The sequence below is a fragment of the Telopea speciosissima genome, chromosome 11 (genome assembly GCF_018873765.1).
Source record: "Telopea speciosissima isolate NSW1024214 ecotype Mountain lineage chromosome 11, Tspe_v1, whole genome shotgun sequence".
Classification (NCBI taxonomy): domain Eukaryota; kingdom Viridiplantae; phylum Streptophyta; class Magnoliopsida; order Proteales; family Proteaceae; genus Telopea; species Telopea speciosissima.
Window position 1 is genome coordinate 53171826 of NC_057926.1, and position 71786 is coordinate 53243611.

Here is a 71786-nt window from a genome sequence, read left to right on the forward strand (position 1 = left end):
AAATTGGAGATAAAGATTTGTAGATGAAACTAATTTAGAGAAGAAAACGGCCCAGTTCTTGAATTCTCTGGACCGACATAATGAGACCCAATCTAGCAAAAAGACTAAAATTCTTAGGGCCAACTTCCAAGCGGAATAACTTTGCTCATACTAGTCCGGCTAAGCATTGTAATATGTGTTTCGAAAATGGAAAATAGAGATCTATAGGTGAAACTAATTTAGAGGAAATATCGGCCTAGTTCTTAGATCCCCTAGACCGATAGAATGAGACCCAATCCGGCAGAAAGTAAGAAAATTCCTTGAGCCAATGTCCGGGCGGAATAACTTTTCGCATACTCGTCTGGTTCGATATTATAATAATATGTTTACAAAAATGGGAGATAGAGATCTGTAATGGAACCTATTTAGAGGAAATTTCGGCCCAGTTCTTAGATTCTAAGGACCGAAAAAATGAGACCCAATCTAGTTGAAAGTACTAAAATTCTTAGTGCCAATTTCCGAGCGGAATAACTTTTCCCATACTCATCCAGTTAGTCATTATAATATGTGTTTCGAAAAAGGAAAATAGAGATCTATAGGTGAAACTAATTTAGAGGAAATATCAGACCAGTTCTTGGAATCTCTGGACTGACAAAATGAGACCTAATCCAGTAGAAAACACTAAAATTTCTTGATCCAACTTCTGGGTGGAATAATTTTGCCCATACTCGTCCAGTTCACCATTAAAATGATATGTTTTCGGAAATGGGAGATAGAGATATGTAGGTGACACTGATTTGGAGGAAATATCAGCCCAGTTTTTGGATTCTCTGGACCAACAGATGAGACCCAATCTAGCTGAAAGTACTAAAATTTATTAAGCCAACTTCCGGGCGGAATAACTTTGCCCATACTTGTCCGGTTCGCCATTAAATATTATGTTTTCAAAAAAGGGAGATAGAGATCTGTAGGTGAAACTGATTTAGAGGAAATATCAGCCTAGTTCATGGATTCTCTAGATCGACAGAATGAGACCCAATCTAGCTGAAAGTACTAAAACTCTTGGGGCAAACTTCTGGGGGGAATAACTTTTTCCATACTCGTCCGGTTTCACTATAATAAAAATATGTTTACGGAAATGGGAGAGAGATCTGTAGTTGAAAGTGATTTGGAGGATATATCAACCAAGTTCTTGGCTTCTCTGGAGCAGTTATTTTTTATTAAATAAAATTGAGTTCATATAACATATTAATATTTATCTATTATGACTCATCTGAGTAGGAGTGTCAAATGGTAGGTCTCAGTCGGGCTTTAATCAATCATACACAACTGATCCCTAAGATCAACACCGATCAATTAGATAATTAGTCTACAAAGCCCAAAACCGAGACCAAAAAGGAAATGTCGGTCAATTAACAGGCGTAATCGGTCTTGGCTTGCTGTAACTCATGTAAAGTGATAAAGAGAAAAGAGAGAGAACACGAGGTTACCTAAAATGAAAGGACATGAAAACCGTAAAAATATGAATCAGGTTCCAAGTGATGACATACCTGACTGTAGTGGACCAACATGTCTGATAAATGCTCCACCCCCAGTACTTAATTGGTAGGGGGTTAAGCTGCTGAGACTAACAATTGTGATAAAGTGAGCCTAATTTTGGATGGATCATCCAAACCAAGTTGGCAACAACTCTTTCAACAACATCAGAATATGTGTAAAGCTTTGATGCTAATAAAGCAATGCTCGCCATTGTCACAGATGGTCATACGACCGGCTATGATGTATGGTGCAGAATGTTGGGCAGTTAAGAATAACATATAGATAAATTCAGTGTAGCGGACAAGAGGATGTTGAGATGGATGAGTGTAAAAACTAGGAAGGATAAAGTTAGGACTGATCATATTAGAACAGGTTTGGAAGTAGCAACGATACATGATAAGCTACGAGAAAGTCATTTGATGTGGCATAGCCATGCGGCCCATGTTCAACGGAGGCCTTTAGATGCTCCAGTATGGAGGAGTGATTTGATTCAAATTGAAGGAACTAAAAGAGCCAGGGAAAGACCTAAAATGACCTTAGGAGAAGTGGTGAGGAAAGACATGCATAGTTTGAAAACTCGTCTGGAACAGTCATCTCGACCAGGTGGAGATTCTTGAGATCTGGGTGAGATCTCGGCAAGACAATGCATTATTTTTTTTATTTTTTTATTTTTTTGTTTCGGAAACTTCAAGGGAAGCTTGTTTTAGACTTAATAAACATTTAAATCTTCAAATTGATTAAAAAAAAAATCAATTTGCTGTTTTGGATTTGCACCCTTGGTGGGCAGTAAAGGTCGAACCCTTAATGGAATATTGCCTATCCTACACATTGTTTGAATGAAATGAGACATAATTGGCAAGTAAAACAAGTAAATTATGCAATAATGGATGAAGACACATAATATTAAATAATTATTTAAGAAATAGTTAAGGACTTAAAGTAAAAAATACAAAGTCCAGTGAACAATGCATATTAAATAGACATCCAAGTACAAATAGTATTATACTATGAATCTATGAGTACTGGGGAGGTCAAGATTCTTGAAATATTTGAAACTTCTCTGGATTTCTCTGAGATTCTCCAAATATTCAAAATTTCGGTCGAGTTATTTGAAACTATGCATGTTTTGTGTCTTGTATGTCATCTTGTCTAGAGGAGCCCGAGATATTCGAGATCTCGCCGAGATTTCGGCGAATTTTTGAACTATGATTACTGGAGGAGATCACTGACAGTTAGATGAAAGATACTAAAAGCTCCAACTTACATGTCAAACAAAACAAGTATGCAAATATACACAGACAGATTTGCATGAGGAACAAAGTATAAACGTACACAGACAGATTTGCACGAGGAACAAAAGTATATCATTATGGACATTGGTTAAGAAAGTACAGTACATACAGCAAGTGCAGACGTAGCATGACCACTGAGAAGTTGTGCTTGTCGAACAACAATAGCTAATGCTTCGGGAGTTGGCAATCCCCTCATATCAGATGGTACCTCCACTCTCAATGGATCTCCAACATAGGAAGGTGAAAGATTTGATTGATACCCTGCATAAACCATAGCAAGATAAGATTAAAAAATAAACAAGTATTCACAATTATATCATCCTAACTGGGTAAAACATTTGAAAGTTTCACCATTGAGTGATAATGCCTGCTCCATGTGGTTCATAAACTCACAAAGAGTGATCAAAGAATCAGGAATTGGCTGAAAGACAGAAAACCCATAGAAAGAATTAGAAGAAGCCATTTAGAATGTAAAAAAACATGAGGGGAGAATGGATACTACCATACGAAGTGAAGGAAGAGGTAAGGGGCCCCCTGTCATAGGAAATTGCAAAGATTGAGGCAGACATGGGCATGAGTGATTCAAAGATGTCTGCATAGGAGGGACTTGATTTCTTGTCTGGCTGCTGGCACCTATAGTATTTGTTTCGTCTGTTTCAACACCTTGGGAGGCCTGACCAGAAGCATCGGACTAAAGAAATACAAATAGCAACATTAGAATTAGGCTGGACATAAGTGAACGTACAGCCTCTGAGAAGAGAAAGAGAAGAGGGGAGGAGTTACTCCCTGGTATATTGGGCAGCACATTGTTAGTACCAGCAGTGAGAGTCTGGTTCCCAAGTCCAATAGAGCTGAGCACTGCCCCAACAATCTAAAAGTGAAGAAATAAATCAGAACCATACAGTATTCTCTTGCAGATTGATGAGCATAAGCCCACCAATAATGACATTCAGCATTAAGTGTAGCTCAGACACAAGAAGGTCACCAACCAACCAAAAACCCAAAAGAGCATACCCGAGTAAGGTCAGGAACAACCCCATCAACTTGGTCCCCAAGATTGAAAGTTCTGAGAACTACAGGAATGCCAGCATTGGCATCATTTACTGAAAAACAAAATTAAATGTCCTAAATAAAAGCCAAGCTATTAATATCACATGCTATGCATTTGATATTCAGTATCTGTAAAGGAAGAATTAATACCATGAATGTCACTATTCCCATTGGTTTTTCCAGAGGCTGTTCCAGGGGAAGGCTGTGACTGGGCAGGCTGTCTTGCTACTAAATGCAGTGTGTGCCCATTTTCCAGGCCTATGTGTGGTCAAGGAACATTATATAATAAACAGTAAAAAGGAACATTATACAATAAACAGTAAACTCTCTCTCTCTCTCGCTCTCTCTCATATTAAATTGTGTCTAGTCACAAAGTCATTACATGCATATAAATAATAGGATACGGTAATCAGAGAGGAGGTGATCATCCTTTAAGACCTTTCCCCTAAAAATTAGTCGTTGCTGCTCAACTGGGACACCAATTGCATTTGCTATTTTCTCCTTGAACAATGGAACAGATATCTGAAAATGTTCAAAATAAAAACATTTCAAATTTAGGCATAAACCATCTACAATGGACTACATTTCGTTGTTAGAAGAACAAATCTGCTGAATTATGAGAAATACTTACTCAAATAGAATAAATCACGAAATTTAATATTGTTTAACAAAATGCCCCTATCAATTTTATAGTCCACATGTCATTGATAGCATAAGATGATGGAGGACAATTTGATAGCATGTGCATAATAGAACACATGCTATAAAAAAACCATAGAAAATTAGACAACGAGAGAGATAGAGGACTGTTAACCTTAACAGTGGTAGGACATGACCATCAAAGAACTATTGGAAGAGAATCGTTCTCTTAACCATTAGACCACAATTCTTTCCATAATGTAAAAGAAGAAAAAGAAAACAGAAACAGGAGGAGGACGATGGAAGAACTAGAAGGACAAAAGAAGAAGAAAAAAAACAGAGTAGGAGAAAGAATGTCAAAACATACCTGAAGAACATGTTCGCGGCGAACAGCAGCAGCGGAAGCGGCATCCGCTTCGGCATCGGCAGCAGCAATCAGTTCCTTCCCTTCTTTCTGTTCGTCTTTTTTTTTTCTCCGTCCCTTCTTTCTCTTCGCTGCCAGTGAGAAGTGGGACATGCAGCAGCAGCAGCAGCATAAGAAAACATCCATATCCATAACGCCGAAATATATGGAGTTCAAAATAAAAATAAGGGTAAAAGCTGGGCACACTGGGACTGTGCCCAGCCTGAGTCTGTGTCTCTCCCCACCCCCTAAGAAAATGACCCCCCTACCCTCCCCATCCCACTCTCTCCATTGGGCACAGCAGCTAGCTCCAGGAAAGCTAGTGTGCCCAACCGTCTCCCTAAAAATAAACTATGATTATAAGGCAAATATTAGGTAGAAAAGAGAATGCACAGGAAGTACGATAAGATATAAAAGAATCTAGATGGCTCTCTCAGAGTTTCCATATTGACTGCAAATTTTAAGTTCAGAGCAAGTATCAGTGGCCGAACAATGTGGTATCCCATCAGAGTTCCTCTATCATAGCACATGCATCCAAGTTTCCAAATGCAATGGTTTGCTTTCTTTTCTTTGGAAGAATACGCCAAGCTTGGATTTCCCCATGACTATTGTTATAAGTACTAGCATTTCTTTAGACAATACAAATTACCAGATTCCATTGACAATTTTCTTACTATACCTGGCCAAGCATTGCTGCCTCTGCTTCAATTCCTCCAACGCCCCATCCAGCATCTCCTAAGCCATCGATCATAGTTGTATGGGAATCAGTTCCAACCATACTATCAGGGTATAGCAGGCCATCAGTGTTGAATACAACCTGAGATCAAGGTATTCCAGGTTAACCTGAGTTTCAATAGTAATTTACTCAGTACATAAATATAAAAAATGATAACATTAGTGTGAGTAACACAAGCCCATTTGAAGATTTCATATATTCTACTTATCAATTGAGAGAAGGAATATTTAGAGACAGAATAAAGGAAGGAATTATGTAGATCTGAAATCTAAAGGTAGAACCCATGTCACGTAATATTGCTATTTCTGATGATAGTAACTCCCTAACCTGATGCACGATACCAGAGGCTGGAGGAACAACAAACATGTTGTGAAAAGCAGTAGATCCCCATTTAAGAAAAGCAAAGCTCTCCTTGTTCCTCTGGAATTCAAGATCCATATTTGCCTTCACTGCATTTTCTGATCTTGCTACATCCATCTGAACAGATCAACAACAACATCCACTGGGACCTGCATAAAATATCAATTTTTGGAAGAAAGTTAGGAAACCTTCCCCCAAAGGAAAGAAAATATGTAATAGAAATACAAGAATAACAGGAATACATCTTACACTCAAAATATTAAATGCAGAAAAAGGTCATCTAGAGAAAAAGCACATTAAAAGAAAGTGGAATGAGTGACACAGAATCAAATATATGCTCTATAATGTTACCTAGAAAGAAGATCAGAAGTAGTTCATTGAAGGCCACTTCAGTAATTATTAGTTCCTCACTGTTTTCATGATGGGGAAGCTTTTGGATGTCCAACCCCGAAGAACTTACAAGGAATAAATATTGTAATGAAAAGGAAAAATATCACCACCTGACATCTACCAAGGGGTTGATCTTGCTAGAATCACTGCCAAGCTTGTTCATAGCATCCCTCATGCAAGCAAGATCCACCACAACTGGAACACCATTAAAATCCTAACCAACAAATGTAGGTCATAAAATTTGGCAGAAATGTAATAAATTAAAACTACTGTGCAATTACATCTTCAAAAAACAAAACTACTACATAATTAACATAACAATAAACACCTGCAGGAGAACACAGGCAGGCTTGAAAGGAATCTCGACTTGTTTGGGAGAAGTATTCTCCCAACCAATAATCTTCTCAACATCTTCCTTGGTGACTTGGAAGTTGTCACAGTTACGGATTGCCGATTCAAGAAGGATCCTGACGGAGTACGGCAACTTATCTGTGATGCACTCAATGTAAAGATGAGTGGATTTCGAAGAGATTGTGATTTTGGGAACCTGATAACAACATAAAAATTCAGAGTATTTCAAACTTCAAATCCGAGATAGCCTCATAAAATAGGTCTCCTTCAATGCTGAAGAGAAACGGGAACTCATGAGAGGAAACAAGAAAAAAGGAACGTCATGAAGTCCAAGACCAACCTAAAGGATGACAAAATATATGATTTGCACATAAGAGCAGAAGAACAAAGGGGAGCAGCTATAATGCCGCTTACCGATCCTTGGATCATTCAGAGCAGGTAGGCTATAGTACTTTCCAAACTCGCCACCCCCAGAAGATTTCCCATGAAAGTATTCTCAGCAGCTGATCCAGCACATATTCACAAACAGAACTCAATCAATTATGTCGATCTCTGGAACAGTAGTAACTCGAGAATCTAACCATCTATACAAATCGTCTTTCTCTAGTAATACGCTGAGTTGGATTAGTTAATCCAACAATTTAAGTTGTTCTCTCAATACATAAAAAGCATAAATCAGTGATGAATATTCATAAAAGAACTCTCATCAACCAAGGCACATTTGTAATCCATCTGGTCCGATTCAAAACAATACTCAGAAATTAAAGCAAATATCCTCCAGGAAGAACAAAACAGGTCTGCGTCGAAAGTCGTACCCACAGTAGCGATCTTGCGCTGAAAGCGTTCAATCATAGGAGCAGCAGTCCTGGTCTGAGCCCTAAGACTAGCAGGAGATCTCCAATCGACACCGTGGCTCCAGCGAGGAACCGAAGATCGGATGGAACGAATAGCAGTGGAGAAGCAAAGTGATTGGGCTTTGATGAGAGAAGGAGAGGAGGAGCGAGGAAGAGGAGAAGTTAGGGTTCTAGAGATGGAAGGCAAGGATAAGGATGATAAGAAACGAACCTTAAAAGCTCTGAGCAGCGCCGCTGACAAAGAAGCGGTTATATACAGTCGCGGAATGCTTACCTGTGAGTGATCGTGTGAGAGAAAGCGAAGGAAAGAGGGGGGAAAGAGAAAAAGGAAAGTTGATTTGAAATAGAGAAGAAAAAACGGTTAAATATCTAGAGGTTGTTGCGTCAAAGACACGCAATTTGTAGTAACGGTGTGAATTCACGTCAATTAAAGTAAGGCGGTACTTACCAAAAAACAAATACGGCTGTTTGTGTTTTTTATTTATTTTTTTTGTTTGGGTAAAAGTAAACTGGGTAATCACCACGCGGTATTTTACAGAATTCTTGCCGAGCCAAAAGGAATTTAAATTGGAAATCGATATCATTGAATGAGTCCTAGAATTTATATTTTTTTTCCCCAAAAAAAAATGAAAATTCCTAAAGATCCCCAGAATCGGTATGCAATAAGCCAATAACTTATAGGGAAATTTTCATTGACACTCCTTCCGATAGCCCGTTCAATTAATGCCACCCAACTAAGGGGCCAAAATATCAATTTTTGCCCAAAAACTAACAGGGTTAATTGAGTTGAATGAAAATGACCAAGCTACCTTTTACACTAAAAACATAAAAAACCCAGTCCCACTCTATTTTTTACCCCCAAAAAAAAAACCCTTCAAACAAAGCTGTAAAACGAATTGTATGGAGCAGAGGCCGAACCCCTTATATCGACGTCATTGCAAGTCTGATAATAGTCCGTTGTAAAACGAATTGTTTGTAGCTTTCGGAAACTGATTTTGTTGTTGGCCTTGGAGGTAATGGATTAGGGTTTCAAACCCAGATGAGCAGTGGCTTCCAAGGGTCTTCCGCTGGATTAGGGTTCAAACCCAGATGAACAATGGCTTCTAGTGTGAAATTGGAACTGAAGAAGATGATTGAAGAGCTGGATTTGTCCGATGTGAGGCGGGGGAGACTGGAAAGGGTGGTGGCAGGGTTGCAGCGGAGCGAGAGAAGTAACCGGCATTCTTTTGTTGCTTCACTGCTCTCATCTAACCTCTTCTCAGTGTAGGCGGTATCAGGGGCTTCTCTGGCGAGGCCATTGGGCCCGATTTCGGCAAGAAGAGAAAGATTCATGGCCTTTGAACGGGACTAGGGAAGCAAATCAGACGGCTGATCTAGTCGATCTCTACTGCATTGCGTCAAATCGCCGGCAGACATCTGAGATCTTCATCGTTTCCTCCTTCGTCCTTTTATTTCTTTTTCCAAATTTAGGGCTTGGATCGCACAAAGGTGTTACACCCTTGTCCCAACTTTGAAAGAAAATGGATAAGAGGTTAGGGTTTTTCAAAAATACTCTGTTGCAGGTCTACCCAGTGCCAGAACAGCCAAGAAGATAAGAATGAGATGTTAATTAAACTTAAAACTGGAAACCCAGTTTGGATTTTGGTTTATGATGGTGGGTTTTGGTTGGATCTTCGGGATTCAGTTCTTTATTTTCAAAAATTATGAGAAAATTATACTTCTCTGTTCAGTGTTTTAAAAAAAAAAAACCACATTTTTATGGTACAGGTTTCAGGGTATGCGAAAGGGAGAAGAAGAAGAAGAAGCAAGGAGAGAATAGGATAAAAGGGAAAGGGAAAGTTCACCTATGTGGATTGCTGAGAGCATGGTGGGGCAGGGGAGACTGGAGAGGGTGGGGGGGTTGCAGGGGAGGGAGAATAAAAGTGAGAGATGGAGGACTAAAGTGGTGGTGGTGGTGGTGCTGGCGGTGGCGGTGGCGGTGGCGACAGCAAAAAACAGCAGAAGGAGAAGAAGAAGGAAAGAAAAATAAATAAAAACAATGGTGGCAAAATTGTCCTTACAAAAAACCTAACACGTTGACATCATTAATTAACAATTAAAAGGCTTTTTCCATTAGTTTTTGGGCCAAACTTGATATTTTGGCCCTGAGTGGGGTGGCATTAATTTAACGGGCTATCGGAGGGGGTGTCGATGAAAATTTCCGTAACTTATAACATTCCCAACTTACCCTCAAACTTGGTTACAAACTTCTCCAATAATGACTTATCACTCTTTATCAACACAGTTCTGATACCATGATCTCTCTCCACTAGACCTTTCATTTGCAAAACTCGAACAGCTGAACACCTTGGGATAACTCCCTTCTCCAAGCCAAACCCAAGAATTTTTGAGTTCCTCACAATATCTGCCGATTCCCAACCCATTTTTTTAACAAAGAAATCCATGTGGCTCATAGTCTTCTTTTCATACAGTGTCATAGACCAAGGATACCTCCTAAATACCATGAGAATCTTATTCTCAGAAAAGCCCCACCTTTGATAAGCCTCCAATTTCTGCTTCTATGTCGATTTGTTCATTGATGCAAACCCATGGTCACAATATTTGACTCAGGTACTCCATTCTTTCTCAAAATTGCCATTTTTGAGCCACATTCTGTATATTGCAATTGATGTAACGAGTCTGACGCTTTAGGTCGATAACAACATTCTCCACAGTCCCAACTCCCAACTAAACTCTCGAATAAATGATTTTCTTTTCTAATCTAGTGAACAAAACCCTTCTATCTTTGGTGAGGATTTTGGCAATGTTAGGGCTCGAAATGCCAAACGAATGGAAGAGCTCAAGTTTAGGGAGCAGGTTCTTTGTAGGACTGGCAACGAGAAATGATGGACACTTTCTAATGAGATTGGAAACCTCCGCTTTGGTGAATCTGTGGTTTTTGAAGAGGGAAATAACCAAGTCTGGTCTATCAGAGAATTCAAAACCAACCTTCTTGGACGCAGAGATGACTGCTGCAGGTGAGAGCCCACATGAGGTGATGAGGTAAGAGACCACGGAAGTCTCATTTCTTGAGGCTTTTGAGGAGTCGCATTTGAGAGATGAATGGTTTTGCAGAAAATCCAGTTGTGCAGTTGAATCTCTTACAGTTCTCCCAATTGGGATTCTTTTGAAGAGGAATCTAAACATTCAGAAATGTACTGAGTGCAATTAGTTCTGACTAGGAACTTACGGAGGTGTCTTCCGATAGGGTGGCTTCTGTTTCCATTGCTTTCATCTGCTCCAGATTAATTTATTAGGAAGTATAAAGAATTAGTAAAGGACTATATTGGAGAGACGGATCTCTTCCGGTGCTTGTCTCACTACCGCTTCCTGCTAGCTAGTCAATTCAAAGTTCAGTTATCCTCACTGTAGTTAGTTCTGTTCCCTATTGCTACTACTCATCCCTCTGATTTTTGTTTTATTTGCTTCTACATGGCATCTGATGTTTCAGTCCTAAGTACAGAGAACAAAATGGATATAGAAAATGTACAAATGGGAAAATTTTATATTAACTAAGCAAACATGGTTATTTGAAATGAATTATATAACTTAAGGTCTTACAAAAACAAGATCTTGGATTATACTATTTCTTATAAAAATGTCTAGCCATCTTCTAGAGATGAGATATGGGATTTATTGTATAACTGTAACATAACAAATTCACTCAACAAGGATCATTCCACACACACACACACACACACAAAAAAAACAGCATAGAAATGTCTAGCCACCTTCTAGAGATGAGATATGGGATTTATTGTATCACATAACAAATTCACTGAACAAGGATCAGTCTATGCGTCCGCCCACACACACAACAAATTCTAGAGATGATATATGGGATTTATTGTATCACATAACAAACTCACTCACAAAGGATCATTCTACACGCACACACACCCAAAAAAAAAAAACTGCATAGAAATGTCTAGTCATCTTCTAGAGATGAGATATGGGATTTATTGTATCACATAACAAATTCACTCACAAAGGATCATTCTACACGCGCACACACCAAAAAAAAAAAAAACTGCATAGAAATGTCTAGTCATCTTCTAGAGATGAGATATGGGATTTATTGTATCACAAAACAAATTCACTGAACAAGGATAAAAAAAAAAAAACAGCATCATTCTACGCGTGCACACACACACACACACAAAAAAAGCATACAATACACACCTAACACAACAGTCATTCATCATCCAATTAGTTTCCTTCTTCTTTTCCTTTATCCAGTGAAATTTTTTTCTGCATTTCCATGAAAAGACAAAGGTGTAATTTTATTGTTATTTTCAGTGGCACGAGAAACTCATCAAGCGATTAAAAGGAACTTTTCCTCATTTGTTTGGAAGAGAACTCTGAAAACCACTAAGTAGAGCAGTCAACTGATTGATACTGATTAGAACCATCCTAAACATGGTCCATGTATTTCCAAATAGAGGTAACCATGCTCAGTGATTTTAAGACATTCCACCAGTCTATAGCAATTGGTCCATTCAAATCTAGAATAATAAAATCTCCCTCAGAAAAGGAATTAAAATCGATGGTTTCAAATAAAAGACATGTTAAGATTATTTCTATAAATTTATTGAAAGGAACAAGCTTTAAATGGATATAATCATCCTTTTAGGTCTTCTCACAATTATAGGATATACTGCTTTTCAAAGTTCAATTCAATAACAAGCATTTGTATAAACGAAACAGCATCAAATTTCAGTAATAAAGCCACTACAGCTTCAGCACCACAAGTTTAGAACCAAATACACCAAAGGGAGGTATTCTTTTTTCAGTCCCCTTTTTTTAACAGCTATACAAATCAGCATAACCAATTTATCAGATCATTGACATTAAGCAGCCTTTTTAATGAAAGAAAACTTGTCAATGCACATAAATGCAAAGAAAGTGACATCCTAAAACCAGTTTTTCAAATTTAATGCCCCAAGAATCCAATTTTACAAAAATTTTACTTGTTATTCACCTTCTACAGTGTTGAGTAAATTAAAGTTACACTATAAATCTGGGACTAGTCCCTACTCAAGTAACCACATGCACCAGAATGACTAGACAACAGATAAGTGCCTACCTGCTGAGCTCAAAACAGTCCACCCAAGGCATAGGAGCTGAACAGTCAAGTTCCTAGAGACCGATACTGATAATTTTGTGCCTTGGGCTTCAAGACCAACCAACAACAACCCACTCACCCCCCCCCCCCCCAAAAAAAAAAATTTGAGGCTTGTTTACAGTCTCCATACGGATTTCAAAAATTTGCGGCTTCAAGCTCACAAAGAAACATTAAGATCCATTCATCGAATTTCAAAAATTTGAGCATTGTACAATGGGTTCTTTCCAAACTTCCTCAATTCTCTATCCTAGTCCTAGCAGAATAATATTCCCTTTGTATAGATCCAAGAGTTGAGGAACTTCTTTCTCATAGTTGGTCACAAACTTCTCCAAGAAATACTTCTCACTTTTCGTAAACAGATGTCCCATTTTAAGATCTTCCTTAACCAGACCTTTCAATATCAATACTCGTAAAACTGAACACCTTGGAAGAATCCTCTTCTCCAAGCTAAGCCCAACAAGTTGTGGGTGCGTGATGATTCCCGTTCCCAACCCATTTTGTCAACAAAGAAATCTAAATGGCTCTTTATATTCTTCTCAGACAGTTTCATGAAAAAAGGGTACCTCCTAAATGCCAAGAGAATCTCATCCTCAGAAAAACCCCACCTTCGATAGGCCTCCAATTTGTGCTTCAATGTCGATTTTGTCATTGATGTAAACACAGATAGAACACTCATAAACGTGTACTTTGAAAGGTCGAAATCCATTTGCTTAATCTCCTCAACCATCTGTTTGAACATATCATTTTTAGGTGTCAACGTTGAGGGATAGTAAGTTAGTAAACTCACGATAATAGACTCCGGTACTCCATTTTCTCTCAAGATTGCAATATTTCGAGCCACAGTCGGTATATCACAATTGAAGAAACGAGCTTCACGTTTTAGACCAATAACAACATTCTCTAGAGTCCCAACTAAACTCTTCCAGAAATTAAAAGCAGGGATAGTTTTGTTTTCTAAGCTATGGAACAAGAACTTTGAATCTTTGCCGAGGATTTTGGTAATGATAGGGCTCGAAACGCCCAACGAATGTAAGAACTCAAGTTTAGGCAGAAGCGTCTTTGTAGGCCTGGACACGAGCAACAATGGGCACTTTCTAATGAGACTGGAAATTTGGGCATCGGTGAATCCATGGTTTCTGAAAAGGGTAAGAACCGAGTCTGGTCCATCAGAGGATTCAAAACCAACCTTCTTCGATGCAGAAAGGGCGGCTGCGGGTGAGAGCCCACATGAGCTGATGAGGTAAGAGACAACGAAAGGATTCTGATTTCTTGAGGCTTTTGAGGAGATGTATTTGAGAGATGAAGGATTTTGTAGAAAACCAAGTTGGGTAGTTGAACCTCTTATTAAGGTTCTCCCGATTGGGACTCTTTTGAAGAGGAAACTAAACATTCGGAAATGTAACTAAAATCGCAATTAGTAGTGACTAGGAACTTACGGAGGGGTCTTCCGAGACCGCGGCTTCAGTTTCTATTGCTTTCATCCGTTTTGTAATCCATTTGGTCCGATTTCAAAACACTGTTCAGAAATTAAAGCAAATATCCTCCAGGAAGAACGAAACAGGTCTGCGTCTAGCGATCTAGCGCTGAAAGCGTTCAATCACAGGAGCAGCAGTCCTGGTCTGAGCCCTAAGACTAGCAGGAGATCTCCAATCGACACCGTGGCTCCAGCGAAGAACCGAGGATAGGATGGAACGGATAGCAGTGGAGAAGCAAAGTGATCGGGCTTTGATGAGAGAAGGAGAGGAGAAGTTAGGGTTCTAGAGATGGAAGGCAAAGATAAGGATTATAACAAACGAACCCTAGAATCTCTGAGCAGCGCCGCTGACGAAGAAGCGGTTATATACAGTCGCGGAATGCTTACCTGTGAGTGATCGTGTGAGAGAAAGCGAAAGAAAGAGGGGGGAAAGAGAAAAAGGTAAGTTAATTTGAAATAGAGAAGAAAAAACGGTTAAATATCTAGACGTTGTTGCGTCAGAGACACGCAATCTGTAGTAACGGTGCGAATTCGCGTCAATTAAAGTAAGGCGGTGCTTAGTTACTTACCAAAAAACAAATAAGGCTGTTTGTGTTTTTTGGGTAAAAGTAAACTGGGTAATCACCGCGCGGTATTTTACAGAATTCTTGCCGAGCCAAAAGAATTTAAATTGGAAATTGATATCATTGAATGAGTCTAAAAATTATATTTTTTTAACCAAAAAAAAGAAAATTCCTAGAAACCCTCACAATCGGTATGCAATAAGCCAATTTTTTTTTATTTTTCTGGTAGAATATGCAATAAGCCAATAATTATAGGGAAATTTTCATTAACACTCCTTCCGATAGCCCATTCAATTAATGCCACCCAACTAAGGGGCCAAAATATCAATTTTTGCCCAAAAACTAACAGGGTTAATTGAGTTGAATGAAAATGACCAAGCTACCTTTTACACTAAAAACATAAAAAACCCAGTCCCACTCTATTTTTTACCCCCCAAAAAAAAAAACCCTTCAAACAAAGTTGTAAAACGAATTGCTTGGAGCAGAGGCCAACCCCTTAGATCGACACCATTGCAAGTCTGATAATAGTCCGTTATAAAACAAATTGTTTATAGCTTTCGGAAATTGATTTTGTTGTTGGCCTTGGAGGTAATAGATTAGGGTTTCAAACCCAGATGAGCAATGGCTTCCAAGGGTCGTCCGCTGGATTTGGGTTCAAACCTAGATGAACAATGGCTTCTAGTGTGAAATTGAAACTAAAGAAGATGATTGAAGAGCTCGATTTGTTCGATGTGAGGCAGGGGAGATTGGAAAGGGTGGTGGCGGGGTTGCAGCGGAGCGAGAGAAGTAACCGGCATTCTTTTGTTGCTTCAATGCTCTCATCTCACCTCTTCTCGGTGTAGGCCATCAGGCCCGATTTCAGGAAGAAGAGAAGGATTCATGGCCTTTGAACGAGACTAGGGAAGCAAATCAGACGCCTGATCTAGTCGATCTCTACTCCATTGCATCAAATCACCGGCAGACGTCTGAGATCTTCATCGTGTCCTCCTCCTCCTTCGTCTTTTTATTTCTTTTTCCAAATTTAGGGCTTGGATCGCAAAAAAGTGTGACACCCTTGTCCCAACTTTGAAAGAAAATGGATAAGAGGTTGGGGTGTATCAAACCTACTCTGTTGCAGGTCTACCCAGTGCCAGAACAGCCAAGAAGATAAGAATGAGATGTTAATTAAACTTAAAACTGGAAACCCAGTTTGGATTTTTGTTTATGATGGTGGGTTTTTGATGGATCTTCGGGATTCAATTCTTTGTTTTCAAAAATTATGAGAAAATTATACTTCTCTGTTCAGTGTCTTAAAAAAAACCCACATTTTTATGGGAGAGGTTTCAGGGTATGTGAAAGGGAGAAGAAGAAGAAGAAGCAAGGAGACAATAGGATAAAAGGGAAAGGGAAAGTGCACCTATGTATGGGGTTGGATTGCTGAGAGCATGGTGGGGCAGGGGAGACTGGAGAGGGTGGTGGGGGGTTGCAGTGGAGGGAGAATAAGAGCGAGAGATGGAGGACTAAGGTGGTGGTGGTGCTAGCGGTGGCAGTGGCGACGGCAAAAAACAGCAGAAGGAAAAGAAGGAAAGAAAAAGAAATAAAAACAGTGGTGGCAAAATTGTCCTTACAAAAAACCTAACACGTTGACATAATTAATTAACAATTAAAAGGCTTTTTCAGTTAGTTTTGGGTCAAACTTGATATTTTGGCCCTTAGTGAGGTGGCATTAATTTAACGGGCTATCGGAAGGGGTGTCGATGAAAATTTCCATAACTTATAACATTCCCAACTTACCCCCAAACAAGGAGGATTAACATAACCACATAAACTTTTTTTTTTTTTTTTTTGGGTACACCATAACCACATAAACATACAAATTGACTATTATGTACTCCCCTCTACATCACCATGGGCATTAGGTGTTTGAAAATAAGTCTGGATCCTTTAGAAGCCATAAAGGGCATACTCAGTGCAAGGTACGAAACCTTACCCCTGCTTACGTAGAGAGTTTGTTTCCTAATTTAAACCCGTGACCACTTGGCCACAATTGAGCCACCTTATCGTTGCACCAAAGCCCGCCCTCGATCCTTTAGAAGTAATGTTTTCAAGAAATAGTGGGTAGCAATTAACGCACTAGAAGTAGCCCCAAGAAGCAAATTTTGACTAGTTGATTTAGCAATATCATGGCTAGTTCCCATTTTAAGCATGTCATCCACATATAAAATTATAAACACACCTTTGTTATGGTGAAATTTAATATACAAACATCTATCAGAATCATTTACATGAAAACCATTTGAGATTAAGACATTGTCAAATTTTTCATGCCATTGTTTTGGTATTATTTTAAGTCATATGAAGAACGCATAAGCTTGCAAATCTTATGCTCTTCATCTGGAACAACATATCCTTTTGGTTGTTTGATATAGATTTCTTCCTCTATGTCTTCATTTAGGAAATTATCTTTACATCCATGATGTATAACAAGCTTGTACACCGATTCAACAGCAATCAGTAGCCTAATAGTTGCAATTCTAGCAATAGGAAAAACACGTATCAAAATAGTCTATATCCTCTATTCTGCCTGAATCCTTTGAGAACGTCTAGCTTTAAATTTGTCAAGAGATCCATTAGGTTTGAGTTTCTTCATGAAGATCCACTTTGTGTCAAGAACCTTAGTCCTTGGAAGAAGGTTAACTAACTCCCATGTGTAATTAACAATGATAGAGTCTAATTTTTTATTTTTTATTTTTGGTCGAAAAGGAATTTACTGAATAAAAGAGTCATGTGAATGAACAACCTATAGCTTCAGACAAATAACAAAGGTCATGAAAGCACAGAATGGAACATGGCCAATCTGTCATATACGTGTAGGTACCGTGGTCTGAATCCTGGTGGGAATCGGTTTCGCTTGGTCCGTTGGTGGAGAAAGGAGTGTCGTATGACGTGTGGGTTTGTGGATGGCATCGAATCTTGATGTAACAACATAGGGATTGGGGTCATGTTTCATAAATTAAAATAAATGGAGTCGCCACCTTGCCCCATCCGAGGTGAGCGGAAGGGGCTACGTGATTCCATATGGTTTGGTCAGAAATTTTGGGTAAGTGGTTAGGTTACAAGTGTGGGAAGGTATTATCACCCCATCTCGTCCGGTTAAACCGATCTTTCTACTAGATTCTAAATTTATAAAAATCTCCTATAATAACAAGTCTTATACCAACATGCAAGGTTAGATTATGATTCCTACCAAAAAAAAAAAAAAGGTTAGATTATGATGCATCAAACATTTAAAAAAAAAATAAATCATTTACTATGTACACTAAAGTGAACTACTTTAATGGTCTACATTGTATTAAATAGAGGATGATATGAAAATATACATTTACTCAAAAAGTGGAAAATGCAAAATGTTCAGTTGCTTCCATATCTGTATCCGTATCCGTTTAGCATTAACTGAATTCGTCCGAAAGCTAATCGGATGTGGATGCAGATATAACACTATCCGAGCCGAATCCGATCCGTTTACAGTCCTAGATGGAGGATCCAACCTAGTCAAAACAGAAAATATATATATATCAACCATGAAATATTATAATCTTTCTATTAAAATTTTGTTTTTCAAATTTTTTTATATAGAAGAAAAAATAATAAAAAAATTTCTTGCTCTTCCCTATTTCTCCATGATTTTGGCAAAACCAATCGTCAACACATGAATATTTCATGTTCTTAATCCGGAAGTAGCATTCTCCAATCCTTCACATGTGATGTGATTTGGTGCGATAACTATGATGCCGATGAAAAGGAGTTGTGACTATACGTGATCCCTCAAGAACTTGGCATTCACCCCCATCTACCAAATGAGCATCCAAAAATAAAATTCGTTCAAGATTTACTTGTGAGAGTTATCAATCAGGTTGCCTCAATGAAGATAAAACACAAAATATAAAATAGAGTTTAAAAAAAAGGGGGGGGGGGGGGAAGGGGTCAAGGTTCAAGTTGCACAAATTTGTGATGTGAAGCACATCTAAACAATAGAACATTGACAAACAAAGGTGGATCCGTGTGATAGAAAACTCACACATCTTATTAGTTAAATTTTAACTCCAAACAAGGAGGGGAAGACTGTTAAAATTAAATTCAATTTGACAAACAAATTACAAAAATACAAGAATACTTTATAATGAAATAATATCCTTGTACTATATGGAATTTTTTAATCCCTTGTCATGCTTCTCTTAGACTGAAATATAATGGATGACATAGCCATGGGATGATCTATCATATGAAGTCACCTACACACATTCAAATTCTACTACATAGCAAGTAAATTCGATCATGCTACATGAATAATATCACAAAAAATTATTACGTTTAAGGGGTGATGTTCTCTGCCTGGGAGCGCAAGCTATGCCTAGACACATGGGGTGGAACGGGCACGTTATTTCGATCATTCAGGGGGCCAGTTGGTCATTTCGTCCACCCCCATGTGTCTCCCAGTGCAGAGAACATTTTCCCTAAATTTATATTCCCCCACCCAAAAAAAAAAAAGAACAAAGAATTTAGTAACCACTAGTCCTCCATGTACTGACCTTTTCTACTAGTCCTAAATTTATATTCCCAAAGAGAATGAGCGAGAGAGAGAGAGAAACAGAGAGAGTGAGCGAGAGAGCGAGAGAGAGAGAGAGAGGAGATCGACCTGCTACTGCTCTTCCTTCCCCAATCTGTCTTTGCGTTTTTTTTGTCTTCAAGCCTTGGCCACGGGTTTTACTTGTGAATCGCTCGATCGATCGTTCTTGTTCTTTACATCAAATATTCTTCTAGTTTGTTTTAAAAGAACAAAAAAACGAACCGTCAAACCAAACACAAAATCACGTTTTTTTGTTCTTAAAGAACGAAAAAACAATTTTGAACACTGTTCAGACATTTACCAACCGTAGCCTTAGTCTAGAGGAGTAATAGGTTCAAAGTGTTTCCCAGGTAGTTTGCATTTGGGTCATTTTCTTTACATCTTATTTTAAGGATCCGAAAAAAATGTGATGCAGTCTGTTTGTTTTAGCCATTAGTCACATGTTTTAGTACTCATGGTTCCTTCTGATGGGGTAATTGGTCATATTTGATTTGCATGTTTGCATTTGTTGCCTACTTAGGAAATTTCTCAGATTAAATAATTTGGTGAGGGCGTCAACTTGTCATTGTGGATTCTTGATTACATTCTTATTCCAATGATTTAATTCTCTGGGCCATTGAATTACATATATATGTTGAAGACTAAGTATGTTCATCCCAGAGAGTTTGGAGTTGTAATAATTATTTGGTTCCCTTTTCATTTTTATTCTTTTGGTAGTAAAAGAAAGTGTAAATTAAATGGACCACCCTTGTACTTTAATTCATACTCACAGCACCCCCGCGATTATCAAAGATCACTTCCAAATAAGGTGATTTTTATGCGATTAGTGCCTGTAGGCTTCATGGTTGCAATGAAAATGTAAATTTGTTATGTAAATTATATTTAGCCAATCTCCTGTAAGTAAACCTTGCAACTGTTTAAGCCTTGCACAGCCAGTGAGGGCCAACAATTGTAGATTGTAAAGATTTTCAATTGAGTCGGGTAACCTCACAATATCAGAAAACGAGAGATTAAAAAACCATAGATGTTTCAACTTGCCAACTAAATTAGGCAATTCACAATTACAACAATCTTCTGTACGTTCACTGGAAAAAATCATGTCGCTACTCCAAAAAAACGAAAAAAGAAATATGTATGGAATGCATTTTCACAAGAGAATGGATCATCTGCATGTACCAACAAGTGAACGTACATGTGAGAGCCAACCACCTGTCCTATTTTTGCCATTCACAAGGAGAGGAGGGGTATTTTTGGAAACAAAAATTAAAATGTGCTCGGCTCTCACATGTACGGTCACCTATTGGTACATACAAAGGAACCAAACTTTCTTCACAAAAGTATATCTTCTAGTGGCCGGTGCTAGAGGTGGTGGTGGTGGGGGCGATGGTTGAAGTTGCATTGGAGGTGGTGGTGCAGTGGCGGTTTCATGCGTGTTCTTGTCCTAACTTTGTGTTTTTGTTTTTTGGAGTTTTTTTAGTTGTTTCTCAAAACTGTTCCAAATGTATATTTTAGCCCAGTTAATTCCCCAATAAAAAAAGACTGGACGAAAACAGTCTGTTTCATTTGTATTGCAAAAAATATACAAAAACACCAGAAACAATTTTTTTGAACGTTGCCACATAGATCCTAAGTTTCAGGACCGAGTTTTTCTAAAGCCATGGTGAAATGACTATCACTAGCCTTGGATGGCTGCTAGGGAATAGTGAAAGACATTTCGAACCTCCAACAAACAGGGGGGAGTAATAAACAGGGTTTTAGGTATTGGAAGTGGAAATCAAGTACGTGCAATATATGCTAGGGGTGGGGGGTTGGCAGTGATTTGAACGTTATAGTGACTTGAATTTGACAATGCAAGAGTGCTAATACCAAGGGTTAATTAAGTCCCAATTTTTGTTCCCATTAAACTCTCTTATTACTCACTTATCTGTACACCATGTTCATCAATGATTAGTCTCTTACTCTCCACATATACTGGGTTTTTTTTTTTTTTTGGTAGAACACATTGTGGTTGATAGGTATAAGTAATGCAAGACTAGACCTGTAATAGTATCTCAGACCTAATCTCACAGCAGGATCTCAATAAATAGTCAGACTCTCAAAAATCAACCCAAAAGTTAAAGTCAACAGAAAAGTCAATTTTCTCAAATGAAGGACAAACTTTAGATATCAATCCCTTACAATGAATACTAACACCCTTCAGAAGATGAGAGTGATTGGTTGGATAATCTGAGAGCAATGAGAGAGTTTAAGTTTCAGGATATAAATCTAAGAATAGTCAAACTGAAAATAATTCAAATCAGGCGAGTAGATTTCCCTAATACTTCAACTAGGAATGAAAATAAAGCTAAATAAGCTATTAAAACTAAGCCCATCCATTCTACATCAATGACTGTAGGATTGCTAGGGGGATGATATAGCACAGAAGCCATAACTTGAGCTATATAATCAAACATCAGCTTCTTCACAGATCCTGCTTGGTGGGAGTACTTATACATTTTTTTGCAAATCTATCCAGGATACCTTGGCTTGATGAATCACCACCAGGTTTCCCCTCCATATCTGATAGTTTCTTCCAATTTTCTCTTCTCTGAGTTCGAGGATAATAATTGATCCGATAAGGGGATTATCATATTCGTATTCGATTAGTTTCGGGCGGATTTCGATTCTCCTAAACGGATATGGACACGAATCAAATACGGATTTTTGAATCTCCGTTGACATCTTTAGAGATAATGGAATCAACTTACAGCATCTCTAATCCCTAAATCATCAAAACACAGACCCCGATTCAAGCAAACAGAAAAGGAAATGAGGATAAACCCCAAATAGAAGAAGGGGTTGGGGGGGGGGGGGTTAAGAAAACCCAATCAAAACTGATAAGACAAGAAAAATAAACACAAACCATTTCAGAAGTTAGTCTTCCACAAATCCATCACTAAAATCGCCCAATATCAAGAAAGTATAAGCGTAAAGGAACACGTCTATTTACTTGCCCGTCAATCCCCTCAATTCCCTTTAATAGAGGGAGGTGGATTCCACCCAGGCAGTGTGTTCGGGTAGGGGGTAGGGTGATCATTTCCATCCACTAGTAGATGGAATTGAAGAAATTGATGGGCAGATAAATTGAGGGGATAAAGATCCCCTTAATCCACTTCAGTATACAAATCCATTTGAAACGTGTTCCTTTCAAAGAAAAAGTGAATAAATAGAGACAACAGAAAAGAAGTATGAACAAAGAAGAATATACTTTTTTTTTTATGGAAAAAAGTTCTCTGTCCTGGATTGTGGCCTACGCCAGCACTCCCATGTGTCTATCTCTCTCCTCCCTATACAAAAAGACACCTCTACCCCCTTGTTGTAAGGAAGAGAGAGATAGACACATGAGAATGCTGGTGTAGGCCACACTCCCAGACAGAGAACTTTTTCCCTTTATTTTATTTGGAAAGAACCTTCATCTACAAAGGTACAACTCAAATCAACCAATAAAACCCTAAAAACAAAATAGGGGTAAATCTTTTTCCCTCAAAACTACAAACTATACAAAGTATAGAAAAGAGTTGTGATTTGGGACCTTTATCCGCTGTCGTGCCGCACGATGGCACAGCAGCGCTGCAGTGCACAGAAGTAGATAAAAATAATCTAGAGGCCCAAGCAGCGTTTAAAAGAAAAAAGAAAACCAAATAAGGGAAAAAGTTCTCTGTCTGGGAGTGTGGCGCACACTACGCCAACACTCCCATGAGTCTATCTCTCTTCTCCCCATGTGAGAAGACACCTCTACCCCTTATTTTAAGGAAAAGAGAGATTGACATATGGGAGTGCTGGCATAGACCACACTTCTGGTCAGAGAACTGCTTCCCAACAAATAAAAAGGAAGGAAGGCACGTAACGTAACAAACTCCCATTATAAAGTAAAGAAGAAGAAAATTCAACATTATAAACAGCGAAGACAGAGGACCCGTTCTCTTCCTTCCTAAATCCTAACTTAATCACTGTAATTAGTACGCTGCACGCCTCTTCTCTCATTGGTAAGTTGACAAGTCCTTCTGTTTTCTTGAATTCCAATTCTTCACACTAAAACCCTAGGAAGGGTTTGTGAGGGAAACTTTGCTCTATATTTATATTAATCTGTTCGATCATGCCGTTCTTTTTTGCATTCTTAGGTTTGTAAATCATTATCTTTGATTGACTCATCAAGAGAAAATGATAACTAACAGAGACAGAGATCGTCTTATAAGTCGGAGTAGGAGGAAGGAGAGGAGGATCAGGACTGACGATGCGGTGGTGGCGGTGGTGGTACCTGAAGCTGTGTTGATCAAAGTGTTTTCATGGCTCCCCGTGAAGTCCCTCCTCAGGTTCAAGTGCCTAAGTAAACGATGGTTTGATGTCATATCCAGTGATCCTTATTTCATTGACCTCCACTCTCAGCAATCCAATTCCAAATCACCATCTCGTCTCTTTTCCTTATCACGTAATTTGTTAAGGGAATTCAAGATCACTGATCCTATATCCCACTTATTGCCTACTCGCTTCGATCTGGTATGTCTCAAATCCTACGATAAATTTTATGTTTGCAATCCAAGTACACATGAATCCATAACATTGCCACAATTTCGGGATTCTCATAATGCTACCTTCGGTTTTGGATATGTTGAGTCTACCAACGAGTATAAAATAGTCCATTTCATTGAAACTTGCTTCCCCCCACCCTCATCTTTCTTGGACTCACATTTCTTCCACTTATATGATCCCAACCTCCCTAAGGAATGTAGAGTTTTCACCTTGGGAATGGGAAAGGACTCTCCTTCTTCTTATGCTTCTCCTTGGGCTTGGAGACTCGTCGGATATTATCCATATAAGTTCGAGGGTGCTCAATTTCCGGCTTTCATCACCGGAGCTCTTCATTGGTTGATCAACCACCCAGAGCTTCTTATTCAGAAAACAATCTTGGCGTTCAACTTGGAGAGTGAAGAATTTAGACTCGTCCCACCTCCCAGAGGTTTTAGTGATCTGATACAAATTCCAAAGCATCTCCAATTGGTAGAATTGAGAGGATTACTCTGCCTTTCATATGTTGAAAATTACAACAAAATGAACATATGGATGCTGAAAGACTACTACGATAATGAGAGTTGGGCAAAAGAGTACTGTATTGATCTGACTCCCTGGATGGATATTCATGGCTATTACAATGATCAGTATTATGTTCCTAAGGACATACTTTAAGGTGCTTATTGAGACGTTGAACGATGGATCGTTCTATTTCGATAATCAAACCGCAAGTTTTAGTAAATTTATTTGTGAAGAGACAGGTTCATACATTAAAGGCATTAGTTTCTACAGGGAGAGCCTGCGGTCACTAAGATATGTACTACAGGTACTGTACCTCTAGCTACTTATTGGGTCATCTTGCTCTGTTTTTTTTGTTCCCTGTTTGTGTTTCTTTGGTGTTTGTTGTAATACTATTTTTTCCCTTCCTCTTTATCTATCATTCGTTATAGTCTCACTAATGCTTTATTATAAATTGAAGCAGAGAAGAAGTTTGAAGTTTGATCAAATTACTGGAGTTAGTCCCTCTCAATCACAGCAGTTGGCATACATGGATCCACCAATCTATATTGTGCGCGTTTTTGCATTGTATGCCAATCCAGGTTATTCCTATTCTTATGGGGGATATCTCACAAATTTTAGAGGTGGTTTTGTTGCCATCGAAGGGAAGTTAATAGATGCAAGAGATTCCATTGAAGCAGATGCGAAAGCCATTCTTTGTGGGTTGGAATTTGCTCATCGGCTACGTAGACAGCGCATTGGTTCGATTTCTGAAGGCTGGGAGCTAGTTGATGCTATTAATGTTACTGGAGAAAGGCAAACTTTTCATCCAAGGGTGGAAAAGATTCTTACCAGGATTACTCATCTTCTTTCTGAATTTAATTGGGCTCAAATATTCTATGATCAAAGACTATCTACTCAGGTGGCTTGCCAAATTGCTTGTGAGGCTATACGGCGGCAGAAGGATAGGTTATATTTTGATCCACCTGAGTGGTTCATAGATGGGTGAACCACCTAATTATGTGGCTTCATTAACCTCTTTCTACTTCTATAGATTCCAATGTAATGCATATCATTCTACCCAACTAAGGTAGAGGCGATAATATGGTAAAAGGAGAGAGAGAGAGGGTTGGAAGTTTTACTTCTGTTAGACTGCAACTACACTTCACATTTCCACCAACAGTTTGAAAGTGATTTGTATGTGTAAATTGTTTAAGTTTCTATGATGAAACAACCAAAATGCTCTCCATTGTTCATTTTGGGGAGGGAGGGAGGGACAAAAACTTAAACAAGGGAGGTGCAAATCATTTCCAAACTTTTGAAGCTTTGAATTCTCAGGAGTTTGATAACAAAGAAGCTATGTGGAGTTCCAAAACTTAAAAACGGCAATCACAAAGTACAGTGAAGTATTAAAAAGAGAAGTCCCAATGGAGTTCTCATATACAGAAATCTCATATTTTGTATAGAATGAGTAATAAGTTTACATATTTTTGGGTGGGTAAAACAAAGAAATGGTGAAATGGTTAAATGGGCAATGGGCATTCATTATCATAAGAATCAACATGGTGTGAATTCTACAACAATTAAGCAATCTACATCAAATTCAATCCAACAATAACAAACTAGGCTAAGAATTGAACTCCCCAAAAAGACTATACAAGAAGTGGGAAAAAAATGAAAAAAGAGTGTAAACCTCGGCAATCAGATGATGCCAAGCTTACCTTCATCAGCTGCATGAACTGGCACTGGTGGCTCCCCTCTTGGAGGCTCATCGAGGTGGATGTGAGCGTAGTTGTTAAGGATCCCTGTACTCTGCCTAGAAATACTCTCCTTCTTCTCTTCCTCGGCTTTTTCAACCTTGTCCTTCATCATCTGGCTCAAGTCCTCAGCCGCCTTGGCAACCATGCTCAAGGCACTTGACACCCATGATGCACCACCCGAGATGTAGCGATACTCCATCAGGGCTGACCCTGTACTGCTTGCCTTCTGCTCAGCCAATGCAATGGCTGATCTTGTCTTCTCAGACACCTGGAACCGCTCATCCACCAACCTCATCTTCTCATTGACCAAAGTAGTCCCAATGGTTATCTTTTCTCTCAGGCCCATCCTTCTGTCAAGGGACAAAACAGTAACAGAGGCATTTGACGTCAAGTGATGCCGTTCATCAAAGGTCCTGGCCTTGTTAAGGGCATCCTTCCCCAGTACAAACCCCTTAGCAAGCATGCTGCTTACCACATCCTCAGCCTTCTTAACAGCTGAATTGGCATTACAGGGCTTCTACCACATAAAGAAATCGTTAAAGGGAAATTGCTTAAAATATGGAAGAGGGAAGAAAGTTTCTCTTAGCATGAACATGCATGTACAAACAAAATCGTAAAACCTATCAGGGGTCAATTTACTGACAATAATATAATCACTAGTTCCAGGGGTGTCAAACGGTTGGTTCGGTCCAGTTTCGGTTAAGTCAAACCAGTTTCATGCTGGTAATAGGCCAACCGAAACGAAACCATTAAGCCAAAAGTTGGTTTTGGTCCAGTTTGAATCGGGGTTTTATTGAGTTAATGTAGCGGGTTGTTATCGGGCTGCTACTGGTTCGTTTTCTCCATGAATATGCATTTAAAAAGTACTGAAAATAATGCCTTTTGTGTTAGACTTTTTTTTTTTTGGGGGGGGGGGGGGGTTAGTCTTTTATCGGTTTCAGCCAGTCCAATTCGTTTTTGTATCTACCAGTTTCATAAAATCCCAAACTGAAACAAACCTACAGAGGTTTGGTTTGGACTAAATTGGTCGATTTTGGTTGGAAAGACCGGTTTGAGCTGGAAATTGACACCTCCACACACTAAAGAACAGAACAGAACATTGCATCAGTACCAACTTCAGTGTCCTTTCCACTTTTTTTTTTTTTTTTTGCTAAACTGTCCTTTTCACTTATGGTAACATCAACATGGACAAATAATAAATACGTGTTTCCATATATCCAAAAAGACTCAGTTCCATTCACTAAGAAGCATGGTGTGTATGTTATGCTGAAGCAAGGATTTCGAAATGTCTGAAATCGAGTTTTGGTTGAAATCTGGTATTTTTTCCCATTCATGGGGAAATCTTGGTTAGAGGGGTTTCTGTCGAAACTAGTGAGTTGGAGGCATGGAAGAAAACTCGACTGAAACCTGTTGAAACCACCGAGTTAACTCAGTTTCGCAGGTTTCCGAGACGAGTTGAATGGGGATTTTATAAAGTCCCTAGATTCGACTAGGTTTCGACCATATTTCGGTGGTTTCAACACATATGTCCATCAAAACTAGGGGAAACTTGGCTCGAAACTAGGACATATAGGTATTTATGCCAGAAATTGTCAGAAATCAGGACAAACACTTAGTTATGTCTAATATCATGTAAGTAAATGTTTTTGTATTTGTATTTCATTTACTTAAGATATTATTCATAAATAAGCAAATACCCCTATTTGAAACAATAAAAATAGTTAAAAATTAAATTCAAAGAAAAATCAACCCGGTCAAGAACAAAACTAGATTTTTTAGGGCAATTTTTTCTAATGCTGGGGTTTTTCTCAAATCTAAAAATTTCATAAATCTTAATATAGTAAAACATTGCCAAAAACCAAAAGAGTGGTAAAATATTCATTTGTTTTGATGTTCAAAAACATATTTTCATTCAGAGCAATTTTGTTAGCATTCACGCAAACCAAATTAAGTTTGACCGGTGCATAACTCCTTCAATATAAATCAGATTTAAGCAACCTTGGACTTGTTGAAAAGCTATCAAAACAAAGCTTTCTTACAAATCCAAGATTGCTTAAAACTCATTTATATTGAAGGAGTTATGTTGAGGTCAAACCTTATTCGATACTATGTCCAAGAACAATATACAGTATCAAACTTGGATTAAAACCACAAGAAATATTTTTAGTGTTCTCTATGTGAAACTAATGCATGGATTGAGTTTAAAATGTCAAAATAGACAACACAACAAGAATCACGGTAAAAAAACAACTTCTGGGCCTCAAAACCAAGGTTCGAGTTAGTCTGGAGAAAGTCCTAAGTTTCGACCGAGATATAGTCGAAACCGTGACAAACTCGTTTTTTAGCTGGTCGAAACCTGAGTTTTAGGACCTTGTATAGGCCTGGTTCAAGGTGGTCCAACCATGTTTCGATCAACCAAAACATGGTCAAAACTGTCAAAACCACCGATACATGGTCAAAACTCTGCACTTTTAAAAATCCACCTCTAATTCATCTCGAAAACTTGCGAAACCGAGATATCTCGATGGTTTCAACAGGTTTCGACCGAGTTCTTGATCCATGTGCTGAAGCGAGTTTAGTTTAAATCCCTAAGTGGGTCATTCGACATTTGGTTGCTAGTAAAATCCTCAAGAAGCATGAAGAAGTTGCATGCTTATTTGATCCACGATTGGTTTAAATTGTACAAGGTAAATAAGCATAAGATAAGATTCTGCTCAAACTGACCAAATGTGATGAGGATTGTCAATTAATAGCCTAGCCAATGTAGTATTTACAATTTTAGAGGTTATGGTCTTTTTGACTAGAGAGTTTACCACTACCAACATTTACAATCCAACGGATGTAGATCCAAGGTTCAAGGTAGTAGTGGAGCTCAAATTGGTATAAAGAAAGACAGATGACTTTCAACTACAGAGTGAAGAATGAAGTCAGAAGTTCCAAATTTCAACAGTATATAACATGAAGGATTGTTAATCAAGAATTCAATATTTAGCAGACAACTAGCTGGCCATTCAATGGGACTGCAAACAAAATAACAAACTATGCCACATCCTGAGGTGGTATGGACATGTTCAACGGAGACTGTCGGATGCCCCAGTTCGGAGGAGTGACTTGATTCAGATTGAAGGTACTAAAAGAGCTAGGGACAGACCTAAAATAACCTTAGAAGAAGTGGTGAGGAAAGACATGCATAGTTTAGGTCTTGTGTCTAGTCTGACTTCAAATAGAACTGATTGGAGGGCAGGATTACTGTAGCCAACCCCAATTAAATTGCTTTAGACTGATCTGTAGCTTTGGTTGTTATGTTCCCTTTCCTTTCTTCTTATTGCAATCCGATTTTAGGTATGAGAGACACTTTATTAAAGAAATCACAGCTATTTTTTATTTTTTTTGGACACATCATGTTAGTGTAGAAGAAAAGATGTCTTATGCAGTTTGGAAAACTTAGAGATTCTTGTGACAATAATAATTTATCTTTAAAATTAATGTACATTAATATAAAATGAAATAGCGGCAAGAGAATGTTACCTAGTCGCAAGCGTATGCACAAGCATCTTGGGGGATGGGATTTCCGTCTTTCCATGGGGTGGGGCAGTCATTTCACCCCTATCCCACATGACCAATTAGCGTTCTTTTCCCCAATGAAAGAATACTAAACAAACATATGAGGGAATATTTTCTGTTTGGGAGCGTACCCTACACCCTCAAACCCCTTGTGTCTACATTGTCCCCTATGTAATGACCTCCTCTCCCCCCCCCCCCTTTTAATTAGGAAAAATTACTTAGATCCACTAGATAAGAATGGAAATTACAAGATAAGTAGGTTTCAAATTTGTTTTACATCTACTACTTTCTATTTTAATAAGATTTACTTAATCCCCAAAGTAGGTTAGTACTCATGCCACGTTAGAATAAAATAAAAGAAAACTTCCAAAATTTTTCCAACCTAATTTAATTGTTTTAAAAACTGTGAAATCCGATAAAAGTGCACCTTAATTGTAGGAGTGGAAATCAAAGCGGTTATTATCTCCTAAAAAAAAAATAATAATAAAGCTATTGCATGGAATCCAAAGGGAAGTAAATCTTAATTGCTAGAATAGAAAACAATAGAAACATATTAAAGAAAAAAAAAAAGATGATGGTTCACCCACTATCCTAAGGTTTTTGTATGATCCAAAATACCCTCTCAATACCTATTCCCACCCTGCGGCCTGCGATGAATGAGATCTCATTCACAATTGGTGAAAGGAAACTCGGTCATTAAAAAAAAACAAAAAAAAAAAGTGAGAAACAATAAAAAATAAAATAAAATAAGAACAGGTAACGAAAGTTGCGCACCCCTTCCCCTATTTTCCCCATTATGGTTTAAGATTAAAACAAATTTTTTGGCAATTTTGGAAGAGTACTTTTTTTTTATTCTTACATGGCTTGACCATTAACTAACTTTGGAGATTGAGTAAATCTTTTCAAAATGGAAAGTAGTCGATGTAAAACAAATTTGAAATCTACTTATCTTGTAATTTTTGTGCTTATCTAGTAGATCTAAGAAACTATCCCTATTCATTATACCAAAGTTGTGAGTGGGTGTTTCCTGTCAATATAGCAAACGCTCCAAGATAAGAAACACTTTCCCACGATATATAACATATAATTATTAAACATATATTAAATTATTAATGACATATGTTGGGGGAAAATTGTGAAAAAATCCTAGAAAATATATTAGGTGATGTAAACAATCAATATTTTAAGCATGCAACACTCTCAAACATTAAGCAGTAGGGAAATACATAGTTTAATTAATTTAACCATGAAATATAATGTTTATTCTATTATTTTGTTCTCAAATTTTATAAGGTAGGAAAATGGAAAAAAATCAGAATTTTTATGTTCTTCCACACTTCTCAATGATTTTGGCAAAACAAATCATCAAACACAACTTGTACATTTAGGATAAACACATATTCATCCAATTCAAACCGAAATAAACATAAAAGGGGGGGGGAGGGGGGGAATCGAGCTTTACCTTGGGCTGCACAAAAACGCTCTCAAATCCGAAAAATCCCTCTCTAGATCTCCGAAATCCAATGTTTTTGGTCAATTTAGACGCTAAGGGTTAGTAGATCGGCAAAAAAGTATTCTTCCTCCCCAAGTATGATGCTCTGCCTTGGACAAATTGTTTAGAAATATTCTAAAAGATGTAAGTCACTGGCTTGTGTTGGGTATTTAAGTTGCAAAGGAAAAAAATTATAATTCTAGGTAAAAATTATGTTAAAAAAGATGAATTATCATTGTTAAAAAGGTCAGTAATTTTTTTCTAATATTGCAAAGTATCTATTCTGCCATGTAGACAGATGATATGTCTATTCCGCCAGTTGGATAGAGAGTACAAGGTTTAGATTAGCCACTTTTCAAATTTCAATATAATTTTGTACGATGTACATACTTTTCTGACTATTTAATATAATATATCTTCCTTTTCTCATCAAAAAAAATAATAAAAAAAAATTCAAAGCCTAATTTAATCAAACACCCCCTTTTGTATCGGTACACAACTTGTGCATGTCCATGCATGTGTATCAATACTCTAGACATTATTGTGCACTCCTCCAACTTTGAGAGTGATCTGTCAGCATAGATTATGTCTTGTGATTTTCAGAAACATCATCTTCTATTGTTATATGTATAACTACCCAAAAAATTACAAGTGAAAGCAATACAAAAAGAGAAAAAAAAAAATTTATTCTCACAACCCACTTCATTAGCTTGTCAAAAGTGGCCCTACCTCAAGTGCCATGTGGAATTAAGAAATTTCAATTTTAACATTTGGATAGATAGTAAATAATCTAGATTAACTATATGTCAAATTTCAAACCTAATTCAAACAAATATGCTCCTATGTATTGGCATGCATCTTCATAGATGTCTGAGCATGCCTATGGTACATTGACCACTCTATGAAATCTCCCATAGTCCTGAATTTTCAAAGCTTTATTTTATCATTTGACAAACTTAATGTTGAACTGAAAATTTACATGTGAACAAGTGACCTTGGGGTTTGTCTACATGTCCATAAAATTTGATCCCATCCGATCTTTGAGTTGTTTAAGAAATATTGCCCTGTATGACATGGTATTTCACTTTATTTTTTTTTACATGACCACTGCATGGAAGCAAACATAGTCATACTTTATAAAGTCAATTCAATTTCTTATGTAAATAGAACACGGGCCAGGCCCGGTCCAAGCCGCCCACAAGGGGCAGGTCGATATGGAAGAGATGCCATTGAAATTGTAGTTTTAATTATCTTCGAGATTGGAGAGGAAGAGAAATTTTTTTATCCCTTTTTTCTGTATTCCCAATTTTCAACTTGCTTGTATCCCCCCAAAAAAATTTATTCTCATCTTGCTTTGACTGTATTCTGTACGTTCAAATTTGTTACATTTCTTTTAATCCGTTTGTTATCTTTCTATTATTGCAACTCTGTGTTGAACAAGACTTCACCAAAAGAGCTCATTTATGCCAATTTGTGGGTTTGATTGTTTAGCTCAAGTCACATGCCTAGCTGTCTCTAGCTTTAGTGGGTCATGCTCATGAGTAATAACTTGTTAGGAGGATTAAGAATTAGCAAGGGGGTTGTCTTGGAGAATCTCATATGTTATCATCACTGTAGTGAGTACTGATTTCTATTGCTAGTATTCGTCCCTCTGATTTTTTTTTTTGATTTGTTTTGCTTCTACATGGCATCTGATGTTTCAGTCCTAAGTCTAGAGAACAAAATGGTTATAGAAATTGTAGAAATGGGAAAATTTGATATTGACTAAGCAAGCTTGGTTATTTGAAATGAATTATGTAATTTAAGGTCTTACAAGAACAAGAAGATCTTGTTGGTTGCATCACTGTATTTTGTATGTTTCTTGGATATCCTTCTGTAGGTTATACAATTTCTCATAGAAATGTCTAGCCATATTCTAAAGATGAAAATATTGGATTTATTGTCTCACATAACAAATTTTCATAAAAAGGATAATTCTACAACAATGATTCATCATCCAATTAGTTTCCTTCCCCCCTTTGCATTTATCCAGGGAGAAAATTTGCTGCATTTCCATGAAAAGGCAAATGCATAATTTTACTGTTATTTCCAATGGCACCAAAATCTCATCAAGCACATCAAAAGGAACTTTTCACCTTTTGTTTGGAAGAGAACTCTGAAAACCACTAAGTAGAGCAGTCAACTGATTGATACCTGATTAGAACCATCCTGAACATGGTTCATGTATTCCAAAATAGAGGTAACCAAGCTCAATGATTTTAAGACAATCCCCCAGTCTATAGCAGTTGGTCCATTCAAATCTAGAATAATAACATCTCTCTGCAAAAAAGTAATTAAAATCAATGGTTTCAAACAGAAAACATGTTAAGGCAAATTCTACAAAATTCATTGTAAGGAAAAGGCTTTGAATTGATATAATCATCCTTTTAGGTCTTCTTTTAATTCAATAACAAGCATTTTTATCATCGAAACTGCATCAACTTTCAGTACTAAGACACTACAGCTTCAGCACCACAAGTTAAGAACCAAAATCTTTTTTTTTTTTTTTTTCCTTCTCTATTCTTTTTTATCAGTTCTGCAAATAAGCATAACCAATTTATCAAATCATTGACATTAAGCAGCCTTTTTAATAAAAGAAAACCTATCAACACACATAATGCTTAGAAAGTGACATCCTAAAACCAAATTTACAAATTTAATGCCCCAAGAATACAATTTTACTTGCTATTCACCTCCTAAGTTTTGCGTAAATTGAAGTTAAACTGTAAATCTGGGACTAGCCCCTAAAGTAAACACAACCACCAAAATGACCAAGCAACAGATAAGTGCCTCCCTGCTGAGCTCAAAACAGTTCACCCAAGGCATGGAAGCTCGACAATCAAATTTCTAGTAACCTATATTGAATCAATAACCTTACTAGTTGCACATAATAGCATGTATACAGTCTCCATATAGACCTTGAGACTTGAACCTAACCAAGTTTCAGATATCCTACTAGAAAACAGTAAACAGGTCCATTCAAATTTAGACAAATCAATCTCTCTCTCAGAAACAACAAAGTAGCTGTATTGTCAACAATTGACGGATTTGAGATTCATTGAGAGTAATGAGTCAACAAGGAGAGAGAACAACACAGAAACATTAATATTTACCTTATCAAAATAATTTGAGCACTTTACAATAGGTTTTCTCAACCCACTTCCTCAATTCCATCTCCTAGTCCTAGCAGACTAGTATTTCCTTTGTATAAATCCAAAAGATGAGGAACTTCTTTCTCATATATGATCACAAAATTTTCAAAGAAATGCTTCTCACTCTTTATCAACAGATGTACCATTTTAAGATTTTCCTTCACTAAACCTTTCAATATCAATACTTGTAAAACTGAACACCTTGGAAGAATCCTCTTCTCCAAGCTAAGCGCAAGAAGTTGCCGGCGTGTGATGATAACTTCCCGTTCCCAACCCATTTTGTTAACAAAGAAATCCATATGGCTTGTTATCTTCTTCTCAGACGCTGTCATAAAAGAAGGGTACCTCCTAAATGAAACCCCACCTTCGATAAGCCTCCACTTGCTGCTTCCATTTCGATTATTTCATTGATGTAAACACAGATAGAGCCCTCATAAATGTGTATTTTGAAAGATCAAAATCCATATGCTTAATCTCCTCAATCATCTCTTTGAACAGATTATTTTTAGGAGTCCACGATGTGGGATAGTAAGTTAGTAAACGCAGGATAATGGACTCCGTTACTCCATTTTCTCTCAAGATTGCAGTATTTCGAGCCACAGTCTGTATATCACAATTGATGAAACGAGCTTCACGTTTTAGACCAATTACAACATTCTCCAGAGTCCCAACTAAATGCTTCCATAAATAAAAACAGGGATAATTTTGTTTTCTAAGCTACGGAACAAGAACTTTGAATCTTTGAAGCGGATTTTGGCAATGTTAGGGCTCGAAACGCCCAAGGAATAGAAGAACTCAAGTTTTGGGAGAAGGGTGTTTGTAGGACTGGCAACGAGCAATAATGGATACTTTCTACTGAGTCTAGAAATCTGGGCTTCGGTGAATCCATGGTTTCTAAAGAGGGTAAGAACGGAATCTTGTCCAGAGGATTCAAAACCAACCTTCTTGGATGCACAGATGGCAGCTGCGCGTGAGAGCCCACATGAGCGGATGAGGTAAGAGACCCTGAAAGGGTTCTGATTTCTTGAGGCTTTTGAGGAAATGTATTTGAGAGATGCAGGGTTTTCCAGAAAACCCAGTTGGGTAGTTGAATCTCTTATTAAGGTTCTCCCTATTGGACTATTTTGAAGAAGAAACTAAACATTCGGAAAAGTACTAAAAGCACAATTAGTTCTGACTAGTAACTTACGGAAGGTTCTTCAGAGCGCGGCTTCTGTTTCCACTGCTTTCATCTGCTCTCCAACTTTGTTTTTTTTTTGGGTAAGAAATAAATTTATTGAGAAAGAGAGCAGTTACAAGCAGGGGCTTCAGAAGCGCATAGCGTTTGAAGCCACTGAGTGGATATGGGCCATTCTATCCTGCTCGGAGAGAGAAGGCCTTTCCTTGCCAAGGTGTCAGCTATCTGATTTACACACTTAGGAATATGGGAGAAAGATAATTGCTGAAATTTAGATAAAAGGTCCCTGATGTCTGCCAGCACTGCAATGGAGGTGACAGGGGGCCGTCAATTTGCATCTAGACCGTTGGGGTGGTTGATTAGCACTAGATTGTCTGATTCCACTTGTAGCTTGAGAAAGCCTTTGTCCAGGGCTGTACTGAGAGTGCTGCGCACAATAATGGCCTCGCCTTGGAAGATGGAAGTAAAGTGCATGGCCTCGGACATGGAGTTTAGGGTTTTGCCCTGTGAGTCCCTGAAGATGGAGCCAATGCCACCATTAGAGTGTTGGAGTGATGCATCAAAATTAGCCTTGACTGTATATGTGGGCGGGGGTGACCAAGATGGGTTTTGGGTGGTGTTTGGGCAGGTGGTTATCGGGTGTGGAGGGGAGATGGGGTTGGCTTGAAGGTACTCTGAGAAGGAGCAATTGGCTTTGTTGAAGATGTCCAGGGGAGACCATTTATGGTCATTAAAGATGAGGTCATTCTACGAGGTCCATAGGTGCCAGCAGATGAAGCTAGCAAGGGCAAGGTCCTCACGAGCTTTCTTTTTATCCCTAGAGAAGAAAGGGTCCCAGCCTTCATCTACTCTGCAACTTGAGACCAAAGTTCTCTATGAGAAGCCTTTTAGCAAGTGGCGCTTTGGAGAACCAGTAGGTCTATTTGGCAATGAACAAACATCTTATGACTGAGTTATTGGAGCTTTTAAATCGATGTCTTCATGGACCATAATTTTTTGGGAAGAATGACCGGATTACACAAAATCAGGTTTAGTTATACAAAATAAACCACTGATTGATGCAGTTAACAAAAATACACTACTATGGGTTTGGATTTACAAAACTATCCAAAATATTATTTCTCTCACAAATAAAAATGTCTTGTGACAATTTTACCCCACCTCCCCTTCTCTGGTCACCGATCACAGATCTTTGCCCACACGCCCCAACCCCCTGTTACACCACAACCCACCCCAATTTGGATCCTCTACTGCCGAGCTACCCCGTCCTGCCATGCTACGTAGACACAACAAGGTAGGAAATTACCGCTTTACCCCTGCCAAAGCATTTTGCCCAAGTGGGGGTATAGCGATCATTTCCCGCCTTACTTTGTTGGCGTAGCATAGCAGGACGAGGTAGCTCAACAGTAGAGGATCTGGATCCTAATCCACCCCACCTTCCCCTACCCCCTTCGTCTTCTTCCTGCAATCCTCTTTTCTTCTTATTTTTTTTTGTTTGGTAAAAGCTTCTTCCTTCTTCCTACAATCCTGATTCTTGTCCGATAGTTGTCTCGAAGCAAAGTGCAATGGTAGGAGAGGTGGAACCATGTCACACTGTGCGACGACTGCGAGTTGTACGGGATACCCAGGGTGGGGCGTGGACCATGCCGGTTTGGGATGGTGGGCAAGCAAACACACCCCAGGCGGGGGTTGTGGGTCATGCCGATCTGGTGTGGCGGACAGGCAAAGACAATGGTAAAGTTTGCAAAGTCGACAACAACACTAATCTTCTTCAGAGTGACATGTAAAATCCAAGTCAAGGTGGAGATTGTTGGGTTTGAGTGTGTCTTGTATTTTGTGGGTCCACATAAATGTAATTAGTCTGTATTTGTTACTGGGACAGGTTTTGGGTCCATTAAATGTAAGGAGGTAGAATTGTACTTGTGTGGGGATTAGGGTTTTAGGTTTCTCTATATATTCTTTGTGTGGAAAACCCTGACAACAAGCAAAGGAGAATACTTTGTGAGGTGGAGAGTAGTGTAGAGAGCTTTTTAGGAAATAATGGAAATTTTCTGGTTCTCTCAGGTGGATGTAGGAAATCTTGTCGAACCAAGGTAAATTCCTTGCATTGTATGTGATTGTTCGTTTGGGTTCTTCCTCGTGGTTGTGCATTTGTCTCCAACACACTTTTGATCCTAATATATTTATGAGAAAAATAAATTAGAAATAATTGGCCGTATCATATAGGTTGATCTAATTCCATTCCGGTGACTATCAATACGAAGCATCTAGACTCGAAATGCACTTAGACTTAGTCTCCTATGAAATGACCATCCTGCCTCATGAAAAGTAGAAATCCTGCTACTATTGATGCTTCCACATGCAATCCCATTGGCTCTCATGTTGGCACAGGAGCCACACTCGTGGATAGAAAACTCTCCTCCATAACATATAGTTATCAAATGGGAAAAGGTTCTCAAGCCGCCGGGGCAGACTATACTAACACCCCTGTGGGACTATCTCTCTCATGCTCGTATGAAATGATCTTGTTGCCCTTGAATATGTTCAAAATTTGCTTGTAAGAGTTATCAAACAGGTTACCTCAATAAGAGGGTTCATTATCTGATTATCAGCAAAAGAGACAAAGATAGAGGTTTATTGAAAATGTGAACTAGGACTCCATCATAGACTCATTCAATACACCATGAAGACTGACCCTTATTGGAGAGCAACTAACTATTTCATTAATCGAATATAACTTAGCTTTAAAGTAGCATGTCCCCATCCTTGTCCTATTTCTCTTCTATTTTATATTTTTTATTAAAAAATAATTGGCAATAAGAGGAAACATCTATATTAGACAAATGTAATAATAGAGCATGCTATAAAAATTTTATTTTAATTTTTTAAAAGAAGACAAAACATAGATGAGAGCAAGAATTTTTATCGTCTATGATTCCCTGTCCGGTACGGTTCCTATAGTCCTCTAACAAGAGGGGGGTGGACCTCACCAAGGCAGAGTTCGATCAGGGAGTGGAATGGCCAATTTGCCCCCCTTAGTCAGAGAATTGTAGGAACTATACTGGACAGGGAACCATAGGCAATAAAGGTCTTGAGAGCAATGGGAGTGCTTTACTCAGGCAAGTCGTCCGAGTCAAGTTAAAAAATAAGAAAACTTGTTAAGAGTCATGTAAACTCGCTTAGTATAAAAATTGGCCAAACTTAGCCTAAGTTTATCTGCTTCTTAAGAGACTCGGTCTTTACGCTCGAGTCACATAAAACTTGTCGAATTCGGTCAAAAACTGTATTTCTCTACTTCTCTCCGGCCAGATATGTTAAACCCTTGAAATTCTTCCCCATGTCATATGTATTTCAACAGGAAAACCTTTAGAGAGTGATAGATGTCATAGAGGCCCTCAATGTTACTGCCATTTCTAAGATGAAATGACGAGAAAGGAAAAAAAATGAGCTTATCTCCTTTAGTGAATTCCATCTGATCCATTCCTTTCCCAATGTGCCTATGCAAGAAAGCCCTCTTCCTAAACATGGTTGTGAACTGCTCTGCTCGCTCACCCTCTTGAACATCTATTAGATGGAGATTGAGTTCTCAATGAATGTTGATGGTACTATTGTGATCATATGAACAAAGTCAAAGAAGATTCTATGATGTCGTAGAAGGAAAGGAACATTGAATTTAAAACTTTAGGAAAAACTTGACTCGTCCTGACCAAGTTTGACTCGTTCAACTCACCAGGTTTTGGAATCTAGAGAGGGCGAGACAAGTTTTTTTTTGATGAAATAAGAAAAGTTCTATATTAAGATAAAGGAACATATACAGTATTTTTCACCTGGGCATAGCGAGCCAAGTTACGAGCTATAGCTATACAAAAACGATCTCCTTGCTTATCATAACAAACATCATGATATAAGTCCGAAATATAAACTAGGTCTTTCACAAGCTCCCAAAGCCAAGTGGAATTGGTTGGAGATGGAAGAACATCGGTGATCTTTGGATTTGAACACCATGCTTCTTGAATCTTCAACACAAAAAACGAAGCAATTTATATTTCGAACTTATATAGTTAATTGACTTTGCTCTTGGCTGATTATTAATGTTACTTTCTCCTAGTATTGTGAATTCAAGTACTAAAATTGAAATTGAATTGAGTGAAGCAGCCAATCTGGATCAGAAACAGTGAACACTGATATTAATTATTAGTATCAATTTGCAGGTGGATCTCTAGCCAGGAAAACCGTCCTAATATTGTCACCCTCTTTTTCATACCAAAATATATAACATTGGCAAACATGAGCAGATCCATATAATTAAAAACCCACAGCCATCTCATTGGTCAAATTCTAACTCCAAACAAGTAGGAGTAATCGGAAAAAATAGAATTCAAATTGATAATAAAATTAATAAAATGCAACTACATTTCTTTTATAATGAAATAACATCCTTGTAATATATAACATTTTTTAACCCTTCACCATCCTTGGACTGAATTTTGATGGATGAGATGAGCATTGGATGATCTATTACATGCACGCATTCAAATTCTAGGCATGTAAATTAGACCATGTTACATAAGCAATATCACAAATCATTGTTACACTCAAATTTCCCCCAAAAAATGGTTTCTATACACAAGTTACGATGGAGAGAATATCTACATGGCTATCTAATTTCTGCCATGTGGAGTTGAGAAGATCGCATAAGCTGCCACACCATTGGATAGCTTGGTCTCCCACAAGGATTACCTAAAATTTCAATTTAGATGGGCTATTTCAACCATATGGTCTAAAATTTCAATTTACATGGGATATCTCAACCATATGTTCTCCATGCGTTAACCTTTTCCAATTAGAATTCTAGCCATCTCATTAAACTAGGAAAAGCTGATCTTGGCATTCCAATAGTTGGATGGATAGGGGATCTGTCAAATTTCATACCAAAATTCAATCACATGGGCCATTTTATTATAGATATTTTTTGAGCCAATCAAATGTAACCTGAAATTGACTCCTAGAATGCATTGCAAGGTAAATGACATGCAACGTGATAGATAAAAGATGTCTAAGGGTGCCCATGTAAAGATGCCTCTCAAGGGACCTTTTCAGTTCTCTCAGTTTTCTCCCCCTCTCCTCCCCATGGTAAGGTTCTCTTGAACAGAGCTTCACTTACAGATGGAAAAGGTTCTGCAATCCAACGAAAAATAGATGCATAATCACAACTAAATGAATCAACTCTGGTTAAGAAAAGCTCTAAAAGTCATACCATTTTTTACATCATCCACTCTCTCTTGATACGGTAAGGTTATCTTGCAGCGCCCGTTAAGAGAAACTTCTCTTAATGAGGGGAAACAGTTAGATCCATTTTCCAATGAAAATAAATACATAAACACAACTACACGAATCAACTCTGTGGTAGAAAACCCTGAAAAGTCATGCCATTTTTCCCCTTTTCATTTGACAGATCCCATAACTAATTTCTCAAAAAGTCACTGTTAAACAGTCAGCCCAGGCAATAGAAAGTTAGAAACAAAGTTATCTGTACACATTTTAGACAAGATACATCAGTCAACCAATTTCAAAGATCAGAATACCACAATGCAAACTACATACTACTTTTTAAGTTCAGATAGGATTTAGGCTCGATCAGATAACAGATTTCCTACTCATTTAACAAAAACAGTTAAAAAGTGGAATTGGCGTAAGGTTTACTGCTGGAATTCCACATTGTGATCTGAATAAAATGCATAAATTCTATAAATAAAGTTAACCAAGCTCATTGACTGTAAGATATCCAGAAAAATCAACTTTTCCCTCAAAAACCAACAAACTTAAATCTATGGTTTTAAAAAATGGAGCTATTTTAAAGTCAACTTGTGCGGTTGTATCCTATCGAAGACCGCTTGGGGCTATTGCAGGTGGAGGGGGCTGGAGGTCCCACCACACGGATTAATCTGAGCTTCTGTTTTGGCTTTCTCTTTTGTTTCATCAGTGTTTGTTTCGGCTTAAGCTTCTACTAATATAGATGCTTTTGAACAGCTTCTTCAGATGCTGATTCTCCCTTATCATGGAGAGAACGAGCCTGTGAGCAAGTAAAAAGAATGAGCCATAAACTAAGAAGCCGCGATTTCTCCTGAGTCCTGATCAGTCAGTAGGCGAGCTTGATGGCATTTGGCTTGATTAGAACAAAGAAGGCAATGAATGGGTTTTCATAGATATAATCATCCATTTAGAATTTTTTTTTTCTCTATTTTCTTCAGGATAGAATGTGCTTCAATCCCATGACAGGCAGGTGTGTAATGTGTGACCAAACTGAATCTTTGGTAACAAAACTGCTATATTCCTTCTCTTTAATAGCTACATGTTGACAACCAAACACATCCAAAAAAAGGATTTTTTTCTTCTTTCTTCTTTTTTTAGCTTTTTTTTTTTAAGGGGGGGGGGGGTGGGGGAAGGCAATCCCATATTTTTTCATGACAAATCATCATAAAAACTTTAAGCAATCTTGATAACATAAAGTACAAGCTTGTTTGAACATAAATGTTAATCAAAGTGGTAAAAAACCAATTTTGCAAGTTGTTCAGTACCATAGTTATCAAGGCGACGCCATGGTGTCTAGGTGGAAATCTAGGGGTATGGTGATGGGGCGCCTTATGGTATGTAAGAGGTCGCCTTGGTGACCAAGGCGACTCCTAGGCAACCAAGGCGACGCCTTGTGAGCAAGGCGGTCGCTTTTTGGTGTTTTTTTTAATATTTTTGTTTTTTAACTTTTTTTATGTACTTTAAGTTATTCTAATTGAAAATATGTCATTGGTTGTACATTTTTGGTTCCATGCAGTGAGAAGAATGGAATCATATGTTAAACTTACAAAAAAAACCAAAACCTAAATACCAATGCCAAACTCGATTCACCTAATTACCTTTGCGGGACATACCAAAATCAAAAAGAAAAAAACGAAAGAGAAAAGAAGCAGCGCAACGGCGACTTGCAGCTACTCCGACAGAGCTTAGCTCAGACCTCAGTCCTTCAAGGCTTCGACTCCTTCTCAGTCCTCCCTCAGTCCCCATCCTCCACCGGCATCCGGCATGGTGGCGACGTGTAGCGACTCTGTCAGAGCTCAGACCTCAGTCCTTCGACTCCTTCTCAAGTTCTCAGTCCTCCCTCTCAGTCTCCATCCTCCACCGGCGTCCGGCAAGGCTAATTGTAAGTATTGTGTTTTTTTTCTTCTCTTTTTCCTTCTAAAATCTAAATCCCTTTCCCCTTTTTAAGTTCTAACTTCTAACCTCTCCTCTCCACCGACACCCCCATCTCCAGCATCCACCCCCACCGGCGACATCTCCAGCCTTGTAAGTAATGTGCTCTTTTTTCTTCTTTTTTTCCTTCTAAACCTATACCCCTTCTAACCTCTCCACTCTCCATCGACATCTCCAGCCTTGTATGTTCTTTTGTTTACTTCTTAAGAGTACTTCCTAAATGCCATGAGAATCTCATCCTCAGAAAAATCCCACCTTCGATAAGCCTCCAATTTCAGCTTCCATGTCAATTTGTTCACTGACGTAAACACATATAGAGCAATCATAAACGGGAATTTTGAAAGGTCGAAACCCATTTTCTTAATCTCCTCAACTTTCTGTTTGAACCGGCCATTTTTAGATGTGATAGTTTTGGGATAGTAGGTTAGTAAACGCACGATATTAGACTCAGGCACTCTGTTTTCTCTCAAGATTGCAATATTTCGAGCCCCATTCTGTGTTTCACAATTGATGAGACTATTTTGACGTTTTAGACCAATAACAACATTCTCTACAGTCCCAACGAAGCTTTTGAAGAAATTAAAAGCAGGCATGATTTGGTTTTCTAAGCTAGACCACAAAACCCATGGGCCTCTGGAAAGGATTTTGGCAATGTCAGGGCTCAAAACGCCCACCGAATAGAAGAAATGAGAAAATCCGTGAAGCCTCAAAGTTGGAGAACCTGCAGGTTCGTTTGGTAATGAGAAGTCATGCGATTTCACTTCTTGGAAGTCTAGACCAAAAGATCTCTCCATGGGACCGTAATTATATTTCACCTAGTGTGCAGGGAATGCTCACGTACATAAATAACTCACAGCCGTTCAGATGGAATCATGGGCCTTATTTTTTGCCACATGGCAATTCAACTAGCATTTTTTTATTTATGAAAGTGTAATCACACAAACTAGCATTTGATCTTAGCCAAAAGGCCGAGGAAAGGTATTGGCAATTCAACTAGCACTGATAGTCTGAGTGATGTAGATTCATCATAGAAATTGGCTTATTTCTTTAGAAATAGGCCTAGGATTGGGTTATATACATGTTGGGCCTTTGTTCCCAAGGGTTTTCTATGTATTAGGCCACTTTAATGAGCTTAAACTAGGGGTACATAGGTTGCATACGGGATTAGCCCAATACTTAGTTTATTTTTATGTTTTTTTAATTGAACTGGTTTAAATTGGTTGCATCCAATTGGTTCAATTTAAGTGATCATGTGACTTGATTAAGTGGTCAAGTGACAACTTAGGTAGTCATGTGATATTAGTTGGGCTGGATTAGGACTCTATAAGTCCAGCCATGTTTTGAGTTTATTTCCTTTAGTATTCTAGTTTCCTAGTTAGTTTAAGTTACTTAATAGGTTAGGGATAGGGTTAGGCCATTCTTTTTTAGTGTCTAAGTCTATTTTTTGAGTTTTCTATACAAGTTTGTACGGGAGGCCAGCATTACATACGAATTTTGATTAATAAAAACTCAGCTTTATCCTTGCTGCCTTTGTTCCATCATGAGTGTGCCTTGTGAGTAATATCAAGGTTGTCTTGTGAGTAAATATCAAGGTAAAGGGATTGGTGGATCTCCAATCGACTCCTTGCATCGTGAAGATCGGAAGGACTGCTACTTATCTCCTTGCATCTTGTAGATCGGGAGACCCCATTGTTCATCTTCAAAGCTGCTGCCATTGAAGATCTCTTCAAATCCAATAAGTTTGAATCTGAACTTTGTTTAAACCTTCTTCTTCTCACTCCTACCCTAACTAGGATTCCTCCATAACTTCAAATCTGTCCATTAGTTTCAAACCAAACTTTCAGCATACATTCCTTACATCATTATTGACACTCGATCCAAAATCCAGCTCATAACTCCCACTCTATCCCCTCCATTCCTCCACTCCATTAAACCCAAAACTTGCAACCCAATTCTGTCTAGAATTGCAAAATTTTAAAACCTTCCCAAACCCTAATATTTATATGCCATTAAAGCCTCCTAGACCTGCATATTAAAACCCCATAAACCCCATTACGATTATTCAACCCTAACCCTAATTTCTGCCCTAATTAGCCTTAGCTGTCCCAATCGGCCAGCCTTGTTAAGTGATCCTATTACCCTGGTTCCTAGTGGGACTACTCCTACCTAGGACTACATTACTGAGATTTTGTGAATATATTTTCCATGTCACCCACAATTTCAAATTAAACACCATTTTTTTTCGGGTAGGGGGGGGAGGGGGGTGGGAGTTCGATTCCTCTGTATGGGAGAATTACATACCCCTCCCCTGTACTATGGCCTAATTACACCTTCCCCCCTGCATTTTTTCCAATTACGCTCCGACCCCCTCTAGTTTGCAAGAATTCAAATGTTTGGAGGGTCGGAGAGAGAGGGAGAGAAAGACTCATGGATCAGGCTTCCTTTCTACCATACTATTTAAGAAAGTAAATTGATTTTATAAAGTATCACTATGTTGTGATTGTTGGCACCTAACACAACAATCATTCATCATCCAATTAATTTCTCAACTTGCTTTGGCTGTATTCTGTATGTACGCATTTGTAACATTTCTCTAAATCCTTTTGTTATTTTTGTATCATTGCAACTCCCGTTTTGAACACGACTTCTCCAAAAGAGCTCTTTTATGCCAATTTGTGGGTTAGATTGTTTAGCTCAAGTCACATGCCTAGCTTTATCCAACTTTAGTGGGTCATGCTCATGAGTAGTGAGTTCTGTTTCCTATTGCTAGTATTCATCCCTCTTTGACATATTTTTTTTAAATTTGTTTTGCTTCTACATGGCATCTGATGTTTCAGTCCCAAGTCCAGAGAACAAAATGGTTATAGAAATTGTAGAAATGGGAAAATTTTGTATTGACTAAGCAACCTTGTATATTTGAAATGAATTATATAAACTTAGTCTTACAAGAACAAGAAGATATCTTGTTAGTTGCATCATTGATTTTAGAACATTGGAGGGAAGTCAAGATTGTACACATCGAAGAAGAAGTTGATAATATATCCTTGCATTAGAGAAAGTAGAGAGAGACTTTCTTTCGCCCTTTCTTTCGCATGGTAAGGATGATGAAGTATATCCACTGTAATACTGCACGAGAATTTGGATTTGTTTTCCTAAGCTAGTAAGGGAACAGCAGCCACAACTGTGTCACTTAGAGGCAAAATGCTTATATGAACCATAATAGCTTAATGTATTTCTTTTGATCAATTATCTGGAATTTTAATTCTATGGTTTCTGTTGACGTCCATTTGCAAGTTAAAATCCCTTCTAGTTATCAATTTTATCGGATTTATTTCATGATTTCTTGTTTAATTTCACCGTTTCTTGATCCGATTGCATAGTTTTATATCTCTATTAAAACATCATACTAGACTTGTCCACTCCCATGTATCCAGGCATCGGAACCCTAGGGGAGGACAAACTCTAGATCATATACCTACTAGTTACATCTATAGGTCACATCTACACCTTATTTCAGGCACCAAAGCCTTGGGATGGACGTGAACCTACTCATCATTAAGCCCTCACCCAGTACATAATCCCCTACTGGAAAGGGAACGGTAGCCACAGGGATGTTAAACATGAATACCACAATTAATATGCACATGCTTTACATTCTTTCTCATACTTCACTTCTTCTTTTCTTACTCTCTCATAGCATTTACATTTCTTTCTTTTGCATGGCATAATATATAAAATCATACCATCATTCTAACCATCACATTATACATTCCATATCATTCCACATTCATTAACTATATTCTTCATCACATTTCATACATGCACTTCATATCACTTAACAATCATTATCCAAGTACTGATGTATTAAGCATTAAAATTTCTACCAAAAAAAAAAGGCATTAAAATTAATAAAAATTTGATCATAATTATTCAATCAAATATCCTATCAAAGGCTCATCCTACATCAAGGATCATAAACCAAAAAGGCTAAACTAGAGATGAATAGGTAGCTGGACTTACCTTTGTCAAACCAGACTTCCTATGATCCCAACTGAGTTAACCAGCAGCAGCTCTGTCCTCTTCATCTGTTTCTAATTCCTTTCAGTTCAGCAATAAAACTTCATCCCAAAACATGGTTTGAGTCCATGAGTCAGCCAATAATGCAGTTCCAACATGCTTCTGAACTTCAGCTTCTTATCTTCTTCTTTTTCCTCCCAAGCTGCAGAATCGGTTTCTATCTTGCTGGGAATATAATAGTTAACTTCTAATCTCACCTTCACATGTATACATGTGCAAATAAATCCTAATTAGGACTAGTCTAATACTTACCAACTCTCATTAAACCCAGGTGAAATATCTAATACTAATAACCCAATCAACCTAGTGTTAATCATAGTCAAACCTTAGTTAAATCTTAACTCAACACCTTATGACACCTCAAGCCATGATATTATGTGACTTCACCTTATCATAACACTTCTTACTAACCATGCACAGCCTCATATGCCACCTCTTCCTTCCTCAGCCATGTGGCTGTCTTTGAACAACCAGCACCTCCTTCCCCATGCACAGCCTCATAGGCCACCTCCTCTTTCCTCAGCCATGTGGCTGGCCTTTCTTTGAATCTCCAGAATTCAAACAAACCATAACTATCCATATTTGAACCATTTTGTTCAGCCAAACCAAAACAAAACAAACCAAACCAAAACAGACCAGACCAGACCAAATCAAACCAAGCCAAGCCACCTCCTATATTCACTTGGTGTATAAATTATAAAAATAAAACCTTATGTCATATATCTTTAATAGCATAGGCATACATGGGTATTAATAAAATAATTTACTTGCCATAACAATACTATAAAATATTGCATCTCATTAAAATAATATAAAATGATATTAAAACAAAATATTGAGCATTAAATAATTCATAATTTCATGCCATTGGTCTTACTTGAAAATTACAACGATGCCACTGCTCACTTACATTAATAGAATAGTACAAGTATACTACTACATCATTAAAATAATGATAAATAACAATTACACACACCCATTACAATGCTGGATTCGGATGATGAGGATGATGTGGAGATTGAGGAGGAACTCGAAAAAGCAATTGTTGGCAACACCGAACTTGCTCTGTTTGGTAGGGTGCTTGTCAGCAAACCCTATCGCCAGTTCGCCACCAGGTGGTAAATGAAGCCCTAATTGCTGCGTGGATCCTAAGTATGGCGTGGAGGTCCTGCCTTTAGCTGAGCAAAAGTACTGCTTCCAGTTTCACCATGATATTGATTTGAATAATGTGCTTGCGGAAGGTCCCTGGTCCATTTCCGGAAATCTGTTGCTTCTCGCACCATGGACTGGAGATACAGAGGTCCAAACTAACACAACAGAATTCTGGGTCCAGTTTCATGAAATTCCGCCTGAACTGTTCACTCTGGACTTTGCTCACAAAGTCACAGCGAAGATTGGCTCGCCAATTAGAGCTATGGCGATAAGGGGAACCCAGTTTGGCAAGAAATTCGAATACCTGAGATGCCGTGTTTCCATCGATATTACCAAATCCCTCCGTGCTACTATCCCCATCAAAGGCCGTACTGGCATTCTCTGTTCCATCCATATCAGGTATGAGAAACTCCATATCTTCTGCTATTATTGTGGAGTCATCGGTCATGAAGATTGGCAGTGTGATGTTTTATATGATGCTCGCATAGCCCATGGACAGAGTCATGGTTGCACCCTCCCTTACCAGTGCCCTGAGTTTCCTTCGTTCCGCTATGGTCCGTCCCTCCGGGCAATGGCGCCATCCCCCAGGTTGATTGAGCAGGCTCTGCACCAATTCTACCTAAACCAGCCATCCCTGCCTAACATAGAGCAACAGCCCACCGCTACCCCTCCGGTTACTGATCCCCAAAACCACCACCCATATCTGACACAACGGTTTCCTCATCCCAGCTACGTGGCGTGTCTCAAGTGGTGCACCATCCATTAGCCCCTGTCCATCGCCCTACCCATTTGCCAGAAAGGACTGAACCTTTTTCTCTGTCCCAGACAAACACATCATCCACCCTGGTACCAAATCATGCTCATTCCATGATCATTCCCTCTACTCCTCCTTGCCTCATGCCTCCATCAAACCGTCCTAATTCTCATGCTGTCCTTCAGCAGGATCCCACTACCCAACAACTTCTGGCACACATTATGCAACAACCGGATGCATCAGCCACCCTCTTATCCCTTTTACCCTACCTCTCTGACATCCGGATCTCCAATGATAACCAATCTCACAACCCTAATGCCATGATGGAATCTGGACCTCTCATTCCCCATCAAACGATCAACCTTCTCAATTACCACACTAACCAGACCTTACATCAACAACTCCTTGGACCTCCCCAACCGGGTCCAGTGATCAGTCCCAATTCTGAACCCAACCCTGAACCAACCCATGATGTCCATCAATTGCACCAAGCCAGCATACCTGTTCACACATCTCCTCCACCCCATTACCCAAGACTGTTGAGTGACCCTTCACACCCAAAGACTTTTGGAGATACCCCAAAACCCAACCGCCTCTATAAGCCTTCTCAACCTGTTGGTGCTACCTCCAGACAGAAAAGAAGGAAACAAGGGCAAAATAGTGATGATCTTAATGACTTACCTGCTGAGCATTTTTTAGTGCTTGGCCCCTCGGCGGCTGGGGGAAATCAGCCCCGTGGTGGTCAATGAAGATATTGTGCTGGAATTGTCAACGAATCGAGAGATCCCTGACAATTCAAAGTCTGTGTAATCTCTCCCGCACTTGTAGGCCGGATCTGATCTTTCTTATGGAGCTTAAGTGTAAGGAGAAGAAGTTTAACATCCTCTGTAGAAAGCTGCAAATGTAGAAGATGTGCTTTGCTCCTCCCATCGGTGCATCTGGAGGGCTGGCTGTAATTGGTACCTCTCCTTGGAATGCCTCCATCCTTCGCGCTGATGATCGTTTGATTGATGCCCATGTTAGTGGTCCGGAGGGTATCCCTTTCTATTTCACGGGTGTGTATGGGGATCCAGATAGAAGTAAACGCCAAGTTGTCTGGGACAGAATTAAGGAGTTTGGGGCTGGTAGAGTACAGCAGTGGGTATGTGCAGGCGACTTCAATTCTTACCTGGAATGGCATGAGAAATCTGGGGGAAGTACTGGTCCTGCCAGAGATGTCTATAACTTCAGAGAGATGCCGATTCCTGTCACCTTCTTGATTTGGGAGCTAAAGGGCCTCGATATACTTGGACTAACAACCGGAAAGGAGCTGCTAATATCAGGATTAGGCTAGATAGGGCCCTAGCTAATCCCTCCTGGAGGAGCAACTTCACAAAAGCTGTTGTTTATGTCAAAGCTCGTTTAGGGTCTGATCATCACCCTATCCTCATTGACTCCGATGGTAGCAGAACTTCAGGGACTCGGCCCTTCAGATTTGAAAAGATGTGGCTACGCCACCCTGAGTGTAAAGAGGTTGTTTCCAAGGCATGGGCTATCTCTGGCTCTGATTTAGCTGGGCAAATCATCCACCAAAAGACCAGGCATTGTAAGCCAGTCTTCCAGAAATGGAACAGAGATGTGTTTGGTCATGTCCAAACCAAAATAAAAAGATTAATGCAAGATCTTAGTGATCTCCAGGACCAGCCAATGCTTCCTACTTTGAAATCTGTAGCTGAAATTGATTTAGAGGAAATATCAGCCCAGGTCTTGGATTCTCTGGACGGACAGAATGAGACCCAATCTAGCATAAAGTACAAATATTCCTTTAGCCAACTTCCAGGCGGAATTAATTTGTCCATACTCGTCCGGTTCGCCATTATAATGATATATTTTAGGAAAAAGGAGAGAGATTTGTAGCCGAAACTGATTCATACGAAATCAGTCCAACTCATGGATTCTCTAAACCAACAGCGTGAGACCAAATCTAGCCGAAAGTCTAAAATTCCTTGAACCAACTTCCAGGCGAAATAAATTTTCCCATACTTATCCGGTTCGCAATTACAATGATAAGTTTTGAAAATGGGAGATAAAGATCTTTAGGTGAAACTGATTTAGAGGAAATATTGGCCCAGTTCTTGGATTCTCTGGACTGACAAAATGAGACCAAATCTAGCCGTAAGTACTAAAAATTCCTTGAACCAACTTCCGGGCTGAATAAATTTGCCCATACTCATCCGTATTGCAATTATAATGATACGTTTTCGAAAATAGGAGATAAAAATCTTTAGGTGAAACTTTTTTTTTTACCACGAACTATCTGGGACCCGGGACAGCCCCTAGAAGGATTTTAATAATCAATTAAAGAATAAGAGCATACACGGGGGAGACATTCCACCTTACCCCAAACCCACGGAGCTGCCCTCACAGGGCCTCTCCACAACACGACCGACAAGAGATAGGGAGACTACCCTATTTTCTGAGTACCGGAAGACCCTCCTTGTCCCCACGGAGAATAACCTAAAACACACCTGTAGGCAAGTCATCCTGCTGAAAGGTTACAAAAGAACCAAAATCGCAAGCCAAGTTAGCTAATCAATCCACCGCTTTATTGCTTTCCCGATAAGTAAACGAGACACAGGACCGGGTTGACAAAACCAGAGTCAAGATCTCATGGAACCAATAGCAGCCTTTCCAAAGGCTGCAACGCCTCTGACGCACCATCCTGGCCGTGGAGGCAGAATCCACATTAATTGTTACATCCATGAAACCAAGTTGACGACACAAAATAAGACCATCTCTCAATGCTCATAGCTCGGCAATCGAGTTTGTGCAAGCCCCATAGTAATTCGAACAAGCAGCTAGGACCACCCCATCCGGATCCCTTATGACCCCTCCACCACCTCCCAAACCCGGATTGCCCCTACAAGCACCATCTACATTTAGCTTAACCGAAGGAAAGGGCGGGCACCAATAAACTGCCATGGGGTGTTTCAACCTAGGGGCCGCAAGCGCTAGCCCAAAGCACTGCAGAATAAGATCCTCTCTCCGAGATCTTGACCGGCCAACTTTGGAAAGGATGTGCATATCTTTCACCCAGGTTTTAATGGTTGCAATGATGAAGCTCACTGGGCGCCTGCTCTCACCATGCCCTCTATTATTTCTCTCTTTCCATATCTCCCAAACCACCAAGGACGGTAGAACACCTATGATGTAAGCGCTAAGGGAACTGCAGCGTGCCAAGCTCTGCCACTACCCTATGCGCCCTCTGACATTCTGGGAAGGAGCAGAATGGATGTCGAAAATCCGCTCAAAGTAGTCCCACACCTTGGCCGCCGTACCCCCATAAAGCAGGCAGTGGTCAGTTGTTTCGCAACAAGGATTGCCACAACAATTACATTTTGAGGCCAAGGGTATTCCAACCGACATAAGCGCCTCATCTGTAGGGACCTGCCGTTTAGAAGCTGCCATGAGAAGAAGGCAATTTTCACCAGAACAGAAGAGTTCCATAACCACTTCACATAAGACACCGTAGGCGAGACACTCCAAATCTCATTCCATGCAGACTTGGTGGTAAAGCGCCCATTACTTGAGGGGGACCATGCCAGGACATCATCCCTTTTAGTAAGTGCAAAACCCCCCATCATAATACTTTCCTTGACGGCAGATGAGTTAATGAGGTCAAGGATTTCCTGTTTCTAGCTACCATCCTCTCCCAGAGCATCTTTCACACTCAATCCCGTGTCCACCAGAAGGTTGTTATCCACATAATCTATTAGAGGCCCGGATCCCATCCAGTTATTAAGCCAGAAAGAAACCCTGCCCGTACTAATCAGCCACCGTGCTCTCTCCAAAAGGAAACCCTTGTAGGCCAATGTGCAACGCCAAGACTTTGAACCTGTCCTATATGATCCAGCCAGAGCAACATGGATGTTCTTGAAGAACTTGGCCTGAAAAACTCACTCCACAGGGAATGGTCCGTAAGCACTCTCCAAAGGCCCTTAAGCCTAAGCGAGACACCAACATCCTCTAAAAGTTTGATTCTAAGCCCCCCTTCCTCGAGTGGCCTACAGACCTTTCTCCAACAAACCCAGTGCCTGCGCTTTCCCCACTCCGAGGTGCCCCACAAAAAATCCGCAAAGATGCTATACAACCTCCGCAGCACTGCCTTGGGCGGGTCCAGTGTAGTAAGTACATGGATGGGGATAGAAGCTAGGACATGCTTGAGGAGCATAACCCGTCCCCCGGAGATAAGAGCTGGCCCTTCAACCTGCAACTCTATTCCTCATCTTTTCCACCAAGCTGTCAAAGAAGCAAATTTTGAGCCTTCCAGAGAGGAGAGGGGCCCCCAAGTAGGTGATTGGCAGAGAGACCACTCCAACCATGTGAACCCTAGCCAAAGAGACCTTGTCCCCCAAAACGAAGCAGCTCTTCTGCCTATTTACTACCTACCCCGTAAAACCTTCGTATCTGTTTAAACTCCATGACCTGTTTGAGAGAGTTCTTCAATCCCCTTGTGTCATCAGCAAACAGACAGTGCGAAATGCCAAGGCACCCTCTCAGGAGCCTGTAATAAGAAGCATGACCCTCCTCAAATAAGTTTTTGATGCCTCTGCTCAGCACCTCCTTTACCAAAATAAAGAGGGCTGGGGATAAAGGATCCCCTTGCCTGACCCCGCTTGAAGACTTGAAAAACCCTGACATGCTGCCACCCATGACTATTGAGAACCAACAATTCTCCACGGTCTTCCTGATTAATGTAATCCATGTGTCACAAAACCCAAATTTGGAGAGCACACGCCAAAGGAACTCCCACTCCAGCCGGTCATAGGCCTTTACCACATCGAGTTTGAGGATGACATTGCCCCCTCGAATCCTCCTATTCAAGTCATGAGCCATTTCATGCACAATGGAAATGTTGTCGTGGATAGACCTACCTTGAACAAAAGCACCCTGCTCCTCCGCCACTAATGACGGGAGAAGCCCTACCAGCCTGGAAAAAAATATTTTGGCAGTAATCTTATAGGAAAAGTTGCAAGGACTAATGGGGCGAAAATCAGCCATTACCTCAGGGTTGTCGTTCTTGGGAATAAGAACCAAATTGGCTGAAGTGAAGCTCCTAGGGAGGGCTCCCCCATTAAAAAAATCCACAACCGCCGCCCAGACATTCTGACCCACCACCTCCCAACAAGCTATGAAGAAGTACTCCGAGAAACCATCTGGAACCGGTGCACTATCGTCCGATCAAGAGAAGACTCCCCCTTTACCTTCTGTAGAGATGGGAGCACCAAAAGAGCATTGTTGTCTGCCTCTGACACAGTCTGGCCAACACCCTTCCTGCACCTACCTGGTTATTCAATGAAGTAAAAACATTTCCAGCATAGCCGGAATAGATAAGCCCCGAGGAGCTGACAAAACGCCCAAACTCCTCTATCGACATCGAGCATACCGGCCTGCCACCTGCTTTCTCAAAAAGGGGAAGCCACTGCATTAAAGTCTCCACCCACCGCCCAAGGGAGGGCATTATCCCTCGAAAAAAGCTCCAACCTCTCCCACATCTCCCTCCGCTCCATCGCCGTGCAAAACCCATGGATGAAGGTGAAGATGAACGTAACCCCACTGGCACCCACACACTCCTGAGAAACAAACTGGGGGTGCTCCTACACCACACGAACCTGAACCAGGGCCTTTCAAAAAACCCAAATCCTATCAGACGTGTGCAGCGATTCTATCCCAATCCGGCACAGAATCCGCCTCGCCTTAGTAGCCTGACCCTTGTACTCAGCAACGGCAACAATATCAACTCTATGCATACATATTAAAGCTTTCAGGTGCCTAGAAGTAGACTTATTTCCTATGCCCCGCGCATTCCAGAAACGACAACTCATCTGGCACCCTGGGGAGAAGAGTTCAACGATCTCATGGATCTTGTGACACGTCGGGAAGGGGCCTCAACTACTGACCGTCCTCCCCTAGCCTTCCTAACTTTGTTCCTCTTATACACACGAGGAGCCCTGAGGCAGACAGTCCGAGAGGGCAGCCGTCTCCCAGTACGGACACCTGTAGCCACTGTCTCCATGTTGTCCTCGCCATTCCTTTCCAAGGATCTGCAGATCCTGCCAGGCGCTTCTCCCTAGGAGGGGGAGAAGCCATGACCTAACCCACGTGAACGAGAAATCTTATCGTGCGCCTATCCTCAAAGAGCTATTATCAACTATCAAGTGGTTAGGTGAAACTGATTTAGAAGTCATATTGGCCCAGTTCTTGGATTCTTTGGACCGACAAAATGAGACCAAATCTAGTTGAAAGTACTAAATTCCTTGAGCCAACTTCCGGGCAGATTAACTTTGCACATACTTGTCGGGTTCGCTATTATAATTATGTGTTTACGAAAATGGGAGATAGAGATCTGTTGGTGAAACTAATTTAGAGGAAATATCGGCCCAGTTCTTGGATTCTCTAGACCGATAGAATGAGGTCTAATCAAACAGAAAGTAATAAAATTCTTAGGGCCAGCTTCCGGGTAGAATAACTTTGCCATGCTCGTCTGGTTAGCCATTATAAATTTATAATATGTATTTTGAAAATGGGAGAAAGATAAGTAGGTAAAACTAATTTAGAGGATATATCGCCCAAGTTCTTGGACTCTCGGAACAGAAAGAATGAGACCCAATCTACTAGAAATTACACAAATTCTTTGAGCAATCTTCCGGGCAGAATAAAGTTGCCCATACTCGTCTGGTCCATAATTATAATGTTATGTATTTGGAAAAGGGTGATAGAGATCTGTAGGTGAAACTTATTTAGAGGTAACATCAGCCCAACTCATGGATACTCTGGACCCACAAAATGAGACCCAATCCAGAAGAATGTACTAAAATTCTGAGGACCAACATCCGGGAAGAATAACTTAGCCCATACTCGTACGGTTAGATTATAATATGTGTTTAAAAAATGGGAGAAAGTGATTCATAGGCGAAACTAATTTATAGGAAACATCGGCCCAGATCTTGGATTATTTGGACAGACAGAATGAGACCCAATCCAGCTGAAATTACTAAAATTCCATTAGCCAACTTCCATGCAGAATAACTTTATCCATACACGTCCGGCTAGCCATTATAATGATACGAATCGAAAAAAGGAGATAGAGATCTGTAGCTGAAATTGATTTAGAAAAAATATCAGCCCAGTTCTTGGATTCACTGGACCTACAGAATGAGACCCAATCTAGAATAAAGTACAAATATTATAATCCAGTTCGCAATTATAATGATACACATCGGAAAAAGGAGAGATCTGTAACTGAAACTGATTTATAGGAAATCAGCCCAGTTCTTGGATTCTCTAAACTGACAGAATGAAACCAATTAAGTTGAAAGTACTAAAATTCCTTGAACCAACTTCTAGGCGGAATAAATTTTCTCATAATTATCCGGTTCGCAATTATAATGATACCTTTTGAAAATGGGAGATAAAGATCTTTAGGTGAAACTGATTTAGAGGGAATATTGGCCCAGTTCCTAGATTCTCTGGACTGACAGAATGAGACCATATCTAGCCGAAAGTACAAGAATTCCATGAACCAACTTCCTGGCGGAATAAATTTGATCATACTCATCCGTATTGCAATTATAATGATACGTTTTGGAAATAGGAGATAAAAATCCTTAGGTAAAACTAATTTAATGGTATAATCGGCCTAGTTCTTGGATTCTCTGGACCGACAGAATGAGACCAAATCTAGCTAAAAGTACTAAATCCTTGGAGCCAACTTCCGGGTAGATTAACTTTGCACATACTTGTAGGGTTCGCTATTATATAATTATGTGTTCAAGAAAATGGGAGATAGAGATCTATTGGTGAAACTAATTTAGAGGAAATATCGGCCAAGTTCTTGGATTCTCTGGACCAATAGAATGAGACCCAATCAAACAAAAAGTACTAAAAATCTTAGGGCCAACTTCCGGGCAGAATAACTTTGCCATACTCGTTCGGTTAGCCATTATAATACGTATTTTGAATCCTGGGAGAAAGATCAGTAGGTAAAACGAATTTAGAGGGAATATCGCACAAGTTCTTGGACTCTCGGGACCGAAAGAATAAGACCAAATCCAGTAGAAAGTACATAAATTCCTTGAGCAAACTTCCGATCAGAATAAAGTTGCCCACAATCATCCGGTTCGCAATTATAATGATATGTATTTGGAAAAGAAAGTTAGAGATATGTAGGTGACACTGATTTAGGATGAGACCCAATGCAGCAAAATGTGAGAAAGATCCAATCCAGCAAAATGTACTAAAATTCCTAAGGCCAACATCCCAGAAGAATAACTTAGCCCATACATGTACGGTTAGCCATTATAATATGTGTTTCAAAAATGGAAGATAGTAATTTGCAAGTGAAACTAATTTATAGGAAATATCGGCCCAGGTCTTGGATTCTCTGGACCGACAAAATGATACCCAATCTAGAATAAAGTACAAATATCCCTTTAGCCAACTTCCATACGGAATTAATTTGCCCATACTTATCCGGCTCGCCATTATAAAGATATGTTTTCCGAAAAAGGAGAAGGAGATCTGTAGCTGAAACTGATTTAGAGGAAATCAGTCAAGTTTTTGGATTCTTTAAAACCGACAGAATGAGACCAAATCTAGCTCAAAGTTCTAAAATTCCATGAACCAACTTCCAAGTGGAATAAATTTTCCCATACTTACTCGATTCGCAATTATAATTTATAATGATACGTTTTGAAAATGGAAGATAAAGATCTTTAGGTGAAACTGATTTAGAGGGAATATTGGCCCAGTTCTTGGATTCTCAGGACCGACAAAATGAGACAAAATCTAGCCGAACGTAATAAAATTCGTTGGACCAACTTCCATGTAGAATAAATTTTCTCATACTCATCCGTATTGCAATTATACTGATACGTTTTCAAAAATAGGATATAAAAATCTTTGGGTGAAACTGATTTAGAGGTAATATCGGCACAGTTCTTGGATTCTATGGACTGACAAAATGAGACCAAATCAAGCTGATATTACTCAAATTCCTTTAGCCAACTTCTGGGCAAATTAACTTTGCACATACTTTCCTGGTTCGCTATTATAATTATATGTTTACGAAAAAATGAGAGATAGAAATCTATTCGTGAAACTAATTTAGAGGAAATATCGACCCAGTTCTTGGATTCTCTGGATCGACAGAATGAGACATAATCAAACAAAAAGTACTAAAATTCTTAGGGCCTACCTCCGGGCGGAATAACTTTGTCCATACTCGTCCGGTTAGCCATTATGATATGTATTTTGAAAATGGGAGAAAGTTCATTAGGTAAAACTAATTTAGAGGAAATATCGCCCAAGTTCTTAGACTCTCAGGACCGAAAGAATGAGACCCAATCTAGTGAAAAGTACATAAATTCCTTTAGCAAACTTCTGGGCAAAATAAAGTTACCCATACTTGTCCAGTTCGCAATTATAATGATATGTATTTGGAAAAGGGAGATAGAGATCTGTAGGTGAAACTGATTTAGAGGTAATATCAGCACAGTTCTTGGACATGCTGGACCGACAGCATGACCCAATCCAGCATAATGTACTAAAATTCTTACGGCCAACATTTGAGCAGAACAACTTAGCCCATACTCGTTTGGTTAGCCATTATAATATGTGTTTCAAAAATGGGAGATAGTGATTTGTAGGTGAAACTAATTTTTAGGAAATATCGGTCCACATCATGGATTATCTTGACCGAAAGAATAAGACCCAATCCAGCTGAAATAACTGAAATTCCATTGCCAACTTCCAGGCGGATTAACTTTGTCCAGACACGTCCAGTTAGCCATTATAATGATACGCATCGAAAAAGGAAATAGAGATCAGTAGTTGAAACTGATTTAGAGAAAATATCGGCGCACGTCTTGGGTTCTCTGGACCGACAAAATAAGACCTAATCTAGCATAAAGTACAAATAATCCTTTAGCCAACTTCCAGAAAGAAATAATTTGTCCTTACTCATCCGGTTCGCCATTATAATGATATGTTTTCGGAAAAAGGAGAGAGATATGTAGCAGAAACGAATTTAGAGGAAATCAGTTCAATTCTTGGATTCCCAAACCGACAGAATGGGACCAAATCTAGTTGAAAGTACTGAAATTCCCCGAACCAACTTCCAAGCAAAATAAATTTTCCCATACTTATCCGGATCGCAATTATAATGATACGTTTTGAAAATGGGTGATAAAGATCATTAGGTGAAACTGATTTAAAGGAAATATTGGCCCAGTTGTTGGATTCTCTGGACTGACAGAATGAGACCAAATCTAGCCGAAGTACTAAAATTCCTAGAACCAACTTCCGAGCGGCGGAATAAATTTTCTCATACTCATCTGTATTGCATTTATAATGATACGTTTTGTAAAATAGGAGATAAATATCTTTGGGTGAAACTGATTTAGAGGTAATATCTGCCTAGTTCTTGGATTCTCTGCACCGGCAGAATGCGACAAAATATAGCTGAAAGTACTAAAATTCGTTAAGCCAACTTCCGGGCAGATTAACTTTGCACATACTGGTTCGCTGTTATTATAATATGTTTACGAAAATGGGAGATAGAGGTCTGTGAGTGAAACTGATTTAGAGGAAACATCGGCCTAGTTCCTGGATTCTCTGGACCTACAGAAAGAGACCCAATCAAACAAAAAGTATTAAAATTCTTAGGGCCAACTTCCGGGCGGAATAACATTGCCCATACTCTTCCGGTTAGCCATTATAATATGTATTTTGAAAATGGGAGAAAGATCAGTAGGTAAAACTAATTTAAAGGAAATATCGCCCAAGTTCTTGGACACTCGGGATCGTAAGAATGAGAACCAATCCCGCAGAAAATACAAAAATTCCTTGAGCAAACTTCCGGGCAGAATAAAGTTGTCCATACTCATCCAGTTCTCAATTATGATGATATGTATTTGGAAAAGGGAGATAGAGATCTGCAGGTGAAACTGATTTAGAGGTAATATCAGCCCAGTTCTTGGATACTCTGGACCGATAGAATGTGAGACCTAATGCAACAAAATGTATTAAAATTGTTAGGGCCAACATCCAGACAGAATAACTTAGCCTATACTGTTTGATTAACCATTATAATATGTGTTTTGAAAATGGGAGATAGTGATTTGTAGGTGAAATTAATTTATAGGAAATATCGACCTAGATCTTTGATTATCTGGACCGACAGAATGAGACCCAATCTAGCATAAAGTACAAATATTCGTTTAGCCAACTTCCAGGGGGAATTAATTTGTCCATACTCGTCCGGTTTGCCATTATAATGATATGTTTTTGGAAAAAGGTGATAGATCTGTAGCTTAAACTGATGTAGAGGAAATCAGTCCAGTTCTTGGATTCTCTAAACCGATAGAATGAGACCAAATCTAGCTGAAAGTACCAAAATTCCTTGAACCAACTTCCAAGCGGAATAAAATTTCCCATACATATTCGGATCGTAATTATAATGATACATTTTGAAAATAGGAGATAAAGATCTTTAGGTGAAACTGATTTCGCAGAAACATTGGCCCAGTTCTTGGATTCTCTGGACCCACAAAATGAGACCAAATGAAGCCGAAAGTACTAAAATTCCTTGAACCAACTTCCGGACGGAATAAATTTTCACATACTCATCCGTATTGCAATTATAATGATACGTTGTCGAAAATAGGAGATAAAAATCTTTAGGTGAAACTAATTTAGAGGTAATATCGGCCCAGTTCTTGGATTCTCTGGACCGACAGAATGAGACCAAATAAAGCTGAAAGTACTAAAATTCCTAGAGCCAACACCCTGTAGATTAACTTTGCATATACTTGTCGGGCTCGATATTAAAATATTATGTTTACGAAAATGAGAGACAAAGATCTGTTGGTGAAACTAATTTAGACAAAATATCAGCCCAGTTCTTGTATTCTCTGGACTGACAGAATGAGACCCAATGAAACAAAAAGTACTAAAATTCTTAGGGGCAACTTCTGGGCCGAATAACTTTACCCGTACTCGTCCGATTAACAATTATAATATGTATACAGAAAATGGGAGAAAGATCAATAGGTAAAATTAATTTACAAGAAATATCTCCCAAGTTCATGGACTCTTGGGACCGAAAGAATGAGACCATATCTAGCATAAAGTACATAAATTCCTTGAGCAAACTTCCGGGCAATTATAATGATATGTATTCGGAAAAGAGAGAAAGAGATCTGTAAGTGAAACTGATTTAGAGGTAATACCAGCCCAGCTCTTAGAAACTCCGTACTGACAAAATGAGACCCAATCCAGCAGAATGTACTAAAATTCTTAGGGCCAACGTTCCGGCAAAATAACTTAGCCCATACTCGTCCGGTTAGCCATTATAATATATGTTTAAAAAATGGGAGATAGTGATTTGTAGGTGAAACTAATTTATAGGAAATATCGGCCTAGATCTTAGATTATTTGGACCGACAGAATGAGACCCAATCGAGCTGAAATTACTAAAATTCCATTGGCCAACTTCCAAGAAGAATAATTTTGTCCATACACGCCCGGTTAGCAATTATAATGATACGTTTCGGAAAAAGGAGATAGAGAACTGTAGCTGAAACTGATTTAGAGGAAATATCGGCCCAGGTCTTGGATTATCCGGACCGATAGATTTAAACCCAATCTAGCATAAAGTACAAATATTGCTTTAGCCAACTTCCAGGCGGAATTAATTTGCCCATACTCATCCGGTTCGCCATTATAATGATATGTTTTAGGAAAATGGAGATAGAGATTCGTAGCTGAAACTGATTTAGAGGAAATCAATCCAGTTCTTGGATTCTCTAAACAGACAAAATTTTCCCATACTTATCAGGATTGCTATTATGAGGATACGTTTTGAAAATGGGAGATAAAGATCTTTAGGTGAAACAGATTTAGAGGTAATATTGCCCTAGTTCTTGGATTTCTAGACTAACAGAATGAGACCAAATCTTGCCGAAAGTAATAAAATTCCTTGAACCAACTTCCGGGTGGAATAAATTTTCTCATACTCATCTATATTGCAATTATAATGATACGTTTTCGAAAATAGGAGATAAAAATCTTTAGGTGAAACTAATTTAAAGGAAATATCGGCTCAGTTCTTGGATTCGCTGGACTGACAGAAGGAGACCAAATCTAGCAGAAAGTACTAAAATTCCATGAGAGATAGAGATCTGTTGGTGAAACTAATTTAGACGAAATATCGACCCAGTTCTTGGATCATTTTGACCGACAGAATGAGACTCAATCAAACAAAAAGTACTAAAATTCTTAGGACCAACTTCCAGGCTGAATAACTTTGCCCATACTCATCCGGTTAGCCATTATCATATGTATTTTGAAAATGGGAGAAAGATCAGTAGCTAAAACTAATTTTGAGGAAATACGTAAATTAGTATGCAAATTGTGAAACCCGGTCAAATTTCCGAATAAATTTGAACTTTTAGACTCTGTGTGATTTCAAGTTCTGGTTCAACTTTGCCCATACTAGCCTTTAAGTTGTGGACCGTCTTGATTAAGAAATTCAGACCTATCTCATGACTCGTCCGCAAAGGCATTCGATCGGCCCAACTACCGTGGCCTTAAATGAGTCCGAGGTGCCAGCGGAAGACAAAGCATACAGCATGCTGGATTGATGGCCTGCGAAGCCTCTCTCCGTCTTAGGCCGAATCCCAGGTAAGAATCCCATTTTATATGTATATATGTTGTATTTTTAATTAATTAATGTATTAGGGGCAGAATAGTAATTTTTACCTTGTGGGACCCCGCACTGCAGCTACCTCGTGCCTGGCCCATCGGGCCGGACAGCGCAGGACCTCCCCTTAATTAAACTCAATGTAAGTATAATTTAAAATATATTTATATAACGTTTTGTACAACCAAATAGAGTTAGAAGGGTATTTTAGTAAAATTGCCTCTGTGGGACCCAGTTCCCCAGTGGGGAATGTAATTCCGGACAATTACCCGTATCCAGATCATCCCTGATGTCGCATGACATCATTCTATAGCTGGAATAAGGTAATAAATACAAAAGAATCAATTTTAGAAATAATTTATAACCAAATGACCATTCTGCCCCTTAGTGCTTAAGTTTCTATAAATATAACCCTCTTTACACTATTCATTATTCACCAACAAAGAGAGGTGGAACCAGAATCGTTCCACCCTTGGAGAATAAGAAAGAAAGAAGAAAAAGAGAAGAAGAAAAAGGGAAATGGGAAGCATACCTTGGAAATTCATCTTAGACTTGAGTTGGAAGCTTAGAGACCTCCATTAGAGACCTTGGAGCATAAAGTCAAGGCTGCCATCGTCCCTTCTTGCTGCTGATTTCAGGTAAGCTCTGAGAATCCCTGCTGTTTCCATCTCCTCCTCTAAATTTGATCTAATTTCAGCCCAGACCATACCTAAATAGATTTCTGCCATTAAAGCTTTTAATCCAAGCTTAAACAGTGGAAGTTCTACCTAATTTCTTACTATATAGTGTTGTTTAGGTTCAGCTATGCCTGAATCTTCATGGCTGTACCTCTAATCAGCCCAATTGCTATTTCTAATGGCAAACCATAAACCCTAAGTCAACTAATTTAGGTTTAAATTATGAAATCCTTAAATTAGGAAGCCAAATATGAAATTGGAGCCCCAAATAAACTGACCCACCTTGAATTGGTGCTAAATCATCAAATTAGGGCCTTGCATGCGAGGTCCATGCAAGTGGAGCAAAACCCCCAAATTCGGATGCGACCGGATCTTTGTTTGCGAGGCTAGGGGCGGTTGACGGCTCCCTGGAAGTCGCATCCGGCTCCCCATTTTTGTGCCCTTATGACCTAGACCCCTTGGGACTTGACCTTGGACCATCCCAGAACCTATTGCATGGTGTTTGGTAGGTTGTTTAGGGTTGTTTGTACTGTTTTCTAGTCGGTTTGTTGGATTGTTGGTGGGTAACTGACCTAGAATTCCTTCTATAACTAATCAGTATCACAAGCCTTATCATTTATTTAAATGAAATATCATTTAGACTTCTCTTACTAATGATGTTATCTCTATTAATTAAATTGTTTCACGCTCTCCGACATCTGATTCACAAGAATGATTGTGAATAGTGGTACTGCACTTGTGATCCTTTGGGATTGGTTGGATGTCGAGACATCCCGCCACACTTGGCCCTTAATAACCGGGCCGGGGTGTGACACAAATTCCTAAGCAAACTTCCGGGCAAAATAAAGTTGCCCATAATTATCCGGTTTCACAATTATAATGATGTATTTGGAAAAGGAGATAGAGATCTATAGCTGAAACTGATTTAGAGGGAATATCAGCCTAGCTCTTGCATACTCCCGATCGACAGAATGCGACACAATCCAGTAGAATGTACTAAAATTCTTACGGCCAACATCCGGGAAGAATAACATAGCCCATACTCGTCCCTTTAGCCATTATAAAATGTGTTTAAAAAATGGGAGATATTGATTTGTGGTTAAAACTAATTTATAGGAAATATCGGCCCAGATCTTGGATTCTCTGGACTGAAAGAATGAGACCAAATCTGGCTGTAAATACTAAAATTCCTAGAACCAACTTCTGGGCGGGTTATGGTCAATGAGGAATGGCTTTCAGCCTTGTAAACTTGACAGGGTTATGGTCAATGAGGAATGGCTTTCAGCCTTCCCTTCTTCTCATGCCAACTTAGACAGCCCAGACATTTCAGACCACTCCACCATCTCTCTAGCTATTCAGTCCTTCCCTTCCTTTGGCCTCAAACCCTTTAAATACTTGACACACGGGCCTCTCACCCCTCTTTTTTAACCATAATCGTTCAGCAAGGAAAACCTCACACGCTTTTTCTTCCCCGCTCATTGCATTTTCTAGAAAGCTAAAAAATGTCAAGGCAGCTTTCAGGGATTGGAATTCCAATACTTTTGGGAACATACCTCAACAGGTTTTGGAATGCAAGGACAGACTTGGCCCAATTCAAATTCGGCTGCAATCGGATCATTGCAATGGTGCTTTAGCAGATGAAGAAAAGGCTACTTCTCTTGAGCTCTCTTCCTTACTTGCTCGAGAAGAGAGCTTTCAGAAGCAGAAATCTAGAATCAAGTGGCTTGAGCTGGGGGACTCTAATTTTGCTTATTTTCATAGATCTCTGAAGGCCAAAGTTAATGCAAACTCCATTTTTCATCTTACTGCCCAGGATGGTTCCATTGTCTCCACTATTAAAGGTATCAAAGACTTGGCTGTTCAGCATTTTAAGGGCCTCTTCACAACGCTTAGTTGGCCTCCCCTCCCATCCTAAATGGCCTACTCAACAAACTCATCCCCTCGGCCCTCCATGACTCTTTAAGCTCCATTCCCAATGAAGATGCGATTGCGGCTGCCATCCTCTCTCAAGGTTACGGGAGCCCCCGGCCCGGATGGCTTTAGTATGGGGTTCTTTTTAGCTGCCTGGGACATTATAAACCTAGATCTTATTGCTGCCATTATTAGCTTCTTCTACAACCCTTATCAGGTCAAAGGTATCCATACTTTTCTCTGCCTCATCGCCAAGAAGGACCGTGCCTCTGCTACGAACGATTTCAGGCCCATCGCTCTTTGCAACCTCCTGTACAAATTTATTGCCAAGATCCTTGCTAGGCGGCTCAAAAGTGTGGTGGATATTCTTGTTAGTGACAACCAATCTGCACTCATCCATGGAATCAGGCTTGCATCTCTTCCCCCAAAGTTTTCTATGCTTGTTAATGGCAGCCCGGCAGGCTACTTTGATGCCTCTGTGGGAATTAGACAAGGCTGCACTTTGTCCCCTTATTTGTTTACTTTGGCTTTGGAAGCTCTCTCCAGGGACATCCAAATTTGCACTGAACAACAACTTATTGTGCCTATGCCTAGGTGTAAAGCTCTCAACCTCCCTCATTTGGCCTTTGCGGATGACCTGATGATCTTCTCCAAGGCTTCGTTAGCTTCTCTGGAGTCCATTATGCTCTTTGCTTGTAGCACTTTCATGAGCTATCGGGCCTGCGCATCAACCCCTCAAAGTCCCTCATTTTCTTTGCGGGGGATTCTGAACTGGACAAGGCTCCTTTGCTTCAGAGATCTGGTTTTCAAGGAGGACACCTTCCTGTTAAGTATTTGGGTCTTCCTTTGATCCCTACCAGGCTTTCAGCTCATCACTTCACTACTATGCTTGACCTCATTCGAAAAAGGATGCAATTATAGAAATGTAAGCTTCTCTCATATGCTGGTAGGCTGGTTCTTATCAAATCAGTCTTGGAATCTTCGTATATCTGGAATCTATAGGTTGCCTCAAGCTATTATAAAGTCTTTGAAATCCCTTTTAGCTTCCACCCTCTGGAAGGGCAAAGAAGATACTTCCAAATTTATTCACCCCCTTCCCTGGGCTGCTATGTGTCTGCCGAAGAATGAAGGAGGCTTGGGCATCAGAAGACTCAAAGAAGTGAACTTGGCCGGTATCTTGAAGTTAATCTGGAAGATTGCTTCAAAGCAAAAGAGCATCTGGGTTGACTGCATATACTCAGGGCCCCTTCGGCATGATTCCATTTGGACAGCTTCCCTGCCAGTTTCACCTAAAGATATGTATCTCCCTTTTTCAAAACGTATCATTATAATTGTGATCCGAATAAGTATGGGAAAATTTATTCTACTTTTAAGTTGGTTTAAGGAATTTTAGTTCTTTCAGCTAGATTTTGTCTCATTCTGTCGGTTTAGAGAATCCAATAACTAATTGATTTCCTCTAAATCAGTTTCTGCTACAGATCTCTCTCCTTTTTCCGAAAACATATCATTATAATGGCGATCCAGACTGAGTATGGACAAATTCATTTCTCCTGGAAGTTGGCTAAAGGAATATTTGTACTTTACGCTATTGGGTCTCATTCTGTCGGTCTAAAGAATCCAAGACCTGGGCCGATACTTCCTAAAAATCAGTTTCAGCTACAGATCTCTATCTTCTTTTTCCGATGCGTATCATTATAATGGCTAACCGGACGTGTATGGACAAAATTATTCCACTTGGAAGTTGGCCAATGGAATTTAAGTAATTTTAGCAGGATTAGGACTCATTCTTTCGATCTAGATAATCCAAGATCTGGGCCGATATTTCCTATAAATTAGTTTCACCTACAAATCACGATCCTCAATTTTTGAAACACATTATAATGGCTAACCGGACGAGTATGGGCTAAGTTATTCTACCTGGATGTTAGCCATTATATTGTGTTTAAAAAATGGGGGATAGTGATTTGTAGGTGAAACTAATTTATAGGAAATATCGGCCCAAATCTTGGATTATCTAGACCGAAAGAATGAGTCTCAATCCAGCTAAAATAACTAAAATTCCATTGGCCAACAACTTCCAAGCGGAATAACTTTGTCCATACACATCCGGTTAGCCATTATAATGATTTGGATCGGAAAAAGAAGATAGAGATCTATAGCTGAAACTGATTTTGAGGAAATATCGGGCTAGGTCTTAGATTCTTTAGACCGACAGAATGAGATCCAATCTAGCATAAAGTACAAATATTCCTTTAGCCAACTTCTAGTCGGAATTAAATTGTCCATACTCGTCCGGATCGCCATTATAATGATATGTTTTCAGAAAAAGGAGAGACATTTGTAGCTGAAACTCATTTAGAGAAAATCAGTCAGTTATTGGATTCTCTAAACCGACAGAATGAGACCAAATCTAGCGGAAAGTACTAAAGTTCCTTGAACCAACTTCCAAGCGGAATAAATTTTCCTATACTTATCCGGATCATAGTTATAATGATACGTTTTGAAAATGGGAGATAAATATCTTTAGGTGAAGTTGATTTAGAGGAAACACTGGCCCAATTCTTAGATTCTCTAGACTGGCAGAATGAGACCAAATCTAGCGGAAAGCACTAGAATTCCTTTAACCAACTTCTGGGCGGAATAAATTTTCTCATACTCATCCGTATTGCAATAATAATGATATGTTTTCAAAAATAGGAGATAAAAATCTTTAGGTGAAACTGATTTAGAGGTAATATCGGCCCAGTTCTTGGATTCTCTAGATCAACAGAATGAGGCCAAATCTAGCTGAAAGTAATAAATTCCTTGAACCAACTTCCGGGCAGATTAACTTTGCACATACTTGTCGGGTTCGCTATTATAATTATGTGTTTATAAAAATGGGAGACAGAGATCTGTTGGTGAAACTAATTTAGAGGAAATATCGGCCTCTTGGATTCTCAAGACCAATAGAATGAGACCCATTCAATCAAAAAGTACTTAAAATCTTAGGGCCAACTTTCGGGCGGAATAACTTGGCCATACTCATTCGGTTGGCCATTATAAGATGTATTTTGAAAATAGGAGAAAGATCAGTAGGTAACCCCACAAATTTAGAGGAAATATCGCCCAAGTTCTTGGACTCTAGGGACCGAAAGAATGAGATCCAATCCAGCATAAAGTACATAAATTCCTTGAGCAAACTATCAGGCAGAATAAAGTATCCCATAATAGTCCGGTGCATAATTATAATGATATTTATTTGGAAAAGGAGATAGAGATCTGAAGGTGAAACAGATTTAGAGGTAATATCAGCCTAGCTCTTGGATACTCCCGACCGACAGAATGAGTCTCTATTCAGTAGAAAGTACTAAAATTCTTACGGCTAACATCCGGGAAGAATAACTTAACTCATACTCATATGGTTAGCCATTATAATACGAGTTACAGAAATGGGAGATAGTGATTTGTAGGTGAAACTAATTTATAGGAAATATTGGCCCAGATCTTGGATTATCTGGACCGATAGAGTGAGACCCAATACAGCTGAAATTACTAAAATTCCATTGGCCAACTTCCAGGCGGAATAACTTTATCCATACACGTCCGGTTAGCCTTCATAATGATACGCATCGGAAATAGGAGCTAGAGATCTGTAGCCGAAACTGATTTAGAGGAAATATCGGCCCAGGTCTTGGATTCTCTAGACCAACAGAATGAGACCCAATATAGCATAAAGTACAAATATTCCTTTAGCCAACTGCTAGGCAGAATTAATTTGCCCATACTCATCCAGTTCGTCATTATAATGATATATTTTTGGAAAAAGGAGAAAGAGATTTGTAGCTGAAACTGATTAAGAGGAAATCAGTCCAGTTCTTAGATTCTCTAAATTGACAGAATGAGACCAAATCTAGCTAAAAGTACTAAAATTCCTTAACCAATTTCCAGGCAGAATAAATTTTCCCATACTTACCAGGATTACAATTATAATGATAAGTTTTGAAAATGGGAGATAAAGCTCTTTAGGTGAAACAGATTTAGAGGTAATATTGGCCCAGTTCTTGGATTCTCTAGACTGATAGAATGAGACCAAATATAGCCGAAAGTACTAAAATTCCTTGAACAAATTTCCGGGCGGAATAAATTTTCTCATAGTCATCTATACTGTAATTATAATGATACGTTTTAAAAAATAGGAGATAAAAGACTTTAGGTGAAACTGATTTAGAGGTAATATTGGCTCAGTTCTTGGATTCTTTGGACCGACAGAATGAGACCAAATATAGCTGAAAGTACTAAAATTCCTTGAACCAAATTCTGGGTAGGTTATGGTCAATGACGAATGGCTTTCAACCTTATAAACTTGACAGGGTTATGGTCAATGAGGAATGGCTTTCAGCCTTCCCTTCTCATGCCAACTTTGACAGCCCAGACATTTCAGACCACTCCCCCATTTCTCTTGCTATTCAGCCCTTCCCTTCCTTTGGCCCCAAACCCTTTAAATACTTTGACATGTGGGCCTCTCACCCCTCTTTTTTAACCTCAGTCCTTCAGGCTTGGGATAAACCTGCCACTACTTTTTGTTCCCCCCTCATTGCATTTTCTACAAAGCTCAAAAATGTCAAGGAATGCAAGGACAGATTTAGTTCAATTCAGATTCGGCTGCGATCGGATCATTGCAATGGTGCTTTAGCAGATGAGGAAAAGGCTAATTCTCTTGAGCTCTCTTCCGTACTTGCTCGAGAAGAGAGCTTTCTGAAGCAGAAATCTAGAATCAAGTGGCTTGAGCTGGGGGACTCTAATTCTGCTCCTTTCCTAATGAAGATGAGATTGCGGTTGCCATCCTCTCCCAAGGTTTTGGGAGCCCCAGGTTTGGATGGATTCAAAATATGGGGTTCTTTTTAGGAGCCTGGGACATTATCAAGCTGGATCTTATTGCTGCCATTGTCAGTTTCTTCTACAACCCTTATCAGGTCAAAGGTATCCACACTTTTCTCTCCCTCATCCCCAAGAAGGACTGTGCCTCTGCTATGTATGATTTCAGGCCCATTGCTCTTTGCAACCTCGTGTACAAATTTAATGCCAAGATCCTTGCTAGGCGGCTCAAAAGTGTGGTGGATATTCTTGTCAGTGACAGCCAATCTGCTTTCATCCCTGGAAGACATATCTCGGAAAACATCCTGATTTGTCATGACATTGTCAGAGCTTTAAGAGGAAAAATCATTCCCCTGCTATTCTCCTGAAGATTGACATCCACAAAACCTTTAATTCTTTAAGGTGGGACTTTATAAGTCGGGTGATGACCAAGATGGGATTTCCTTGTATCTTTGTCAATTGGATTCAGGCTTGCATCTCTTCCCCAAAGTTTTCTGTGTTTGTTAATGGCAGCCCAGCATGCTACTTCGATTCCTCTGTGGGAATTAGACAAGGCTGCCCTTTGTCCCCTTATTTGTTTACTTTGGCTTTGGAAGCTCTCTCTAAGGACATCCAAATTTGCACTGAACAACAACTTATTGTGCCTATGCCTAAGTGTAAAGCTCTCAACCTCTCTCATTTGGACTTTGCGGATGACCTGATGATCTTCTCCAAGGCTTCGTGAGCCTCTTTGGAGTCCATTATGAACTTGGTAGGTATCTTAAAGTTAATTTGGAAAATTGCTTCAAAGCAAAAGAGCATCTAGCTTGACTGGTACTCAGGCCCCCTTAGCATGATTCCATATGGACGGCTTCCCTGTCAATTTCTCCTAAAGATATTTAACTCCCATTTTCAAAACGTATCATTATAATTGCGATCCGGATAAGTATGGGAAATTTTATTGGGCTTGGAAGTTGGTGCAAGGAATTTTAGTACTTTCAGCTAGATTTGATCTCATTTTGACGGTTTGGAGAATCCAATAACTAACTGATTTCCTCCAAATCAGTTTTAGCTACAGATCTCTCTCCTTTTTCCTAACACATATCATTATAATGGCGATCCGGACAAGTATGGACAAATTAATTTCGCCTAGAAGTTGGCTAAAGGAATATTTGTACTTTATGCTATTGGCTCTCAATCTATCGGTCTAAAGAATCTAAGACTTGGGCCGATATTTCCTAAAAATCAGTTTCAGCTACAGATCTCTATCTTCTTTTTCCGATGCGTATCATTATAATGGCTAACCGGACGTGTATGGAAAAAGTTATTCCGCTTGGAAGTTGGCCAATGGAATTTTAGTTATTTTAGCTGGATTGGGACTCATTTATTCCGGTTGGAAGATGGCCAATGGAATTTTAGTTATTTTAGCTGGATTGGGACTCATTCTTTCGGTCCTGATAATCCAAGATCGGGGCCGATATTTCTTATAAATTAGTTTCACCTACAAATCACTATCCCCCATTTCTGAAACACATTATAATGGCTAACCAGACGAGTATGGGTTAAGTTATTCTGCCCGAATGTTAGCCATTATAATGTGTTTAAAAAATAGGGGATAGTGATTTGTAGGTGAAACCAATTTATACGAAATATCGGCCCAAATCTTGGATTATCTGAACCGAAAGAATGAGTCCCAATCCAGCTAAAATAACTAAAATTCCATTAGCCGATTTCCAAGGAGAATAACTTTATCCAAACACGTC

General features: G+C 39.2%; 5 protein-coding genes and 1 long non-coding RNA gene across 6 annotated transcripts; 1 reads left to right on the forward strand and 5 right to left on the reverse strand.

The window, feature by feature from the left end:
- Positions 1–2898: 2898 nt before the first annotated feature.
- LOC122645336 lies at positions 2899–3444 on the reverse strand. Its single transcript, XM_043838648.1, has 3 exons — positions 3313–3444; positions 3162–3231; positions 2899–3071 (listed from the first exon to the last, which is right to left on the reverse strand). The coding sequence occupies exons 1-3, from the start codon at positions 3406–3408 to the stop codon at positions 2899–2901; spliced, it is 339 nt and encodes a 112-aa protein (XP_043694583.1). The 5' UTR covers positions 3409–3444.
- A 459-nt stretch (positions 3445–3903) lies between these two features.
- On the reverse strand, positions 3904–4376 carry LOC122646786. The gene is made up of 3 exons (XR_006330694.1): positions 4265–4376; positions 4011–4118; positions 3904–3913 (listed from the first exon to the last, which is right to left on the reverse strand). It is a non-coding gene; the product is annotated as an uncharacterized LOC122646786 (long non-coding RNA).
- A 2115-nt stretch (positions 4377–6491) lies between these two features.
- LOC122645337 (aconitate hydratase, cytoplasmic-like) lies at positions 6492–10016 on the reverse strand. The gene is made up of 4 exons (XM_043838650.1): positions 9821–10016; positions 7154–7234; positions 6717–6877; positions 6492–6602 (listed from the first exon to the last, which is right to left on the reverse strand). The coding sequence occupies exons 1-4, from the start codon at positions 10014–10016 to the stop codon at positions 6492–6494; spliced, it is 549 nt and encodes a 182-aa protein (XP_043694585.1).
- A 2931-nt stretch (positions 10017–12947) lies between these two features.
- On the reverse strand, positions 12948–14232 carry LOC122645338. The gene is made up of 2 exons (XM_043838651.1): positions 13321–14232; positions 12948–13228 (listed from the first exon to the last, which is right to left on the reverse strand). The coding sequence occupies exons 1-2, from the start codon at positions 14145–14147 to the stop codon at positions 13000–13002; spliced, it is 1056 nt and encodes a 351-aa protein (XP_043694586.1). The 5' UTR covers positions 14148–14232; the 3' UTR covers positions 12948–12999.
- Positions 14233–23600: 9368 nt separating this feature from the next.
- On the forward strand, positions 23601–24623 carry LOC122645339 (F-box protein At3g07870-like). The gene has a single exon (XM_043838652.1). The coding sequence runs from the start codon at positions 23601–23603 to the stop codon at positions 24621–24623; it is 1023 nt and encodes a 340-aa protein (XP_043694587.1).
- Positions 24624–25979: 1356 nt separating this feature from the next.
- Positions 25980–43669, reverse strand: LOC122645341. Its single transcript, XM_043838653.1, has 4 exons — positions 43089–43669; positions 34462–34798; positions 33456–33581; positions 25980–26723 (listed from the first exon to the last, which is right to left on the reverse strand). The coding sequence occupies exons 1-4, from the start codon at positions 43667–43669 to the stop codon at positions 26148–26150; spliced, it is 1620 nt and encodes a 539-aa protein (XP_043694588.1). The 3' UTR covers positions 25980–26147.
- Positions 43670–71786: the final 28117 nt, after the last annotated feature.

What these genes read in the sequence shown, in the direction of transcription:
- LOC122645336 (XM_043838648.1), bottom strand. Translation starts at nt 3,408, where the DNA reads ATGCAGACATCTTTGAATCACTCATGCCCATGTCTGCCTCAATCTTTG. An exon ending in CTCTTCCTTCACTTCGTATG is followed by an intron (nt 3,232 to 3,312) that starts GTAGTATCCATT and finishes TCTGTCTTTCAG; the next exon opens with CCAATTCCTGATTCTTTGAT. An exon ending in GCAGGCATTATCACTCAATG is followed by an intron (nt 3,072 to 3,161) that starts GTGAAACTTTCA and finishes TGGTTTATGCAG; the next exon opens with GGTATCAATCAAATCTTTCA.
- LOC122645337 (XM_043838650.1), bottom strand. Translation starts at nt 10,016, where the DNA reads ATGGGTTGGGAATCGGCAGATATTGTGAGGAACTCAAAAATTCTTGGG. An exon ending in GTTTGTAACCAAGTTTGAGG is followed by an intron (nt 7,235 to 9,820) that starts GTAAGTTGGGAA and finishes TCAGCTGCTGAG; the next exon opens with AATACTTTCATGGGAAATCT. An exon ending in TCTGAATGATCCAAGGATCG is followed by an intron (nt 6,878 to 7,153) that starts GTAAGCGGCATT and finishes AGTGCATCACAG; the next exon opens with ATAAGTTGCCGTACTCCGTC.
- LOC122645338 (XM_043838651.1), bottom strand. Translation starts at nt 14,147, where the DNA reads ATGTTTAGTTTCCTCTTCAAAAGAGTCCCAATCGGGAGAACCTTAATA. An exon ending in ATTCTCTTGGCATTTAGGAG is followed by an intron (nt 13,229 to 13,320) that starts GTACCCTTTTTT and finishes GGGAATCATCAC; the next exon opens with GCACCCACAACTTGTTGGGC.
- LOC122645339 (XM_043838652.1), top strand. Translation starts at nt 23,601, where the DNA reads ATGATAACTAACAGAGACAGAGATCGTCTTATAAGTCGGAGTAGGAGG.
- LOC122645341 (XM_043838653.1), bottom strand. Translation starts at nt 43,669, where the DNA reads ATGGAGAGATCTTTTGGTCTAGACTTCCAAGAAGTGAAATCGCATGAC. An exon ending in ATTCTCATGGCATTTAGGAA is followed by an intron (nt 34,799 to 43,088) that starts GTACTCTTAAGA and finishes TTCATTTAGGAG; the next exon opens with GTACCCTTCTTTTATGACAG. An exon ending in TAGGAGATGGAATTGAGGAA is followed by an intron (nt 33,582 to 34,461) that starts GTGGGTTGAGAA and finishes ACTTTTTTGCAG; the next exon opens with AGAGATGTTATTATTCTAGA.